Source organism: Ornithorhynchus anatinus, chromosome 17 (genome assembly GCF_004115215.2).
Source record: "Ornithorhynchus anatinus isolate Pmale09 chromosome 17, mOrnAna1.pri.v4, whole genome shotgun sequence".
Lineage (NCBI taxonomy): Eukaryota > Metazoa > Chordata > Mammalia > Monotremata > Ornithorhynchidae > Ornithorhynchus > Ornithorhynchus anatinus.
In genome coordinates, this window is record NC_041744.1 from 17420029 (window position 1) to 17475068 (window position 55040).

General features: G+C 58.3%; 2 protein-coding genes and 1 long non-coding RNA gene across 5 annotated transcripts; 1 reads left to right on the forward strand and 2 right to left on the reverse strand.

Annotated features, from left to right (window-relative positions):
- Positions 1-10539: 10539 nt before the first annotated feature.
- On the reverse strand, positions 10540-36047 carry LOC114817960. Of its 2 annotated transcripts, none has more exons than XR_003765789.1 (3): positions 36011-36047; positions 14003-14100; positions 10540-10579 (listed from the first exon to the last, which is right to left on the reverse strand). It is a non-coding gene; the product is annotated as an uncharacterized LOC114817960 (long non-coding RNA). The 2 variants fall into 2 exon arrangements; XR_003765788.1 differs by lacking the exon at positions 36011-36047 and adding an exon at positions 16535-17272.
- On the forward strand, positions 17952-31006 carry EVA1C (eva-1 homolog C). The gene is made up of 7 exons (XM_007664571.2): positions 17952-18270; positions 20183-20306; positions 21872-22024; positions 24297-24440; positions 26898-26978; positions 28543-28632; positions 29797-31006. The coding sequence occupies exons 1-7, from the start codon at positions 18061-18063 to the stop codon at positions 30165-30167; spliced, it is 1173 nt and encodes a 390-aa protein (XP_007662761.1). The 5' UTR covers positions 17952-18060; the 3' UTR covers positions 30168-31006.
- Positions 36048-42677: 6630 nt separating the features above from the next.
- CFAP298 (cilia and flagella associated protein 298) lies at positions 42678-52357 on the reverse strand. Of its 2 annotated transcripts, none has more exons than XM_039914525.1 (8): positions 52255-52357; positions 48446-48625; positions 47952-48119; positions 47531-47598; positions 45582-45740; positions 44516-44651; positions 43401-43496; positions 42678-42940 (listed from the first exon to the last, which is right to left on the reverse strand). In XM_039914525.1, the coding sequence occupies exons 2-7, from the start codon at positions 48582-48584 to the stop codon at positions 43420-43422; spliced, it is 747 nt and encodes a 248-aa protein (XP_039770459.1). In that variant the 5' UTR covers positions 48585-48625; positions 52255-52357; the 3' UTR covers positions 42678-42940; positions 43401-43419. The 2 variants fall into 2 exon arrangements, with proteins under 2 accessions (XP_039770459.1, XP_028938667.1); XM_029082834.2 differs by having other exon boundaries at positions 44520-44651; positions 52255-52356.
- Positions 52358-55040: the final 2683 nt, after the last annotated feature.

A 55040-nucleotide genomic window follows, 5' to 3' on the forward strand; every position in this document is an offset into this window, starting at 1 on the left:
CCTTCCCAGACCAAGCCCTCCTTCCCTCTTCTCCCTCTCCCTTCTGCGCCGCCCTCACTCGCTCCCTCTCTTCGTCCCGTCCCGTCCCCCCCCCCCCCGTCCCGGCCCCACACCGTTTATGTCCACATCTAATTAGATTTAGATCTGAATAATCGTTTAGATCAAGGCCCGGCTCTCCCGCTAGACCGTAAGCTCCTCGTGGGCCGGGAACGTGTCTGCTTGTCGTTATACTCTCCCAAGCGCTCAGTACAGTGCTCGGCACAGGGTTAGTGACGCCCGACTAACCGAGGGGAAGCCACCGAGCCCTCGGGGACGGACGCCCGCCCACTCACCCCCTGCCCCGGAGCCAGGAACCGAACGTTTCTCTCCCGCTCGCGGGATCGACTGCCCGCTTATCCCCAACATTCAGCCGGCTGCCAGGGAAACAAAGACAGAGTGCAGCAGAGACCTCTAAAATAACTATCGCCGGTGATGTTTCACTGAGCCTTGTTCTCCCCTCTCCTCCCAGCAACTCCCTCTCCCCGCCTAGAGTTTACTCCGCCATCAATTTGTATTTATTGAGCACTTACTGCCCGCAGGGAACTTTACTAAGCGACCGAGCTCAATAAACGCCCCGGTAATAATTATCATTATTACACGATGACACCGAACAGACACATTTCCCCGCCCGCTGCGAGCTTACGGTCTCACAGGGGAGCAGCGTGGCTCGGTGGAAAGAGCCGGGGCCTCGGAGTCCGAGGTCACGGGTTTGAATCCCGGCTCCGCCGCTTGTCAGCCGTGCGACTGGGGGGGGGGGGGGGGGGCGGGTCGCTTCGCTTCTCCGTGCCTCGGTCCCCTCGTCTGTAAAATGGGGATCGACTGTGAGCCTCACGTGGGACGACCCGATGACCCTGTATCTACCGCAGCGCTTAGAACAGCGCTCTGCACGTAGCGAGCGCTTAACAGATACCAACGTTATTATTATTATGATTATTATTATTATTAGAGGACTGGTGTTCCCTCCCCTTGCACATCCAACAGACCACCCCTCTCCCCTTTAGAAAGAGGCCTTCCCCAATCCATCTCTCCGCTCCCCAGGTTATAGGCCCCACCGCTCCGTCGACTGATCAATCAGTCGTATCTATTCCCGATAATGCCGGTGTTCGTTAAGCGCTTACTCTGTGCAAGGCACCGTTCTAAGCGCCGGGAGGGGGATACGAGGTGATCAGGTTTTCCCACGTGGGGCTCACGGTCTTCATCCCCATTTTCCAGATGGGGGAACTGAGGCCCGGGGAAGGGAAGTGACTTGCCCAAAGTCACACAGCCGGCGAGCCGGTGGAGGCGGGATTAGAACCCACGACCTCCGACTCCCCTTGCCGCTGTTATCGAGGACGTGCCGTGCGCAGAGCCCCGCACTAAACACTTGGGAGAGGATAAGACGACGGAGTCGGTTCACCCCACCCCGCCCGCAAGGAGTTTACAGTCTAGTGACGACACACATCACGGAGAGGGGAAGGAGCAAATCAATAATAATGTTGGTACCCGTTAAGCACTTACTACGTGCAGAGCGCCGTTCTAAGCGCTGGGCGAGATACAGGGGAAATCGGGTCGTCCCACGTGAGGCTCGCAGTTAACCCCCATTTTACAGACGAGGTGACCGAGGCACGGAGAAGCGAAGCGACTCGCCCACGGACACGCAGCCGACGGCTGGCAGAGCCGGGGGTCGAACTCGTGACCTCCGACGCCGAAGCCCGGGCTCTTTCCACTGAGCCACGCTGCTTCTCTCCCTCGGTCAACCGCCCCGGTCGAGCAGTTGTATTTACTGAGCACTTACTACGCGCAGGGCACCGTACCGAGCGCTGTGAGGGTACGACACAGGACGATGAGCGGACACATTCCCTGCCCCTAATGAGCTTACAGGTATAAAGATACGGACCCAGGTGCTCCGGGAGCGGGGCGGCGAGGTGACTCTCGAAGCGCCGGGGGGCACGAAACGATCCATGCTATTTATTGAGCGTCCCCTGGGTGTATGATACTCTGCTGAGCATTTAGGAGAGAACTACGACGTAGCGGTCAGGCGAGTTCCCTGCCCTCCAGGAGCTTACAGCTCAGAGGAGCGGATGAACGTGAGAATGAATGGCGGATATGCACCCGAGCGAGCGCTGCGGGGCGGAGGGTGGGGATGAATGTAAATTCACGGGCGAGGAGAGGAAGGGACAAGAGAGTGGGGAGATGGAGAGGTCGGTCGGGGAGGCTCCCCGGAGGAGGAATAACGCTGAGCTGGAGAGGGCAGGGCTCTGGCGGATACGACGGGGGAGGGCGTCGGTCACCAAAGCCACGGCGGACGCTCTCCCCACGGCCCGGGGCCCTGGTGCGCCCACTTTATGGACGCTGTTTCTTAAGCGCTCATTTCTCTACACGCCTCCCTTTTCCTCCCTCCTTCCGTCAGTAAATTCTTCGAGGGTCAGTCTCCCCCACTCGATTACGACCATCCCCTCCTCCTCCGTACCTTATCTCACCTTGGCTTCACGGACTCCGTCCTCTCCCGGTTCTCCTCTCACCTCTCCGGCCGATCATTCTCGGTCTCCTACGCCGGAGCCTCCTCCCCCTCCCATCCTTTAACCGTCGGAGTTCCTCAAGGGTCAGTTCTCGGCCCTCTTCCGTTCTCCATGTACACTCACTCCCTCGGTGAACTCATCCGCTCTCACGGCTTCGACTACCATCTCTACGCGGATGACACGCAGATCTACATCTCCGCCCCCGTCCTCTCCCCCTCCCTTCGGGCCCGCATCTCCTCCCGCCTCCGGGACGTCTCCGCCTGGATGTCGGCCCGCCACCTAAAACTCGACATGAGCGAGACTGAGCTCCTCATCTTCCCTCCCGAGCCCGGTCCGCTCCCAGACTTCTCCATCGCCGTGGATGGCACGACCATCCTTCCCGTCCCGCAGGCCCGCGATCTCGGTGTCATCCTTGACTCGTCCCTCTCGTTCACCCCACACGTCCTATCCGTTACCGAGACCTGCCGGTTTCACCTCTACGATATCGCCGAGATCCGCCCTCTCCTCTCCACCCAGACGGCTACCTTACTGTTACGGGCTCTCGTTATATCCCGGCTAGACTACCGTGTCGGCCTTCTCTCCGACCTCCCTTCCTCCTCTCTCGCCCCGCTCCGGTCTATTCTTCACTCCGCCGCCCGGCTCATCTTCCCGCAGAGACGATCCGGGCATGTCACTCCCCTTCTTAAACAACTCCAGTGGTCGCCTATCGACCTCCGCTCCGAACAAAAACTCCTCACTCTAGGCTTCGACGCTCTCCGTCACCTCGCCCCTTCCTACCCCTCCTCCCTTCTCTCTTTCCACCGCCCACCCCGCACGCTCCGCTCCTCCGCCGCCCGCCTCCTCGCCGTCCCTCGGTCTCGCCCGTCCCGCCGTCGACCCCCGGGTCGCGTCCTCCCGCGGTCCCGGAACGCCCTCCCTCCTCACCTCCGCCAAACCGATTCTCTTTCCCTCTTCGAAACCCTACTTAAAAATCACCTCCTCCAAGAGGCCTTCCCAGACTGAGCTCCTCTTCCCCCTCTACTCCCTCTGCCGTCCCCCCTTTACCTCTCCGCAGCTAAAGCCTCATTTTCCCCTTTTCCCTCCGCTCCTCCACCTCTCCCTTCCCATCCCCACGGCACCGTACCCGTCCGCTCGACTGTATATATTTTCGTTACCCTATTTATTTCGTTAATGAATTGTACATCGCCTCGATTCTATTTAGTCGCCATCGTTTTTACGAGATGTTCTTCCCCTTGACGCTGTTTAGTGCCATCGTTCTCGTCCGTCCGTCTCCCCCGATTAGACCGTGAGCCCGTCAAACGGCAGGGACCGTCTCTATCTGTTGCCGACTTGTTCATCCCAAGCGCTTAGTACAGTGCTCTGCACATAGTAAGCGCTCAATAAATACTATTGAATGAATGAATGAATGAATGAATGAATGATTAGAGAAGCCAGGCGGTCCAGTGGCCAGAGCCCGGGCCTAGGAGTCGGAGGACCCGGCTTCTCCTCCGCCGCCAAACCGATTCTCTTCCCCTCTTCCAAACCCTACTTAAAACTCACCTCCTCCGAGAGGCCTTCCCAGGCCGAGCTCCCCTTCTCCCTCTCCCGCCCCCCCTCCACCCCTCCGCAGCTTAAACCCTCTTTTCCCCCCACCTCCCTCCGCTCCTCCCCCTCTCCCTTCCCATCCCCTCGGCACCGTACCCGTCCGCTCGACCGTACAGGTTTCCATCACCCTATTTATTTCGTCAATTGGGATGTACGCCGCCTCGATTCTGTTCGGTCGCCATCGTTTTTACGAGACGTCCTTCCCCTCGACTCTATCCGTCGCCATCGCCCTGGTCCGCCCGTCTCCCCCGATCGGACCGTGAGCCCGTCAGACGGCGGGGACCGTCTCCGTCCGTTGCCGACTCGTTCGCCCCGAGCGCTCGGTCCGGTGCTCCGCACACAGTAAGCGCTCGATAAATACTATTGAATGGATGAGCGCTTACCTGCCGCGTGACCTTGCGGCACACCGCTTAACGTCTCCGTGCCTCGGTTTCCTCAGCCGCAAAATGGGGATCCCAAACCTGTTCTTCCCTCCTCTTGAGAATAATCATAACGGTGCTATTTGTTAATAATAATAATGATGGTATGTGTTAAGCGCTTATTAGGTACAGGGCGCCGTTCTAAGCGCTGGGGGGGAATGAGGTTGTCCCACATGAGGCTCCCAGTCTTCATCCCCGTTTGACAGATGAGGGAACTGAGGCACAGAGAAGCGAAGTGACCTGCCCACGGTCACGCAGCTGACCGGGGGCACCGACTGTGCACACGGTGCTGTTTGTGAAGCACTGACCGGGCACCGGACACTGTACTGAGCGCCGGGATGGAGACAAGCACATCGGGGTGGACACGGTCCCCGTCCCCCTCACGGGGCTGGCCGTCTCGATCCCCGTTTTACAGGTTCTCTGCCTCCGGGAGCCACTCGATCATGGTATTTGTTAAGCGCCCGCTGTGTGCACGGCACTGTTCCGAGCGCCGGGGTAGATACAGGGCGATCGGGTTGTCCCCCGTGGGGCTCACGGTTTCAATCCCCATTTTACAGATGAGGGAACTGAGGCCCAGAGAAGTGAAGCGACTCGCCCACAGTCAAACGGCTGACAGGTGGCCGGGCCGGGATTCGAACCCGTGACCTCTGACTCCCAAGCCCGGGCTCTTTCCGCGGAGCCGCGCTGCTTCTCTGGCAGCACGGTAGGAGTAGGCGATAGGTTGGACGAACGCTGGCAATCGATCTTTCATCTACCCCGGCGCTCAGGACGGCGCCCGGCGCGTGGTGAGCGCTCAGTACGGGGCCCGGCACCCAGGGCGCGCTTAACCAACCCCCGTGATAACAATGAAAATAAGACATTTCCGATCCCCTCCGCTGGAAGCAGCGTGGCTCGACGGAAAGAACCCGGGCTTCGGAGTCAGAGGTCATGAGTTCGAATCCCGACTCCGCCCCTCGTCAGCTGGGTGACCGTGGGCGAGTCACTTCCCTTCTCTGGGCCTCAGTTCCCTCATCGGTCAAATGGGGATGGAGACCGTGAGCCCCACGTGGGACGACCCGATTCCCCCGTGTCTACCCCGGCGCTTAGAACAGTGCGCGGCACCTAGTAAGCGCTTAACAGATACCGACATTATTATTATTATTCTCTGTGCCTCGGTGACCTCATCCGTAAAATGGGGGTTAACCGCGAGCCTCGCGTGGGACGGCCCGATGACCCCGGATCTCCCCCGGCGCTTAGAACGGTGCTCGGCGCATAGGGAGCGCTTCGCAAATACCAACCTTATGCGAGCGGCAGACGCGGCTCAGTGGAAAGAGCCCGGGCTTTGGAGTCGGAGGTCATGGGTTCGAATCCCGGCTCGGCCACCTGCCAGCTGTGGGCGAGTCGCTTCACTTCTCGGGGCCTCAGTTCCCTCATCTGGAAAATGGGGGTGGAGACTGGGAGCCCCAGGTGGGACCACCTGATTCCCCCGTGTCGTCCCCCCCCCCCCCCCAGCGCTTAGAACGGGGCTCGGCACCTAGTGAGCGCTCAACAGCTACCGACGTTATTAGTAGGGAAGAGGCCCCGGCGGGTTGGCAGGGAATTTCGGGGGGAGCCACGAGGTGGCAGCGACCGTCCGGGGGGAGCGGCCGCGACGGCTGACACCCTGCTAGACGCCCCCGACCCTCCGCCCTCTCCGCGGGGGGCAAGGAGGGGGCAACACCTCGCCCCCCGGGGAGGAGAAAAGAGGGCGGAGAGCCCCGGGCCGGGGGACCTGCTTTTGAAGCAGCGTGGCTTGGTGGAACGACCCCGGGCTTGGGAGTCGGAGGTCATGGGTTCGAATCCCGGCTCGGCCACCTGTCAGCCGCGTGACGGTGGGCGAGTCCCTTCCCTTCTCGGGGCCTCAGTTCCCTCATCTGGAAAATGGGGACGAAGACCGGGAGCCCCACGGGGGACCACCGGAGTCCCCCCGTGTCTCCCCCGGCACCTAGGAGGCGCTTAACAAATAGCAACATTATTATTCCGGACGCTCACTGGGTCGATCCCGTTTCCCGAACGGTGCAGAGCACTGCACGAAGCGTTCGGGAGAGGCCGCAGGGACAATGCAACAGACCCGTTCCCCCCGCCCCCCCCCCGGAGTTGACGGTGCAGACCGCGGGGAAGCGGAGTGGCTTTAGCGGATAGGAGGTCGCGGGTTCTAATCCCGCCACTTGTCTGCCGGGGGACCTCGGGCGAGCCTCTTCCCTTCTCTGGGCCTCGGTCCCCTCATCTGCCCAACGGGGATGGAGACCGTGAACCCCACGTGGGACGACGCGGTGACCTCGCAGAAGAATAAGGGTGGTGGGGGGTTAAGCGCTTACTACGTGCCGAGCGCTGCGCTAAACGCTGGGGCGGGGACACCACATAACCTACCCCAGACGGGGAGCATCTTCATAATAATGTTGGTATTTGTTAAGCGCTGACTACGTGCCGAGCACCGTTCTAAGCGCTGGGGGAGACAGAGGGGAAGCGGGTCGTCCCCCGTGGGGCCTCCCAGTCTTCATCCCCATTTTCCAGAGGAGGGAACCGAGGCCCGGAGAAGGGAAGCGACTCGCCCACCGTCACCCAGCCGACGAGGGGCAGAGTCGGGATTCGAACCCATGAGCCCCGACTCCAAAGTCCGTGCTCTTTCCACTGGGCCACGCTGCTTCTCCAGCTCCATCTTCCTCAGGCCTGAACACATCTCACCTGTCAAATGGGGATGAAGCCCGTGGGCCTCCCCCCCCCCCCGTGGGACCACCTGCTGACGTCGTATCTCCCCCGGCGCTTAGCACAGTGCTCGGCACGTAGTAAGCGCTTAACAAACGTCACCTTTTATTACTTCTTCCTCTCAGGGTGCCTGGCGCGTAGCAAACGTGTAGCAGAAAGGCCAACCCAGCCGCCAGCTCTCCCTCTCTCCATCTTCGGTGTCCGGCGGCCCCGCGACGCGCCCTCCGTGGCCAGGGCCCAAGGCCTCGGGAGCCAGAGGTCGTGGGTTCTAATCCCGCCTCCGCCGCCCGTCTGTCTCCGGGCCAGTCACTTCGCTCCCCTGAGCCTCGGCTCCCTCCTCCGTCAGATGGGGATGAAGCCCACGGGGGGACAACCCGGTGACCTTGCGTCCCCCCTCGCCCCCCAGCGCTTAGGACAGCGCTCAGTGCCAACGTCGCTACGATGATAATAACAATGATGATAACGACGACGATGATGATGATGATGTCGGTAGTTGTTAAGCGCTTACTATGTGCGGGGCACCCTTCTGAGCGCGGGGGTAGAAACAGGGTCAGCCGGTGAGGCTCCCCGCCTCCATCCCCATTTTCCGGATGAGGTCACTGAGGCTCAGCGAAGTGAAGCGGCCCTGGCTCCGTGGAAAAGAGCCCGGGCTTGGGAGTCCGAGGCCATGGGTTCGAATCCCGCCTCGGCCGCTCGTCGGCTGGGTGACGGTGGGCGAGTCGCTTCCCTTCTCCGGGCCTCAGTGACCTCCTCTGGAAAATGGGGATGCGGACCGGGAGCCCCACGGGGGACCACCCGATTCCCCCGTGTCTCCCCCAGCGCTTAGAACGGTGCTCGGCCCAGAGTGAGCGCTTAACAGATACCAACGTTATTATTATTATTATGAGTTCGACTCCCGGCTCTGCCCCTCGTCGGCTGGGTGACGGTGGGCGAGTCCCTTCCCTTCTCCGGGCCTCGGTTCCCTCCTCTGGAAAATGGGGATGAAGACTGGGAGCCCCACGGGGGACCACCCGCTTCCCCTGTGTCTACCCCAGCGCTTAGAACGGTGCTCGGCACGTAGTCAGCGCTTAACGAACACCGTTAGTAAGCGCTGAACAAATACCAACATCATTATTAAGTGAGCGGCCCACCCCGTCACCCAGGCGACAGGTGGCGGGGGCGGCATTCGAACCCCTGACCTCCGACTCCCAAGCCCCCTGCTCCATCCCCCGAGCCACGCTGCCGCCTGATGATGATGAGCAGATCCCGGCCTCTTCTCCCGGAGGGTCGTTCGGGGGGCGGGGTGGGGGGGGGTCTCCCGGGGCCGGGGACGTTTTCTTCCCGCTGGGAAAACCGGGCCAACAGACCCCGCCCCGCAGGGGGCAGGATCTGGGGGGGAAGGGGAGGGGGGGGGGGATGTCAGGGAGGGAGGGAGGGAGGTGCGAAGAGGCTGGCACCGGGCCGGTCCCGGCCGGCCATGTGACTCCGGCCTCCGCCCCGCCCCGCCCCGGTCGGGTCCGGGTCCCGGTCCCGGTCCTCCGGCTGCCCCCCGGTCCCTCCCCCGGACCATGCCCCGACCCCGGCCTCCCCCGCCCTCCCGGCCTCCTCCCGCGGCCCTGCTGCTCCGCCTCTTCTACTGCACCTTCCTCGTCTGGCCCGACGAGGCCGCCGCCCTGGCCGACTTCTCCGGTAACGGGAGTCCGCACCCCGGGAGGGCCCAGGCGACGGTGACGATGAGAGGGGCACCGGCCCGAGGTCATCGGGGGAGGGGGGGGGGCGTCCCGCGGGGGGGCTCGCCGTCTCCATCCTCGTTTTTCCCGACGAGGCCGAGCGGGGCGGAGGGGGATTCGCACCCAGGACCTCCGACTCCCCGGCCCGCGAGCCGCGCCGCTTCTCTAAGAGGGGCCGAGGAGGGAGGCAGGGAGGCCGAGGGGACCCGCGCCCCCCCCCCCGCCCCCCCGTCCGCCTCCGCCCAGCCCCGGGCTACATGGTCCGGGGGGGGGGGGGGTCGGGGTTTGTCCCACGCGGGGCGCCCGGTCTTCGTCCCCCTTCGGCGGGCAGAAGAGTGCAGGGGCTCGCCCAAGGTGGGACGGCGCACGGGAGGACGCGCGGGAAGGTGGGGGGTGGCAGGAGAGGAGTCCGGCCGGGCAGGGGCACGGAGGGCAGGGGCAGGGAGGGCAGGGGCAGGAGCAGGAGCAGGAAGGGCAGGAGCAGGAAGGGCAGGGGCAGGGGCAGGGGCAGGGGCAGGGGCAGGAGTAGGAAGGGCAGGGGCAGGAGGGCAGGGGCAGGGGCAGGAGTAGGAAGGGCAGGGGCAGGAGGGCAGGGGCAGGAGCAGGAGCAGGAAGGGCAGGGGCAGGAAGGGCAGGAGCAGGGAGGGCAGGGGCAGGGGCAGGAGCAGGAAGGGCAGGGGCAGGAGGGCAGGGGCAGGGAGGGCAGGGGCAGGGGCAGGAGCAGGAAGGGCAGGGGCAGGAGGGCAGGGGCAGGGAGGGCAGGGGCAGGGCCGCCGTCCTGACCGGCGGAGCGGCCCGCCCTGCCTTCTCGACCGTCAAGTCACCGGCGGAGGCGGTTCCCACGGTGGCGAGAGCCCGGGCTTGGGAGTCGGAGGCCAGGGGTTCGAATCCCGCCCCCGCCCCTTGGCAGCGGGGTGACTGGGGGCCAGTCGCTTCCCTCGTCTGTCCAATGGGGACGAAGCCCCGGGAGCCTCCCGGGGGACCACCCGATGACCCCGGATCTCCCCCAGCACGGTGCTCGGCCCGTAGCGAGCGCTCAACAAGTGCCCGCGTTATTAAACTTCGTCCCCGCCCGGAGGGGGAACCGGGAACTTGCAAAATGCGGCCTCGGGGTCCCGGGCCGTGGCCGGGCAGCGCCCCATCCCCACTCCGTTTCCCATGGCAACCGCAGGTCGCCGCGGGGGGCGGGGAGGGAGGAGGACGGACGGGAGGGAGGGAGGAGGACGGACGGGAGGGAGGGAGGCCCGGCGGCGCCGGAGCCGGACGCCAGGGGGCGCCTTCGGCCGCCGCTCCCCGCCGGGGGAGGGCGCCCCGGCCCTGCGCTCCACCGCCGCCAGGGGGAGCCACAGAGCCGATGCCCCCCCCCCCTCCCATTTCACATTCTTAATACGACATAGTATTTATTTAAGTTAAACCATTAAATTCATTACTTGAATAATCAACTAGTAATGCGGATGTAGATGAAGCGGCGTGGCTCTGGTGGAAAGAGCACAAAGGGCACGGGCTTTGGAGTCAGAGGTCATGGGTTCGAATGCCGGCTCCGCCACGCGTCAGCTGGGTGACCTTGGGCGAGTCGCTTCACTTCTCGGTGCCTCAGTTACTTCATCTGGAAAATGGGGATGGACACTGTGAGCCCCAAGTGGGACAACCTGATTCGCCTGTGTCTACCCCAGCGCTTAGAACGGTGCTCGGCACCTAGCGAGCGCTTAACAGATACCAATATTATTATTATATTGTTATTACTCTATATTAATAAGGAGGGTGACGATCGGGAAAGAGCCCGGGCTTGGGAGTCAGAGGTCATGGGTTCGAATCCCCGCTCTGCCACTTGTCAGCTGGGTGACTGGGGGCGAGTCGCTTCACTTCTCTGGGCCTCGGTGACCTCATCTGGAAGATGGGGATGAAGACTGGGAGCCCCACGTGAGACGACCTGATTCCCCTGTGTCTACCCCGGCGCTTAGCACAGTGCTCTGCACATAGTAAGCGCTTAACAGATACCGACATTATTACTGTAGATTAATATTGTTATTACTCTATATTAATAAGGATGGTGATGATCGGCGTGGCTCGGTGGAAAGAGCCCGGGCTTGGGAATCAGAGGGCATGGGTTCGAGTCCCCGCTCTGCCTCTTGTCAGCTGGGTGACTGGGGGCGAGTGGCTTCACTTCTCTGGGCCTCAGGGACCTCATCTGGAAAATGGGGATGAAGACTGGGAGCCTCGCGTGGGCCGACCTGATGACCCTGTATCTCCCCCAGCGCTTAGAACAGTGTTCGGCACAGAGTGAGCGCTTAACAAATACCAACGTTATCATTATTATTATTATTATGATGCTGGTGTTTGTTAAGCCCTTACTCTGTGCCGAGCGCTGTTCTAAGCCCGGGGGGAGATGTGAGGTCATCAGGTCGGCCCACGTGGGGGGCTGACAGTCTTCATCCCCATTTGACAGACGAGGGAACTGAGGCCCCGGGGAAGCGGAGTGCCTTGCCCAGGGTCGCCCAGCAGAGCCAGCTTCCTGAGAAGCAGCGTGGCTCAGGGGCAAGAGCCCGGGCTGGGGGGGGGTCAGAGGGCGTGGGTTCTAATCCCGGCTCCGCCGCTGGTCAGCTCTGTGTGACCTGGGGCAAGTCACTTCACTCCTCTGGGCCTCAGTGGCCTCATCTGGAAAATGGGGATGAAGCATGTGAGCCCCACACGGGACAACCTGATCACCTTGTATCCTCCCCGGTGCTTGGAACAGTGCTCTGCACATAGTAAGCGCTTAACGAATGCCATTATTAATTATTATTGTTACGGGTTCTAATCACGGCTCGGCCGCTCGTCAGCTGTGTGACCTGGGGCGAGACACTTCACTTCTCTATACCTCAGTTGCCTCATCTGTCAAATGGGGATGAAGACTGTGAGTCCTACGTGGGACAACCTGACTCCCCTGTGTCTACCCCAGTGCTTAGAACAGTGCTTGGCACATAGTAAGCGCTTAACAAACACCAAGATTAGTATTATAAGTGGCGGAGTCGGGATTAGAACCCACGACCTCTGACTCCCAAGCCCGTGTTCTTTCGTCTAAGCCACGCTGCTGCTCCATCCATCCATCCATCCATCCATCCATCCATCACTCATTCAGTCGTACTGAGCGCTTACTGTGTGCAAAGCACTGAACTCTACTACTGTAGGGGACGTGGGTTCTAATCCCAGCTCCGCCACTTGCCTCCCAGACCGGGAGCCCGCCGTGGCCCAAGGTCCCACAGCATTCGTTCATTCGATCGTATTTACTGAGCGCTTACCGTGGGCAGAGCACTGGACTGAGCGCTTGGAAAGTACAGTTCGGCAACAGAGAGAGAGGATCCCCACCCAACAACGGGATCACAGCTCCCCGGGGGTAGAAAATTCAGGATCGGGAGCAGTATCTGTGCCTGGTTTGAGTCTTACGGCTAAAGAGCACTTCTTAAACAACACAGTCCCGGACAAAGAAATAGCAGGAGGCAGTGAGGCCCGGTGGAAAGGTCCTGGGTGTGGGCACGGGAAGACCACTGTTGTAGTCCCAGCTCTGTACTGCCCAGAGAGCCGCCCGAGCCTCAGTTTCCTCCTCCTCGTCGTCCATCTGGGCAGTGAGATTAAGATACGTGTCTCTCTGCCTACCGATGACCTGGCAAGGATGAAAAGCGGTACGGCCCAGCGGAAAGGGCAGGGGCCTGGGAGTCGGAGGGCCTGTTTTCTGATCCCAGTACGGCGCTCGGTACAGTGCTCTGCACACAGTAAGCGCACGGTAAATAATGACTGATTGAATCCCGGCTCCATCGTGTACCTGGCCGGGTGATCTCGAGCGAGTCACTTGACTTCTCTGTGCCTCCGTTACCTCATCTGTGAAACTCAGTACCTGTTCTCCCTCCCACTTGGCTTGCGAGCTTCACCTGGGACGGGGACGGAAACCAAACTAACTTCTCTCTACCTCAGCACTTAGTACAGTGCTCGGCACATAGTGAGCGCTTAACAAATGCCATTATTATGATAGTAAGCGCTCAACCAATACCGCAATTATTGATGAAATGAGAGAGCCGATGAGAAAGCCCTCTGGAAAATACAAGAGCCCCCCCCGCCCCCCCCCCCCCCACACAAAGCGTTCCTCTTCGCAAGGCTGTGTCTGATCACTTGTCTCATTTTCAGCCTCACTCAGTCCCTGTGAGATAGGGGCTCTTGGTCCCCGTTTTACAGCCGGGTAAGTAGAGGCGCAGAGAGGGGACGGAAGTTACTTAAAGTCTCCCACGGGGTCATGGACAGAACCGGAGCTCCGGAGCGGGCTCTGCCTCTTTAATGATAATGACCATAATAATAATTACGGTACTTGTTAAGCACTTACTATGTGCAGAGCACTGTTCTCAGCACTGGGGTTGTTACAAGTTAGTCGGGGGGGGGACAGTCCCTGTCCCACAAGGCGCTCAGGCTCTTACTCCCCCTCTTACAGACGAGGTAACCGAGGCCCGAGAAGGCGGCGACACGGCCGAGGTCACACAGTAGACGTGTAGCGGAGCCAGGATTAGAATCCAGGTCCTTCTGCCTCCGAGGCCCGCCCTCTATCCGCTAATAATAACAATGTTGGTATTTGTTAAGCGCTTACTATGTGCAGAGCACCGTTCTGAGCGCTGGGGTAGACACAGAGGAATCAGATTGTCCCACGTGGGGCTCACAGTCTTAATCCCCATTTTACAGAGGAGGAAACTGAGGCCCAGAGAAGTTAAGTGACTTGCCCACAGTCACACAGTTGACAAGTGGCGGAGCCGGCATTCGAACCCATGACCTCGGACTCCAAAGCCCGTGCTCTTTTCACTGAGTCACGCTGCTTCTCTGGAGCCACCGGCCCTGAAGACCTGTTTCTCGCAGGAAAGGAGTTTGAGCTTGGCGCCCCTCCCTGGGACCGGACCCGGCCGCCAGCGGTCCGGAGACGGCGCGCCCGGGCACGGGGCTCGGCCGGGCCCGAGGACCGCTCTGGCGTCCGGGCAGACCCAAGCTGAGGGAGGGGGAGAGATCCCACTCGTACCTCCCAAAGAAGTCCTCCGTCTTCTCCTCCCGCCGTCCACGGCTTCTCTGCTTGAGCCGAAAGGATCTCGTCGGGAAATCCGGAGCGCGGGCTGTCACCTGCGGGGAAAAGCGGAATGTGATCGATGCCACAGTGATGCCTGGCTCCCGGGACCAAGTGGGAGTCTGGGGTGGGGCTGGGGTTTGGGAGCCGGGGGCCGGGGAGTCTAAGCCACCGTCTGGTCACTCTTCCCCAGTCCAGAGGCAGGCCAGGGTACAGACCGAGAGCGTGGAGGCTGACGGGCCGGTGAGGAGCTTGCAAGCCAGCTAACACCCATTATTATTATTTTTATCAGTACTCGTTAAGCACTGTACGAGCTGATCAGGTTGGACACGGTCCCCGTCCCACATAGGGATCACAGATTTAATCCCCATTTTACAGATGAGATATTGAGGCCCCGAGAAATGAAATCACTTGCCCAAGGTCCCCTAGCAGACAGGTGGCAGAGCCGGGATTAGAACCCAGGTCCCCCCCCCCCCCCCGGCCCAGGCTCTGTTTATTAGGCCAGGTCGCTTCTCCTCACCCCATCGCCCCCGTCACCTCGATCGAAGTGAAACGAGGGCTGAGTTCGGTCCAGTGCTCTGCATGTAGTAGGTGCTCAGTGAGTACCACTGATGACTTTTTGATTGCGACCCAGATTCCTGGGTGGATCTGGCCCTTCCCCTGCCTCTGACTGAACCAGAACGGCAGGGAGGCAGCAGCAAAGAGAGGTAGGGGGACCCGGCACACTCTGCTAATAAGGATGTTATCTGCTGAGCGCTTGCTACGTACCAGGAGCTGTACTAAGCGCTGGGGGAGACACAAGGTAATCGGGTTGGACGCGGTCCCTGTCCCACATCTGGCTCGTCATCTCAACAGTGAAGATAATTATCATCGTCACCATTACAGATGAAGAAACCGAGGCACAGAGAAGTGAAGTGACTTGCCCGAGGTCACTCAGCGGACAGGCCTTTCCCCTAGGACCCGCTCCCGCTCGGTTGAAAACTTTCCTGGAGAATTGCAAAGCCGACGCAACCGCTGGTATCTCCCAGTTTTGCCCTTGACCTTCGAAGTGCTCTTCCTTCCTCCGCCTCTCCCCCTCCAGCTCTTCCCGAGCTCGAGGTGGAGGGTGGGGGTGGGAACGGAAGGGGATCCGCTTAAAAGAGGCAGTGGTCCCACGCCACCCAATCTCCCGGTGACAGCCGAGAGGAGTTTTCATCCACAGAACTCAGGGTGAGGGGAGGAAGAGAAGAGAGCGTTCCAACTCCCGTTCTCCCTGGAGAAAGGAGCGGGGTCAGCAGGTCGCGGGGGGGGTCAGCGACGCTCACTGCTGCCTCCGTCCTCCTCCTCTTCGCTCACCGTCATCCTTCTAGCCCTCCGCGGAGCTCCGGTCGCGGTCCGCCTCTACGGACCTCTACGGCCAACTGGCTTTCTCTAGAGCCACCCAACCTGGCCCGGAGCTCCAGAGCCGGCCAACGTCCAGAACCACCGTAGAGCCAGCGGACCCCGAACGGAGGTCTGGCGATGGCCGGTGTCCTTCGGAGCGCTGGAGCCCTCCAGCCTTCTTCTGAGCTCCAGAGCCAGCCATTCTTCTCCGGGGCTCCCGAGCTGGTCGGCCTCACCCGGAGCTCTAGAGCGACTAGCCTTCCCCAGAGCTGCCGGCTGGAGCCGAGCATAAATAAAATAAACATACGAGTGAGTTAGCGTATTAGAATAGGTGACGGCTCCAATAACCGCTGTCCGGCGACCTGACACTGGGCCCCAAGGAGCAAGAGGAAACGTCTTGAACGAGAAGCAGCCTGGCCTAGCGGATAAAACACGAGCCTGGGAGTCAGAAGAACCCGAGTTCTAATCCCGGCCCTGGCTCTTGTCTGCTGTGTGACCTCGGAGGAGTCGGTTCACTTCTCTGTGCTTCGGTTCCCTCATCTGCGAAATGGGGATCGAGACTGTGAGCCCCGTGTGGGACAGGGACTGTGTCTAACCCGATGACCTTGTATCTACCCCGGCACCCGGAACAGTGCTCGTGAGGGTTTTTAAAATATCATCATTATTTTTTTTTATTATTCTTATCATTGGCCAGTAAAGTCCTGAGCCTTGGACTCACCTACCGGCTCCCTTCCCCTCTCCCTGCTCGGGCCTTTGACGTTCCTGGGCCTGGATCTCTCACCCGGTCCCCTGGGCTCCACCCGCCAGCATCGGAGCCGGCCCTTTCCCCGCAGAATCGCCGACGGTTAAAGTTCACCCTCGGCCCCTCACGTCCGGGCGGCTAGTTTGCGGACCGACCGCTTCCTACCCGCTCCGGACGACCGGCGCGTGCAGATGGCCAAATCAGAGGGCCGGAGTGGCTGTCTCTCAGCTGGTCGGGAATCGGGATGAGCATAACACAAGGCCATCCTGACTCCAGCCTCCCAGCGTTTCTTGGATGTCTGTATTCACCTTCCCTTTCCTGCAGAGTCGGGGTGAGCACTCAGGGAACGGGCTTTGGGTGTCAGTTTATTGTCCGATCGTACTCACCCGAGCGCTCAGTACATTCCTGTGCACGTAGTAAGCGTTCAAGGATTGACTGTCTTGGTCCGGGGCCAGCCGGTCCTATATGGGAGCCGGGTTTCAGGAGCGGTGCGGAGAGCGGACTTGGAAGATTTTCCGCCGCTCTCGGGCCGGGAGGGCCGAGGTCGGAGGCCCGCGCTGAAGCGGAGCTGATGGGGTCCTGATGTTGGTCCCCTTTCTGGGGTGGGGCGGGCAGGCGGAAAAGCGAAAAGAGTCGAGGGAGCCGAAAGGCCGATCCGGGGACTCCCGTGCCAGGCGCCGCCTCCTCGCCCCAGCCTCAGCTCGTCTTCCAGTGGGTATTGGGCAACTCGGGTGAAAATATCGTTTTCTTTCTCTCCGGCGTGGAGCAGGTGTTGCATGGTCTCCTCTGTCCCCGGCTCTGACCTGTGGCTTCCCCGACAGAGAACCTGGGACGTGGTCAGTGCACCGTCGGTCCGGCCCAACAACGGTGGCCTGGTCGGTGCGCTATCAGTCCAGCTTGTGCATGGTGGACGGGGTTAGTAAACCGTTGGCCCAGGCTGAGAACGGTGAATGGGGCCGGCGAACAGTTGTTCCAGCTCAAGAACGGTGGACAGTGGAGATGGATGGACTATTAGTCCAGTCTGAGAACGTCGGATGTGGTCGGTGCGCTCTTAGAGAAGCAGCGGGGCTTAGTGGAAAGAGCACGGACTTGGGAATCGGAGGTCGTGGGTTCTGATCCCGGCTCCGCCGCTTGTCAGCTGTCTGACCTTGGGGGCAAGTCGCTTCGCTTCTCTCTGCCTCAGCGACCTCATCTGTAAAATGGGGATGGAGACTGAGAGCCCCAGGTGGGACAAACTGATTACCTTGTATCTACCCCAGCGCTTAGAACAGTGCTTGGCACATAGTAAGTGCTTAACAGATACCTACATTATCGTTATTATTATTATTATTATTAGTCCAGCCCAAGAACGGCGTGTCCACACCTGGAGGACACCGGGGAGCAACCACCCGAGGCCGGAAACCTTCCATCTCCGGTTTCCCGGGGCACTTGTTAATAATCACTGCACTTGTTAAGCTCTTCCTAGGTGTCAAGCACTGTTCTAAGCACTGGGGTAAAATACAGGTCATTCAGGTTGGACACAGTCCCTGTCCCACATGGGGCTCCCAGTCCTTTCATTCGATAGTATTTACTGAGCGCTTCCTATGTGCAGAGCACTGTACTAAGCGCTTGGAACGAACAAGTCGGCAACAGATAGAGACGGTCCCTGCCCTTTGACGGGCTCACGGTCTAATCGGGGGAGACGGACGGATAAGAACCGTGGCAATAAATAGAATCGAGGGGATGAACGTCTCATTAAAACAATAGCAAATAAATAGAATCAAGGTGATGTGTATCTCATTAACAAAATAAATAGGGTAATGAAAATATATACAGTCGAGTCCTTCTGACTCCCAGGCCCAGGCGCTATCCACTGGGCCACGCTGCTGCTGGCCACCGCCCCGGCGGTCCCTCCCGAGCTCCCCTAACCGCGATGTGCGTTCCAGGCTACCTCAGCAAGCTGCTGCAGAACCACACGGCCCTGGCGTGTGACGGGGACCGCCTGAGCCTGCAGTGCCCACGACACTCCTCCATCAGCGTCCAGGCGGCCTTCTACGGGCCCGACTCCAAGAGGTGTGGCTCTCGGCCACCTGACGTGGAGAGGGCCGACGGGCCGGCCTGCGCGGCCCCCACCACCCTGCAGGTATGGTCAGTGGTGGCGTGGCCATGCGCGTACGTATGCGTGCGTGTGTGTGTGCGGGCAGATCTGTGGACTTGGGTGCACAGTTCCCTTCTTGCAGCGGGCTGTGAGGTGAAGACCTGACCTGAGGAAGTTCACTGTCACGGACACTAATATATTAGTTAATGGATAATGTAACTATAATAACAGTCATCGTCATCATCGTCATGGGGATTGTTAAGCACTTACTATGTGCCAGTCACTGTACTAAGCACCGGAGTGGATAGAAGCAGATCGGGTTGGACCCAGTCCCTGTCCCATGCGGGGCTCAGTCTTAATCCCCATTTTACAGATGAGGGAACTGAGGCACATAGAAGTGAAGTGCCTTGCCCAAGGTCACATGGGAAACAAGTGGCGGAGCCGGGATTAGAACCCGTGACCCTCTGACTCCCAGGCCCGGGCTCTGTCCGCTACACTCTGCTGCTTCTGGGTCCATGCCCACCCCTAGCCATCGGAACAGCGTGGCTCAGCGGAAAGAGCCCGGGCTTGGGACTCAGAGGGCGTGGGTTCTAATCCCGGCTGCGCCACCTGTCTGCTGCGTGACCTCGGGCAAGTCGCTTCGCTTCTCTGGGCCTCAGTGACCCCATCTGGAAAAATGGGGATTAAAAAATATGAGCCCCAGGTGGGACGATCTGATGACCCTGTGTCTACCCCAGCACCTAGAACAGTGTTCAGCGCATAGTAAGCGCTTAACAAATACCATCATAATTATTATTAGACTGTAAGCCCGGCAGTGGGCAGGGATTGTCTCTATCGGTTGCCGGATTGTCCATTCTAGGCGCTTAGTACAGTGCTCTGCACGTAGTGAGCGCTCAATAAATACTATTGAATGAACGAATGAAACGTGGCCGCTCATCCCCTGCAGCCTTGAGAATGGGTCCCTGCAGGTTGCCGGTCGGGGAGGGCAGGAGGAGGGGGAGCGCAAGCCTCTGCCAGTCGGGGGGCTGCGGCCCACCAGGGGAATAAAACCGGCCACCCGGCCCTGGCCGGACCGCGGCGAGCAGCCCGGGATCAGGCCGGGCTCCCCTGCGAGCTGGTGGTCAGCCGCTCACTTGGAGGCTTTAGGCTGCCGCCGGGTTTAGCCCACAGCCCCGAGGACCGGAACCCTGCCGATCTGGACGGTGGGCCTGAGCCTGCTCGGCCAAAAGCTCTGCGGGCCGGATGTCGGGCCTGGCCTGCCTGCTCAGAACCGGCGTCCGCGGTGACTTCCCGAAAAAAGGCACCGGGATCAAGCCGCCGGGAGCTTCGGCTGGCGGCGGAAACAGGCCGAGGGATTACAAAAGCCGCCTGAGAGGAGAAAGCGGCCTGGTGTCCTTCTCCCCGCTTCCCACCGTCAGCGGCCCGCATTCCCGGGATCGGGCGACTTTTGCCGCGGGAGGCCGCCTCCCAGGCACGGCTCTGTTGGGCCCGCTGGTCCACTGAGAACCGGCCGGCTCAGATTCGGGGAGCAGAGACATGCCGAGGCCCGTGCCGGGCAAAGACGTGCCGAGCCGGTTTGGGCGAGTCAACTGGGGCCCAGCAGAAAGCGAGGGGACTCCCGGCCCGTCGCCTCTGGAAGAGCAGAGAGCCCATCCGCCCAATGTCCGGCTCTACCCAGAGAGACTCACCTGGTCCGCGACCCCGGGTCATCGCGGCCACCATTCCGCTTTGGCTACAGAGAAGGACGTTTTCCGGGCTGGGCCGCGCTGGCACCGGCGGAGGGGCGGGAACCCTCTTGGCGATCACCGGCACGGGTTCACAAGCCGAGGGGGAGCCCGCTCCGATGGCAGTCCGCTGACTCCGAACTGCGGGATCCGTGAGCCCCTGCCACCGGACGCTGCTCCCGAGGGACACGGAAGCCTGGCTCAGGGTTGCCCGCTCTCGCCCTCTCTTTCAGAAAGTGTTGGACGAGTGCCAGGACCGGAGGGCCTGCCAGCTGCCCGTCAACAGCCGCCTCTTCGGACCGGACCCTTGTCCAGGCGTGGCCAAGTCCCTCCTGGTGTCCTTCAAATGCAAGCCCGGTGAGTGGCTGGCCACCGGTGAGTGGGAGCGCGTGGGGGAGAGGGGGACGTGTGCGCATGCGTGTACGTGTGGGCTTGTGCATGTGTTTCCCTCTCTGTGCCTAGGTGTGTGTGCTTGTGCACAAATCTCAGAGGGTGGAGACCTGCTGCGCTGAGTAGTCCGTAATTGGGATGCAAAGTCACGGCCTCTTCCCTCGCATGGCACTGTGGGCCTCTGAGGGTGCAAGGGTCGCCAACGCATCCCTCTGACCCCAACAACCCATCACGGACCATCCCACACCCCTGTCTCTCCCTTCTTCATCTTTGACCGTCCCCTGACAACTGAGCAAGGACCATCCAAACCCTACGACTCGCAAGCATAGACCATCCAAAACCCCGACTCTCCCTTGGCCACCCTTGACTGTCCCCTAGTGACCCAGCATGGACCAGCCAACACCTCTGACGCTCCCTTCTCCATCTCTGACTGTCTCCTGGCTACTGAGCAAGGATCATCCAACACCCCCGACTCTTCCTTCTCCAACCTCGACTGTCTCCTAGAGCGCCAGCATGGACCATTCCGCATTCCTGATTTTCCCTTCTCCATCCCTGACCGTCACCCAGCAAGGATCATGCCACACTCCCGATTCTCCCTTTTCCGTCTCTGACCGTCGCCCGGCGACCCAGCGTGGACCGTCCGACACCCCTGACTCTCCCCCGGTATCCCACAGTGGACCACTGAGCCTATCTTTGAGAAGCAGCGTGGCTCAGTGGAAAGAGCACGGGCTTTAGAGTCAGAGGTCGTGGGTTCGAATCCCGGTTCTGCCACTTGTCAGCTGTGTGACTGTGGGCAAGTCACTTAACTTCTCTGTGCCTCAGTTACCTCATCTCTAAAATGGGGATTAAGACTGTGAGCCCCACGTGGGCCAACCTGATTCCCCTGTGTCTACCGCAGCGCTTAGAACAGTGCTCTGCACATAGTAAGCGCTTAACAAATACCAACATTATTATCTTTGAGCTTTTCTCAAGCCTTCTAATATCCGTAACGTTCACCCCGATTGTATGGATATTGTGTATTGCACTGCAATGTACTATCCCGAGTGCTCAGATCCATGTTCTGCCCACAGAAAGAGCTCAATAAATACTATTAATTGGATAATACGTATCTGACATCGGTTGTGGCCAATAAAGACTCTGGTTGCCTGTTTCCGAGAGCCACCTGTGCCTTGCTGTCTATTAATAATAATGATAACAATAATAATAATGATAATAGTGGTATGTGTTAAGCGTCTACTCTGTGCAAGGCACCGTACTAAGCGCCGGGATGGATATAAGCAAATCGGCCATTCCGGTTTTACCGCCCGCAGATTCATTATCTCCACTCGCTCCTCCTGTCGGGGGGGAGGCCGGTGTATGTGGAAGGAGCCACCCCCATCAGGATGTGGTGGGGGGCAGTGGGGGTCCCTGAGTTTTTCAACCACTGGGAACTCGGGGGTCTTCGCCCCTTCTTCTCCTCCCAGCCCCCCGGCTCCCGTAGCTCCGTGGGGGCGGGTCCTCCTGACACTCTGCCCGACTCACTTCCGTTTCAGATGAATTCAAGACCAAGACGGCGTGTGAGGACCAGGAGGTGAAGCTCCACTGCCACGAGACGAAGGTCCTGAACATCTACAGCGCCGCTTTCGGGCGCACGGCCCACGAGACGGACGTCTGCCCGTCGGCCGCGGGCAGAGAGCCTCAGTTCGGTAAGTTCGGCGGCCCGGATGGAAACTCTCTCTGGAGACGGAAATGTGGGATGGCCGTTCTCGTGGTCAGGGTGGGGCCTGGCCACTGGCGATGACTTTGCCCCCGGGCAAGAGGGGCAGGTGAACCCAGGACCTCACTGAGCCCATCGAAGGAGAAAGCTACGGCCCACCACGGCCTGAAGGGCGTCAGCGATGCGATGCAAACTAGGAGGGCCGAACCTTGGCGGAAGCTCGGATCGATCGATCCATCATATTTATTGAGGACTTACTGTGTGTAAAGCACCGTACCAAGTGGTTGGGAGAGTACACTGTAATAACGGAGAGACTGGTTCCTGGCCGGCTCTCCACCGGCTCCAGCTGGCTCTGGCTAGTTCCCGGTTGGTTCCCAAGCTGGCTCCCGAGCGAGGGGGCGGACAGGGATGCAGGCCGGGGGCACGCAGGAATTAGAGATGTCTAAAAACCCGCGGGTTTTTGGGTGTGGAAAGGAGGACGCCCCGGCAGAAAATCTGGCTGTTCACCGGGAGAGCAGGAAACGCACTGTGCCCCACGGGTCGAGCGTGGTCTGCTGCCCCCGGCCGGAGCCCTGGGTACAGAAGCCGTGTGGCCTAATGGTACAGCGTGGGTCTGGGAGTTAGAAGGACCTGGTTTCTAATCCTGGCTCTCCTACTTGTCTGCCGGGTGGCCTTGGGGAGATCACTTCACTTCTCTGTGCCTCAGTTCCCTGTAAAATGCGGATTGAGACTGTGAGTCCCACGTGTGTCCAACCCGATTATCTTGTATCTACCCCAGCACTTAAAACAGTGCCTGGCACATAGTAAGCTATAAATAAACATCATTGTTATTATCATCAGCTGGCTAGGGGGCCAGGTGCCCATCCCCCAGGCATCAGAGGGACTCACCCAGCCAGTAGCAGTCTGGCCCGTGAGGGCCAGGACTCACCTGAACCTGAAGACGCCGAGTTCCTGATGCCCTCGGAATAGAAGGCCTCGATGCATCAAGGGGGCTGTGAACCGGGTCGTTAAGAGGGGCTGAATTCCCCCACCATCCGACCCACCTCGGGAGGGAACTGGGACCCCCTGAGGGGTCGGAGGCCACGGCCAGGAGCACAGGCCACAGTGCGGGACCCTGGAGAGCGAGCACGGGGCCTGGTGACCGCCACGCTCGTTGGCCCAGAAAGCACTCTGAGGCTCAGGGCAGGGAGGGCGAGGGGCACAGCCACGCCCCAACACCCTCTTTCGGGGGGCTGACCCGAAGGCGCAAGACACTGGGATATTCTGGTCACAGCCAACGGCGGTCGAGGGAGAACCCGGAGGAAGCCGGCCACGCCTCGGCTGCAGCCGGACGGTGGATCCTGCCTGTTTCTGTCCAACGCCTCTGTTCTACGAGACGGCCATCCATCCGTCCGTCTACCCATCCGGCCCCTTGCCTCCCTGCAAAAAACACCCCGCAACCCTGTCATTTTCACACCTTGCATTCCGGACCCCCTCGCTGCCCTCCCGCCCCCCACCCTTTGCCCCCCCGGACCTCTGGTGGGCCGGGGCCAAACTCGGAACCGCCCGTTTACCCTCTTGCCGTGCAGCCGCCCAGCCTAATGGTGACGGTGAGCGGTGACCGGGCTTTATGAAGCAGCTGTGGACCGGAGCCCGTGTACCCTCGGGCAAACGACTTCACGTGACACGCACAGAGACCCTTACTATTAGCTTTAGAGCACTCAATCGGCTCACCCCCTCCTACCTCACCTCACTGATCTACTACAGCCCAGCTCACACTCTCGGCTCCTCTAGCGCCAACCTATTCCCTGGGCCCCGATCTCGCCCATCTCTCCATCGACCCCTTTCTCACGTCCTCCTTCTAGCCTCTCCATCCGCTCACGCCAGACCGCCACTCTCCTCTCCTTCTAAGCCTAATTAAGGTCACATCTCCTCCAAGAGGCCTTCCCCGACGAAGTCTTCTCTTCCCCGGCTCCCTCTCCCTTCTGCGTCTAGGCCCGTGGATCTGTGACCTTTAAGCTTTTGCAATCCGCCCCGCCTTCAACCCCACAGGACTCATGTACATATCTAGAAATTACATATTATTAATGATGTACTTGTATAAATGTCTATCTTCCCTTCTCGATGCTAGGCTCAATGTGGGCAGGGAATTTGAATGCCGAGCCTCTTCCGTTGAACTCTCCCAAGCGCTCGATACAGTGCTCTGCGCACGGTAAGCTCTAAATAAACACCACCGATGATGACGATGACGATGATATCCCCGAATGTCTTCTCCCTTCCAGATTGTTTATCTTATTCAGCCTTAGAAGTGTTGTCTCAGAGGTGTTACGGGAAACAGAGATGCAAAATCATGGTGAGCGATCACCAGTTCGGAAGCCCGTGTCTGCCGGGAGTGAAGAAGTACCTCACAGTGGGCTACGCTTGCGGTAAGAAGAAATCTCCAATTCTCCGTTTCCCTCTTCGGGGTCGGGGTGGAAAGGCTGGTGCTCTGCCCGCAGTCAGCACCCAGTACGGGACCCTATCCCACCAAAGACGTCTACTACGGTGTTCTGACCACAGCAGGTGCCCGCTCCAGCGCGTTGACCGCAGCAGGCACTCAGAACAACGTTCAGCCCCCAGGAGAAGCTGAGTATAGAGCCCTGGACCCAGCAGATTCCCTAGTAAACACAAATGAACGAATAGAATAAATCGGTTCTAAACTGACAAAATTCGCAGGGACCAAAGCCAAACCAATTCACAGCTCAACTGCTTTCTATCACCCCTCACACTGTGGCACTTCTTCTCCCCCTTTTACCACCCTGTTTATTACACTCGCATCAGATAAGCGGTAGGATTTCTGTAGTCGGGACTTTTTAAAAAGCCTCAGACCAATCTGATTGGCAGCGGGTGACAGGACAAGTCAATGGAGGTGAAATGAATGTTGGCCGAGTAGGGCGATGTTAATCAGCCTCTACTTAGGAGCCTCTAAATGTTATTGCTACATCCAGAGAGCTAAACAGAGCTTTGTTTCCATCCATGTCACTCCACAGTATCACATTTATTCCCAAACCGGCTGACTTTTTCTACAGCCAGCAGCAAGTCGATCTTCACAGTGAGGAACGCTAACACAGATCAATGGATCTAAATGGGTGTCTCTCAGTGGATCCAGGCAGAGTCTGTTCTGCTTCCTGGACCATCCCGCAAGGAGAACGGAGGGGCCGGTGTTTTCACAACCTGATTAATCTTGAAACGACTTATTGGAATTCATCGGGAGCTCATCGAAGGGAATGCCGCAGATCTCTACCTTCTTTTTTCTCCCGTTCTAAAAATGGCTCTAAATGCCCTCGCCAATCAGATCGCCACTCGGTAGGGCGGCCTGGGATCTGAAACTACCGAGCCCCTCCCTGTTTCCGGCCGGTTCTCGTTCAAATCCTCCCTCCGGATTTGGATTTCCTGTCGTCCCCTGGACCCCCGATCTGGCTCCGTGGCCTAAGCACGCGCTCGGGACTGCAGTTAGAGATGTCCGAGCGGCTGCAGCCCGGCTCTTCACCCTCCTGCCCCATTCCAGGGAGGGGCCGCTCCTCCCTGCCCCTTCTGGGGACGATGCCCAGGGCCTGCCGGCCCTCATCCTGGAGATGGCATTCAGCGTGATCACACCCCACCCCAGGAACCAGAGGAGACTGGACTAAGCAGCCGTTACCCCGAACTTCCCTGGGGGGGAGAGGCGCCCGCCCAGGCAGGCGTGCCAGGAGGCTGAGCGGCCCCACGGGAAGTAGGCCCGAACGGCACAGGGGAATCATGCGCGCGGGGCCCGGCGCCGGAACGCTTCCCCCCGGCCAGCCGTCTCTTTCCTTTCAACCTGAGTGCCAACGCGCGGCTGGCAGCTTTTCAGCACCCCAGATGACAAAGCGAGAGTCTTGGCATTTTTGGAATTCCCCCACTGGTTGAATGCGGGGCCGGGTTGGGCCCCGAATGAGGCCCGGATCTGTGGCTGACGAAGCTGAGCGGCAGGCAGGAGGCGGGCAGTGCCTCCCTGCTCGGCCCTGTCACCCGCTCCTGCGACTCCCCACCGACTCAGATACCTGGGAAGTCGAGAAAGGCCCAAGAAAGGAGGAGCGGGGCACACAGCCTGATGTTTCTTAGATCCCAGGCACTTAGGCCAGTTCCTAGGTGGGGGGGGCGGGGCGGGGTGACCCTAGGATGGCAGCCAGTGTTGGGGGCAGAGAGAGCAAGAGAGAGGGAAAGTGGTTAGTATTCTACTGTACTCTCCCAAGTACTTAGTACAGTCCTCTGTGCACAGTACGTGCGCAAGAAATACGATCGAATGAATGAAGGGGTGGGATTTTACCCGCAGAGGCACCAAAAGGAAACCCCCCTGGCACAGATCCCCGGGAAAGAAATAACTTGAGCAAGAACTGCAGAAGCTGGGTCTGATCCTGGCACCCTCAGCTGGCACCGCGGTGACTTCCTCTTGGCAATGGCCACCCAGAATGGCCTGACCCTGTTTTGGAACTTCTGACCCTGGGCCGCTTTCCGGCCTCTCCCCCGGGGCCTTTCGCTTTCACCGGCTCAGAAGAAGTTCCCTCATCCGTCCCTTCAGGAGGAGCTGGGAGAAGCCCCTCCGAAGCCGGTTGTGTTCAAAGGAGGAAGCTCTCTCTCGGTAGCTCTGTTCCCTTCACCGCCCCAGTCGAGCCCAGCGAAGCTCAAACTTATTAAGGATCAAATGGGAAGCACGGAATGACTGCCTGGAAGCTCCTGGCCGCCCAGGGGACCGCCACGGTCGGAGGGGAGTCGGGCCCTGGGCCGGAGAGTGACCGTTTTCTCGGGCCCCGCACGGGGAGCCCCGTGCCACCTTTCAGATGGTCGAAGGTGACGGCTGAAAATTCTTTCTTTTTCATTTCTAGTTCCCAAACACATACTTTCTGCTATCGATCCAATGGTTTCCCTGCTAAATCCTACTTGGAAGCAGAAAGACGGTGACTACGGTAAAGGTTTTCCGTTTCTTCCCAGCGGCGTCCCTCTCCCGGGGTTGAGGGCGACGGACCAGCCGGGCCCGTCCTAGATAAGCTCAGGGGGAGAGAGCCTCAAGGCTCGGCTGGAGGTCCCCAACTCCCAGGCTCCCTGAAACTGAGCTCCTAGTGAGGAGGGCCCACCCGGGGAGAGGGGACACCCCACTGGGAAACTGGGGAGAGGACAGGAGAGACCAGCTGGACCTGCGGAGCCCGGGCTGCGGGCAGTCCCGGGGTCGGAGCGGCGGGTGGTGGGCCTGGGTGGCTAACCCCCTCGGTGCCCGGGGGAGGTCACCCCGCAGGGACAACTCCCCCGTTCCAGCCCCAGAAGGGACGGGACTCAAAATTCCAGGCCTTTGATCAGAAACGGTAATTTCCCCTGTTGGAAATTGCAGGCTCCCGGCAGAGGACCACGGGCAGGTCACTTCACTTCTCTGGGCCTCAGTTCCCTCATCTATAAAACGGGTATTAAGACTGCGAGCCTCAGGTGGGATGGGGACTATCCTACCCGATCATCTTGTAGCTACCCCTGTATCTCGCTTGTATCTATGTGCCTGGCATAGAATAAATCCCGCAATTATTGTTATCCCTATCCCTCGAGTTCCATCGGAAGCTGGGAACTGCCCTCGACCGCACCTTATCTGAGGAGGAAGACAGTGGGTACACAGGGGGAGCCCTGCCCAAAGAGAAACACGTGACCTGGTGGATAGAGCGCAAACCTGGGAGTCGGGTGGACCTGGGTTCTAATCGTGGCTCTGCCGCTTGTCTGCCGTGTGACCTTGGACAAGTCCCTTCGCTGCTCTGTGCCTCAGTTACATCATCTGTCAAATGGGGATTAAGATCGTGTCCAACCTGATTAGGTCGCATCTACCCTAGCGCTTACTACAGTGCCCGGCACATAGTAAGCGCTTAACAATTGCCATTAAAACAAAAACAAACTAGCAAAACAACACTTCGGACGCTGGGCCACTCGGGTACCCGCCGACGGCCTAGCCCCAGACCAGGTGGAGCCGTGAGGTCCCCTTCTTCTGCCCCGGCCCAGTTTCTCCAGGCCCCCGCCACCCCACGGGGAAGCAGGGAAAGTTGGGGGGCACAAGAGGGAAAGGGCCTCCAGGTTCCAGCAGCCGTAGGGCACTTCATCGAGCCCCTGCAGGGCATGGCCCACGGCCGGGAGCGGCTTCGGGTCAGAGAACCGCCCAGCGCCTGGGTGCGTCCCGCCCAGGCCGAGGCGGGGAGTGAAGGAGCGGGTGAGCGGGGACTCCAGGCTGGCCCCACTGGGATTCGGAAAGAGACGTCCCGAGGCAGCTGGACATTTGACTCTGTGCGGGAACCGGGGCCGGGGCCAAGGCCCCCGGCGCCCCTCGTTGGGTTTTTAAAAATCCTTCCCTCTCATGGCCTAGTGCTTTCTGCAGTCAGCAGAACTGGATAGGTGTCCGCCGCCTGTTTGCGTAGCGCCGCGGCCCTGGCCGGCGGCCCCTGGGATTCTGTGGGCTGGGGGCTGACCTCGCGGCTGACCCCGCTCGTGTTTTTCCTGGAACAGGCACCAAGCTGGGTCCGGGCGGATCCCGAGGCCTGAAGACGGAGGGCGTCATTGTCAGCAGCTCGTTGGCCGTGTTCGCTTACGTTCGAGGTAGGTCTTCGGCTAGGCGGCTCAGGGGCCGGGGCCTCGGGGTGAGGGGCGGGCCCAGGTAGGCTGCCTCCGCAAGTCGGTTACAAGTAGATAGGTAGCTAGGTGGCCCTCCAGCTCTGGAGGATCATTTCCCAAGGAAGGAGGAAGAGAGAGAGACTCCGGCTCCTCTTCAAAGGGGCTGCATCTCCCACGCGTCTTATCCGCTTCCCACTCTAGGATAAGGTGGCTTTTCCCGAAAAGGTAGATTTCAGGACGCCAACTCAGCTTCCTGGTCTCCGGCCAAGTTTCCCCATCAGGTTGGCTGAGAAGCAACATCGCCCCTCCTCCTCCCCTCGGAGCCCGAATCGCAGTTCTCCAAGGCTTGGGGTCCCTTTGGCCGTCAAAAGAGGTGGTACGCGCGTTACCGTGCTCTCCTTAGTCCTACGGATCAGATCGGCCACCGTCCGTCTGTCAGGAGGTGGGCTAGAGCCAAAATCCATTTGGAGGTGAGCTTGGAGGGGGTGAGATCCCAACCCCAGACCATCTGCAGGAGAGCAAGGCATTTTAAAGCCCAAACTCAGTGCTGTCCCAAGCGGTCTTTTTTTTTTTTTTATGGTATTCGTTAAGCACTTACTACGTGCCAGGCACTGTTCTAATCACTGGAGTAGATCAAGATAGGTTGGACACGGTCCCTGTCCCCCAAGGGGCTCCCAGTCTTAATCCCCATTTTAAGATGAGGGGACTGAGGCACAGAGAAATGAAGTGACTTGCCCAAGGTCACAGAGCAGACAAGTGGCGGATCCCGGATTAGCACCCAGGTCCTTCTGATTCCCAGTCCCGTGCTCCATCCACTAGGCCCCGCTGCTTCTCCAGGTGGAAACGAAGGCAGGTGGGGGCGGCGGGGAACTCTGAGCTCAAGATCTCGGCCGGGATGGGGGGGGTCCGGTCGGTTGACCGGCAGAAAGTCCGACAGGCAGGCAGGGTCCCCAGCCCACCCGCCCCTAGCCACGTCAGCAAAATCTTTTGCCCTCTTTCTCCTAGGAAGCTTGTCACACCTTGAGCTGGGGGGCTGAGACCGGGCTGGGCGACCTCACCCCCAAATGTCTTAGGATGTCTCTGCGGGCCGGAGTCCTGGGCCCCGCCGGCGTTTAACCGGGGTGTCTGTGTTTCTGCCCCGCCTCCAAGCACACCCCGAAAGGGCGGCCCTGCTGTTCGTGTCCAGCGTCTGCCTCGGGTTGGTCGTCACGCTGGGCGCGGTGGTGGCCCGAGGGTCGTGCCCCAAAGACTGCCGGGAACTGCGGCCCGCCCAAGAGCCCTTGATGCTGGAGAGCGGCGGGGCGCGGGAGGGCAGCGGCGACGAAGACGACGACTCCTCCGGCTCCGACTTCCCGGACGAATGGCCCGATTTCCACCGGTCGCCCCCTCCGCCCCGCGGAGCCCCGGAAGCGGCCGACCTGGCCGAGAGGCTGGAGTGGCGGGACCAGATCATCCAGGAGATATGGCTGAGCAGTGGCTTGGACGCCTCCCCGCCGAGGAACTTGGGCCAGGACTACTGACCGCTGAACGCTCGCTGGGGGAAGCGGGGAGGAGGCGGGGGTCCCACCGGTGCCTTCTGTGAAGGAAAATCCACAGCGTCCCGAATGTACGTGAGCCAAGATGGATAATAAAAGGTCGCCCCGGCCGGTCCGACCCCAGAGCCCGGTGAGACCAGGGAAAACGCCCTGGGGGGGATCTCCCCGCTGGCCGCCACGAGGCTCCTTTCGGGCCCTCGACTGCCCTACCTCCGGAGGTGCCGCGCGGGCAAGAAGGGCAGATTCCTCAAACTTCCTCGAGTCCAGTCGTGCCCACTGGAAACCGAGTCCGAGACCGACACCGAGAGGCTCGCCTGCTTCCCTGGCTCCGGCCCAAGGGAAACTTCCTCTCCCCGTTCCCGGGCTTGACTGCGAAGCCCTTGGCCACTCCTGGGCCACCCCTATCGTCCCGTTACTCCTCCGCCGGCGCTCCCTGCGACTCCCCTCCACCGCCGACCAAAGCACTCCCTGCAGGGACGATGGCCCGGTGCCGACCGCGGGGGATCCAGTCCGGTTCTGGTCCCGGCGACCCGCTCACCCGCATTCAGGGGCCCAGGGGAGCATGGAGAGAGTGGGGGACCCGAGCCTTACCTCGGGGCAAAGGCAGCGTGGGTGTCTGCCCCCTGACCCCCGGAGCTGACAGACCTCGTGGGCTCTTCCCTCCCAGGGGGAATCGGACTTCGAAATCCAATTTGCAGAGGCGCTCACGGGGTGGGGATGGAGTGTCGCTAACACTCTGGAGGCCAAAATTAGACAAGCCGGAAAACTGCCCCGCAGTGATGGGATAAGAAGCTGTGCCCAAGGGGTGTGGGTAAGGAAGGGTGCTCAGGGAGTTGTTTTAATAATAATAATGATAATGATGATATTTGTTATGCATTTACTATGCTCCAGGTACTGTACTAAGTGCTGGGGGAACACAGGAAAATTGGGTCAGATAGAGTCCCTGTCCCACACAGGGCTCATGGCCTTAATCCCCATCTTACAGAGGAGGGAACCGAGGCCCGGAGAAGTCGAAGTGACTTGCCCAAGGTTACACAGCAGATATGTGGCCAAGCTGGGATTAGAACCCACGCCCCTCTGACTCCCAGGCCCATCCTCTATCCACGGATAGGCCACGCTGCTGTCATCCCGAAGTCGGGGAAGACAGAGGCGGCTAAGCCGAAGGAAGGCAGAAAAAGAGCCGGGGGTCACGGGTGACCACGGGCTGAACGAGAGTCAGCGGGGTAACGAGCGCCGAGGCCGGGAAAGCCACCGGGGTGCCGGGACGCACGCCGAGAGGAGGGGACCAAGGGTCAGACCGTGGCCCGTCTGCCGCTCTCGGCCTCGGTCCGACCCCCTCGGGGAGGCCTGGGCCCAGTGCTGGTCACGGCAGTTAACCGAAAACATCGGCCTACCAGAGAGCTGGCAGAGGAGGACCACCGGAAGGCTGAACCAATCCTCTCAGGACTCGTTTTTCATTTCTCTAAGGAATCGGGAAGGTTTAGCCTGGACGAGAGACAGCTGGAAGGGACTTGATATCCAGGAGCCCGTGAAGGCCTGACCTCCCCGTGGACCCACGGACCACGGGGATTCAGCCGGACACCAGGAACAAAACCGTGGAAAAGCCCGTCCCTGGGAGCTACAGGGGAAGTTTAAGGGCCGACGGCTCACCGCGTCTCCTGGGTCGCCCGATTAGGCAGGGGCCTGGGCCATCCGGCCTCTCGGGGCGCCGCTCGGCTCCGAGAACTCCTTCCCCGACCGTGCCTCGGTACCTCGGACTGAACTTCCTTTCATTATCTGGAACGCCGCCGGGCCGCCCAGCCCGGACCCCGGGAGGCCATATCCGGGCTTGGCACGGGGTCCTGAGTGGCACAGAGCCACTTTCCATACTGTCAACTTCCCCCCATCTCCCCGTGGGGTCAGCCCCCTCACACGCAGGGCGAACCCCTCGGCTCCCACTCGTCACTGGCCAGGAGGGTCACGTGGGGGCAGGCCCGTTCAGGAAACCAAACCGACCAGAACCTGGAGGGACCGATTGGCCCCTGGGCAGCTGCGTCCTTTGGGAGAAAAAGGTACAAAATGTTAAAGGGACACAAGGGATTCAATTGCAAGCTTTTTTAGGCCTTCAAAATTGCCTGAGAGTCAAACTCTCTCTGAGAGATGTCAATTGACATGACCAGAAAACCACGTGAGCACCAGAGGCCTCTGGGTCAGCAATATCTGGTGAGCCCGACTGGGGCCTAGCGGAAAGGGCAGGGGGCCGGGAGCGGGGAGGCTTGGGTTCGAGTCCCGGTTCGGGCTTCGGCCTGCTCGGGCAAGTCGCTTAGCTTCCCTGCCTCTCGGGTCCTTTATCTGTAAAGTGGGGATATCAGCATCTGCCTCTCACTACCTCACAGGGATGTCGAGAGCATCGAATGGGATCACTGATGCGAAAGAGCTATGGAAATCTATAAGTGCTCTGAAAGAAACAAATTGTTATTATTATCATTATTAGATTTCTACGTCTCTCTCTGGCCAGGCTCTATGGAGGGCTCCTGCTCTTTGCTGGGAAACTGCTTGAGGCCAAACACGTCCTAGTTCGGTCAGACCAGAAAGAAAATCAGAAATTTATCTCGGTTCCAACGCAGCCTTCCTGCTTCGAAGTGAAACGTCTCGGACGCCGTGAGCTCACCCTCCGGGGACGGAGCAGAACAAAAGGAGGAAAAATGTCACTTCCTAACAGTAAAACGGAGGAGTTCACCCAACTTTCTATATTCGACACTCTCGACTCCCTGAGTCAAACTCTTTACAAGGGAGGAAGACGGAGGTGGTGGTTTCCTTCTTTTTTCCAGTCAAGGGAAAGCTTGAGAACAACCCGGGGAGAAGACGAAAGTCACCAGTCCCACACACGGAACAGAGAAAAAAACCTTCAGGTGCCTGATTTCCTAGTGCTCATGGCCAGAGAGGTGTAGCGGAGAAAGACATGACTTCACAGTGCAAATTTTGTCCTAGCAAATGACCACAAAGAATCTCTTAGCAAAAAGTACAGTGCTGTCAATCATATTTATAATAATAATAATAATAATAACGATGGTAGTCGTTAAGTGCTGAAGATGTGCCAAGCACTGTTCTAAGTGCTGGGCTAGATACAGGGTAATCAGGTTGTCCCACGTGGGGCCCACAGTCTTCATCTGCATTTTACAGATGAGGTCACTGAGGCATAGAGAAGTGAAGTGACTTGTCCAAGGTCACACAGCTGACAAGTGGCAGAGGTGGGATTAGAACCCACGACCTCTGACTCCCAAGCCCGGGCTTTTTCCATCAGGCCAAACTGCTTACTGTGAGCAGGGCACCGTATTAACCACATGGGAGAGTACAGCACAGTAATAAAAAGACACATTCCCTGCCCACAGTGAGATTACAGTCTAGAGGGGCACATAGTAAGTGCTTAACAAATACCACAATTAGTATTATCATCATCATTATTACCATTAGAGAACCTGCGCAGGCAGTTGCGTGTCCCAGGGCCGTGTCATCGTCACAATCGGATTGCTCTGCCCACAGTAAGTGCTCAGTAAATGAGAAGCAGCATAGCCGAGTGGATAGCGCCCCCGCCCGGGAGTCGGAAGGACCTGGGTTCTAATCCAGACTCCGCCACTTCGGTGCTGTGTGACTTTGGGTAAGTCACTTCATTTCTCTGTGCCTCAGTTCCCTCATCCGCAAGACCACACGGACTCTGTCCAACCTGATTACCTTGTGTCTACCGCAGCGCTGAAAGCAGATCCTGGCGTATAGTGGGCACTTAACAAATACCATGAAAGTAAATGAATAAACAAATAAATACCGTCGATCGATGGACCGCCGAGTGGCGGAACCGAAACGGCCCCGTGGCCTGCTAGCATTCCCAGGAGTGTTGAGAAACTATTAGGGCCCCCGGACGGTTAATGGACAAAGAGCAGCCTCAGCCCTGACTGAGCCACAAAAGTTCCTCTGTCCCTGAAAGTCAGATCATGCCCGTAAAAGTTCAGGGCCCTGAAGCTGGGGCGTTTTCTATCTAGGGAAATGGGCAAGAGCCTCTTAGAGAGGGGATTAAATAAAATGCAAGGGGGGCTCGATAAAGAAAGGGTGGGCACATCTGAAACTGCCAGGAACCCCAAGAGGAGAGAAGAAGCCCCCTAGGCAAAGCAAAAACTGAAAGGAGGCCCCTCTGTCAACGTTAACCGTCCTGGACGGTGAGCCCTTGCTGACCGCCCTATCTCCCGCCTCCCCACTTCATTCTGCTGTTTGGATCACGTCCCTTAAAGGACGTCCTTTCTGTGCCCGCCTCTTCACTCATTCGAAACCTCCAACGGTTTCCCGCTCTTCTCCTCATCGTTGGCATCGAGACAATCGTCTCTCTCCGCCCTCCTTATCCTCGCACCTCTCCCACGATACCCAGCTGACGTTCTTGGCCCCTCTCAAATCGGCCTACTCACCGGGCCTCATCCTCATCTCTCCTATCGTCGACCTCACGCCCTCCCTCCTGCCTGAAACTCCCTTCCCCTTCACATCTGGCAGACGGCTGCTCTCCCCATCTTTCAAGACCTGTTGAAATCGCCTCTCTCCCCAAAGCCTTCCCAGACTGATTTTCAATCGCCCCAGATTATAACCCCAGCTGTCACTTCGGCCCTTTCACACCACCAAGCCCTCAACCTCCCCCTAACACTCATTTACATATCTTTATTACCTCTTAATAATAATGATAATGGTCGTATTTGTTAAGTGCTTACCATGTGCCGAGTACCGTACTAAGCGCTGGGGTAGCTATGACATCATCAGGTCCCACCTGGGGTTCACAGCCTAAGTAGGAGGGAGAACAGGGATTGAATCCCCGTTTTGCAGATGAGGGAACTGAGGCCCAGAGAAGTTAAGTGACTTGCCCAAGGTCATGCCGCGGGTAAGTGGCAGAGCTAGAATTAGAACCCAGGTCTCTGACTCCCAGCCCTGGGCTCTTTCCATTAGGCCTCTCCAACCTGTAATTTATTTTAGTGTCTACTAGATTGTAGATTCCTCGAGGGCCGGGATTTTGTCTACTGATTCCATTGTACTCATCCAAGGGCTTAGTACAGTGCAGTGCACATAAAAGTGCTCGATAAAGGCTACTGATCGACTGATTAGCTGAGCACAGAGCGAGGAACAGTGCCAGAAGGAGAGCAAGCCCCGAGGCTAAGAAAAGTCAGTGAAGGAAGAGGGGTATTAGAGGGCTTCCCTGCCCTCGTCAGCTCTTCGGAGCTCCTCCCACCCCCCAAAACCTCCCAGAGCCAGAGTTCTGGTTTCCAGGAACGGGGTCCTCAGGCCCCCTGGATATTTTCTTTTCCCCTCCCCTCCCAACCCTGCACCACCTGAGAATCGAGTGCCGGGTTTGCCTCAGTGACCTGGATCGGAGAGCAACCAAGGAGAGAAGGAAAAGGGAGAAAAGGTTCCCATCTATTCTTTCCCCTGGAGCTGGGCCGACTCCACTGATATCCACTCCGCCACTTGTCTGCTGTGACCTTCACTTCTCTGCGCCTCAGTTACCTCATCTGCAAAATGAGGATCAAGACCGTGAGCCCCATGTGGGACAGGGACTGTGTCCAACTTGATGAACTTGCATCTATCCCAACGTTCAGAGCAGTGCTTGGCACTTTAGTAAGAGCTCAACAAATTTAATGATCATTCTTTCTGGGCCAATCCCCCTCTGTCAAACCCGGGTCCTGGCTGGCACTTAATCAAATCAGAGTTCTAGAAACATCACCCTCCCACCCTCCATCCCAGCCTCCCTCTCTCCTCCCTTCGCCTCCCAAGGCCTGTTTTCTTTTCTCTTTCTTTAATGGTATTTGTTAAGCACTTACTATATGTGTCAAGCATCGTTCCGAGTGCTGGGATACGAGTTAATCGGGTTGTTCGCCGTCCCTGTCCCACACTGGGCTCACGGTCCAAGCAGGTTGGAGATCAGACACGTAATCCCCATTTTGCAGATGAGGAAAAGGATGAGGAAAACAGAGAAGTTAAGTGACTTGTCCAAGGTCACACGGCAAGCAATTGGCAGAGCTGGGATTGGAACCCAGTTCCTCCGACTCCCAGGCCGGTGCTCTTGCTCCTAGGCCACGTTTTCCCCTCTGCTGCACTGTCCCAAGCCCTACCTCGAGGCCGGACTCCCCCTCGTCACTGGATCAGCTTGAACGGACGTCACGCCCACGTGAGGGTTCCCAGCCCGGTTCCTGCCTCGCTCTTGCTCTGTGTCCTTCTGTTCTCTTGTCACGCTCTCTGCCTCTTGTTCTAGTGCCCCACTAGCCATCTCCCCGCTCCCATGCTCTCTCTCTCTCTCTCTCTGTCTGGTTCTTTCTGACCTGCTTTTCCTGGCCTGAGGGTGAGGTCAATGGCTCAGGCCCACACTGTGCAGCCAAAGTGGTTCAGCAGGTTTTGCTCTTTGGGGCTGAATGTGCCAGCGCGTCGGGTGCCCGTGACCAAGGCAAAAAAGCAACAGCTCCTGCTGGGTGACCGTGCTCGGGCCCGAAGGGCGCCGCCGGAGCCATTTCCCCAACTTCGCAGCGGGGATCCGGGTCCCAGGTGGGAAGGGCTCAGGAAGTGTCTGCTCCTGATGCCGTTTCCCAGGCTGGGGGGCGAACTCCCTCATTCCCCGATGGTAGTTTGAGCGCAGTGCCGACCTGACTCACGCTTGGGGGATGAACCCAACTGGAAAGGCAACAGAACACATTTTGGGGCTCACCCCCCCCCCCCCCGAAACCAGTGAAAAACCCACCACCTCCATGAAAGTCAGGCAACTCACCCTCTCTGACGCTAGCCCTAACCCTAACTCCGTGGATCGCTCACTTACAAACACACAAGGAAACCTCAATCCCCTGCTCAGAGCAGAAGGAATCCTTCCAGACGACAGGAGTGAGACATCACAAACTTTTTTTTTAATGGTATTTGTAAAGCGCTTACTATGTGCCAGGCACTCTTCTAAGAGCTGAGGTAGATACAAGCTAATCAGTCCCTGTCCCACATGGGGCTTCACAGTCTCTAGCCCCATTTTACAGATGAGGCAACTGAGGCACAGAGAAGTTAAGTGAATTGTCCAAGGTCACACAGCCGACAAGTGGTAGAGCTGGGATTAGAACCCAGAGCTTCCTGACTCCCAGGCCGGGGTCCTATCCACTTGACCATGTTCCTTCCTGAGCTGCCCTGCCCGACCTCCAATTCCCGGGCAGGGTTACTCCAACCCTCCTCCAGGTCACGCACAGAACAAACGGGGAATAGACGGGGGAGAGTTGAGGGTGGGTGTGCTGGGTTCCCGGAGGGAGAGTCAGGTTTGGAAAAGGGAGAGTCGGGGGTGCGGGATGGTCCGTGCCGGGGGGCTGGGGGAGTCGGGGATGGGGAGGGGACAGTCGAGGGTGTGGGATGGGCTGCCCCAACATGAGGATGTGTGTCCAGGAGGCCTCCGGCACACGGTTCCTCCCAGACCACGGTGGTCCTGTCAGAGACAGATCCTGAGCCCCAAAGGTCACGGAGGCCGACTCGGGGTTGGGGGAGAGGGGTCTCACGTCTCCACGGACGAGGGTAGACGTCTGAAGCCGCGCCGCCCAGCTGGCTGTGACGGCGAATGGCGTCGGGGCCTCGGGTGCCCCAGAGCTGCACGGGTGAACGGCGAGGAAAGAGAAGGGGGTGGCTGGCCCGGGTGGCTGCCCTTGGGTACTGGGCATGGGGACTCGGTCTCTTCAGGCCACGGCCCTCCGGGTGAAGCCACTCCCCTTGGTCCCCGGACGGGCCCCCCTCCGCCTCTCTGGGGCAGATGTTGCCACCGGGGGATTCTCCGGGCCTCTCGCCTTTGCTTCCCCACCCCTACCCTTCCTGGTTTGGGGTCTCTAGGGGCCTCACCCCCACCTTTCACCGCCCCAGGAGGCCCCACCCCTGGAAGCCCCACCCCAACAAGTCCGCGAGTTGAGTGCTGGCAATAGTTGATCTCTTCTCAGCCCGGTGGGAATCTGCGGGATGGAGGATGCAGATAATTGGGAGTGGGGAGAGGACTAGTCCCCTCGGGGCCTAGGTCCACTCCAGGGTAGACAGCCGGGAGCCACCTTTCGGGGATGGGGTAGGGACTGGGGGTCGCGGGGAGGGGTGCGTGCGGGCGGGGGCGCAGCTAGAACCCAGGCCCGAGAGGGCAGGAAACCTGGCGGATAAAAGAAGAAACGAACCTGACGGAGAAGCGGCCCCAGCCCCATTAACGAGGGAAATTAGTCACCTCCGGGACCGTCGGGCGACTGCCTGGGAAAACGGCCTTCTGAGGCGGGAACCCTCCGTCTCCGTGAGGGGCATCGTTCCTCGCGGTCCCAGTCAGGCTCAGAGCCGCTCTGATTCAGGGATCGTATTTGCATATCGATGTCTTTAATTGCTTTATCAACCTCTGTTTTCAGCGATTCTCTGCCATTAAGGGGGATTCGATCCCAGCAGCTGATTCCGCCAACAGATCTTCCAACGTGTTTCGAATTTTGTGAATTTATCACCAAAACTCCGAGCAGCTTCGAGTTTACGGGATTCTTTCCAGCGCGGTACAGCAAACAGAACAACGAGAAACTGGAACTGGCCAGAATAATGCCGCTATTGTATCTGGCTGCTCTGTTCGGCCAATGGTTACGGAGAGGGGGAGAGGGAGAGCAGGGCATAGGAGGGCGGCCCGGCGGGAGGGAAGACTCCGCGACCGGAGGTGCTCTCATTAAACCGGACCTGCCGCTCCCGCTCAGATCCCCTTCATCTTCCCCAAGTGATGTTTTAGTCCCAGGCGGAGGGCGGAGGGTGCCCTTTGACTGCCAGTTTCTCGGCACCGCCAGGCTTGTGCCCCTGGGCCCCCAGCACACAATGGCCTCTCTCACGGAGCTGGAGAAAGTAAGCAAACATATTGGGCCCAAGAATGCCAAGTGCCTTCGGAGCAACTCCGAGGGGAGGAAGATGGGGACGAAATGCAACCCCAGGGGACTCCGGCCAACGTCGCCATCCTGAGGAGCCGGGCCTGGGATTAGGAATCGAAGTTAGGCCGACACGGAATGGAGGTTTTTGTTTCTCGGGGCTTGACGCGCTGCATTTCCCGATCATTCCGTCTCCCCATTCGCTCTCGCGACAACGTGCGTGATTGAGGAGACGGCAGCCTAGGCGCGGGGATTTGGTTGCGTTTCCCCCTGGTCCGAACGCAGTCCTTGGCAAAGGGTCCACTCGGGTTCCTGGCGGATGAGGCTGAGTTCCGTCTGGAGGAATGTATTCATTTGGATAATGTTCAGGCATCAATTCTCCCTGCCCCAAACCGGCTGGGCAAGGAATGCTCTCAGGTGGATGAACGCATAGGCAGGGTTGGGATCCTTCTTTTCGGAGGAAGAAGCCAGAGGAACCAGGAAGCCATTTCTCTTAATGCCCGCGGGGACGGGGACGGTCTCTTCGGGCCAAACCGAACTTAAAGGCTTTGACTGCCACAGTGGCTTCTCCAGAAATCCTTCATAGATGGGAAAGGGGTTATCAAGAGGTGTTGGTTTGGCGGGCTTAGGTGCCCGCGCGGCCGTACGCACGACCGCACGAGCGAGTCCACACAGACACATGCTGGGCGGGGCCGTTGTATAAGCATCCTGGGCTGGGCGCCGGTCCCAGCTGAGCCAGGGGCCGGATCGGGAAGCGCACCGTCGACCGGGACAGGGCTCGGCCACCGCCGTCCTCTCCCGCCCTCCTGCCTTCCTGCCCGACTCTCCTTGGCTTCTTTCCCCTGCATTTCCTCGACCTCTCAATCCTTACTTGGGGGTGTCCCACAGGGTTCTGTCCTGGGTCCTTACCTCGTCTCCCACTCCGGCCCCCTTGGCTTCGGCTGCTGCCCCCGACCCGACGTCTCCCAAATCTACCTCGCTAGCCCCGACCTCGCTCCATCTCCGGAATCTCTATTTCGTCGTTTCGCTCAAGCTCCACACAGCTCCCTGAGCCCTCGTTTCCCCTTCTCCCACTTGTTTCTGCGTCACCCTTGCAGTTGGATGTCCTGCCTTAATTCACCCCTCCCCTCGGCCCCACAGCACTTATATACGTATTTGCAATTTATTAATTTATATCGACGTGTCTCCCCCTCTAGACTGTAAGCTCCGTGGTAGACTCTCTGTCAACTCTATATTGTACTTTCCCAAGCGCTTAATACAGTGCTCTGTACACAGTAAGCACTCAAATACGATCGATTCAATTCAGTTCCCTATCTCCCTCGCCAGATGCTCTCCTCCACTTAACTTCCCCCAACGCAGTCAACACCACCGTCATCTCCACTTCTCGAGATCCTAATCTCGGCATTAACCTTGACCCCTCGCTCTCTTTCAACCCCCACGTTCGGTCCTCCGCCCAATCCTGTCGTTTCTTCCGCGTTTCCAGGATTCGCCCCTTCCTCTCATTCCAGATGGTCGCCACACTCCGCAAACGTTCAGGTTCAGCCAAAGGGAGCAGGGGGGTCGGGAGGGAGCGTGATCTTGAGGGACTGGAAGCCAGGCAACCTGGGTTTTATTTCCTATTGTGCCCCTGGCCTGATCTCCTCTGTGCGCTTGGGGAAAGCACCCAAGCTCTCTGGGCCTCATTTTCCTCATCGGTAAAATAATATCTGGTTTCTCTCTCAGACTGAGCCCCTCCATTCCCAGGCCTGTGCTCTTTCCACTAGGCCGCCACACCGCTGCTGATTATCCTGAACCCGCCTCAGAACTTAACACAGAGCTCTTTAATCAATACCATTTGAAAAGCGAGGCCCAGAGGAGTCAAGTTTGGGGCCCAGAAGCAGCTGATGGACCAGTTGCCGGACAATGCTGAATGAGAGGGCTTGGCCGGGCATTTTACCCTCCGTTCCCGGACCTCCCGGAAATGGAGAAGATGGAAGTCTAGCGGCCCAAATGTTCCGCAGGAATTGCCACCACAAAATAGCCCCACACCACATGCCCACTGGGGACTCTCGGTATCGACGACGCTTAGCGGCTGAGGAGGAGGAGGAGGGAGAGAAAAAGAGGAAGGAGGAGGAGGACGATAAGGGAAGAAGGAAAGTGGGGAGGAAGAGGAGGAGGAGGAGCAGTGAAATGACCAGCAGCAGCAGCAGCATCATCAACAAGGCGGCGAGAGGCCCAGCCTTCTCCCGTGGGCCGTTCTCCCGTCTTAGACAGAAGGTATCCCTGTGGCCCGACCATCCCTGCCCTGGCCTCCCGCACCAGCGTCGGGCTCAAGCCGGACCTCGGATCGCGTTCTTCTTCAAGGCTATTGGAAAACGTTTTTGAGCCGGAGCAACCTTAGCCGGCGGGGGTCCCGGACCGATGAGTTTCAGGCCGAAGACCGGAGTCTCCCAGCGATCCCAAACCGGGAAGCGGTGCGGAGGCCTAGCGGGAAGGGCACAGGCCTGGGAATCGGAGGATCCGCCTTCTGAACCCCAGTTCCGCCGCTCTCCCGCTGTACGGCCACGGCTAAGCCTCCTGGCTCCTCCGGCCCCCGGGTTCCTCATCGGCGAGATAGGGCCGACACCTCCCTCTTCATCTTAAAATGACACAGGTCGAGGCCAAAGGCATTCGGAGGAAATGGCGGGTTACACACACTCGGGACCCTGGCAGAAACAAGCTGGATTTCCTTTTCTACATCTGAGCGCATAACCGTTTTGGCAGTTTACCAAACTGAGCTCCTGCCTTTTCTAAGGGGGCGAGGGAGCCCAACCCGTCAGCCTGAGGGGCTGGCGACCCCCAGTGGCAGCCCATGTCCAACTTTGACCTTCCATCCATCCATCCATCCATCCATCCATCCACCCATCCATCCGATTTGAGCGCTTACTTTGTCCAGAGCACTGTACTCTAAAATACTCCATCCCCTTGCTCCTACCACCTCTCCTCGCTACTCTCCTACTTTTGCTCCTCTAATGCCAACTACTCTCTGTAGCCTGACCTCTCAGCCACGTCCCACCTCCGGCCCGGAACGCCCTCCCTCCTCATACCCGACAATTACCCTCCTCCCCTTCGAAGCCTCATCGGTTTACTCTCTTCCCCTGCGAAGGCTCATCGAAGGCGCTGCTCCTTCAAGAGGCCTTCACTAACCCCGCTTTTCATTTTCTTCAACTCCCTCCCGTGTCCCCCTGACATGTTCCCTTTATTCATCCTCACTCCCAGCCCCACAGTACTCAACTCCATCTATGCGATTTCTTTATTCATATTAATGTCTGTCTCGCCCTCTAGACTGCGGGTAGGGAAATCAGACTCTACTCTTCCAAATGCTTAGTACGGTGCTCTGAACACAGTAAGCGCTCAATAAATACCACTGACTGATGCACATCACCTATACGCACGCCGCTCTCTCCCCACTATAGCCCTTCCTTACACACTTCTCAATTCTGGTGTTTTCCCTACCTATAATTTATTTTAACGCCTGTTTCCCCCGCTGGACCATAAGCTCCTCGAGGACGAGGATAGCGACTACTATCTCTATTTGGCGACACTGAAGTGGGGCTGGGGCTCTGCTTCGGAAAAATCGGAGTCAACTCCCAGATCACAAACTTCGTTCGTTTAATGTGCTCACGGACCATCAGCCGGCACGTCCAGAAGCGATCCCGGAATCCGAGAAAAAAGGTCGGCGTCGCCCGCTGCTCGAGCAGCGGCTCTCGTTTCCCACAGAGCGACGGGCCGGCCCCAGGATCCGCTTCATCTTGGTCTCCACTTAATGTCTTTGACACCGTGGAATTGTTTCTTCAGAGCGGCGCTGTCGGCCCACTCCGAATCTAAACAGGAGTCGTCCTCGTTTTCTTCCAACTTCTGCAAATCGTTTGAAAAGGAACCGTGAAGAGAAAAGCAGAACTCGAGAAGTCCTTGCGAGAAGGCGGGAGCCCCGACATCGTGAGGGGCTTTTCTCTCGGGTTGAGGGGACCCATCCCCCGCCCGGCCAAAGCGCGCACACACATCACGGACTCTCCCAAGTGCTCAGGACGGTGCTTTGCAAGGGTAAGTGCTCCATAAATATCACTGGGCGATCACTGGTGCACTCGTGCTCCATGTCAGATGCAGTTTAGAAGCAGACGCTTCGGCAGGGAGACCGGACCCTTCCTCCCGGCCCGGTCCGCGCCCCCCCGCGCCCCTCCGACCTCCCATTTTGGTGGGCGTCCCCACCGGGCCCGGGCCCCGCTCTCGGTGCCATCCCCACGCGATCCCCCGGGAGCCGCCTCAGAATGACCCTCTTGAACGCAGCTCGGACCAAGCCCGGCCCAGAACTGGGTACCTTGAGCTCCTCTTGTCTTCTATAATAATAGAGCATCATCTGTTTCTGTTCTTCGTTGCTTATCACAGGCTCCCGGGCTGGAGCTCCTTGACCTTTCTGAAAAGAATTTCAAAAAATTTCTGGTTCATCATCATCGACGAGGATGCTCTTTAAAGAGCGCTACAACGTGCCAGGGAAGGTTCGATGGCAATACGGAGGCTCGGTTCCTGCCTCTGCGTGGGGCTCCGGAGCAAAACGGACGAACACGACTCCCATACGGGAGAAGAAACTTACATCTCTGAAAGAAACAACTGCGGGAAAGTAAAGGCGCTTCAAGACAACTCCCTCCGGATTGTAAACTCGTTGTGGGCAGGGAATGTGTCTATTATATCGCACTCTCCCTAGCGTTTAGTACAGTGCTCTGTACACCGTAAGCATTCGAAAAATACGACCGACTGACCGATCATCCCAACAGCTCCTCTTCAGCCAACTGCCCGTTGGGGACGTCGGCTCAGGAGCAGGTCCGAGGGCCGACTCTCGACTCCCCGCCCGCCTGACCGCCGGGGCGGGAGTGACGGAGGGGCGAGCCTCAGGCCATGGCGAGCAGCTGGCGGTCCATCTCCCCAGAGGTCGGTCTGAGGGAGGGCGGGGAGGAGGGGTCTTTCTCCCTGCAGCATCGGAGACCCTCAGAAGTCCCACTGCCCACCCGGCGCCAGGTTGGAAGCATCCCGGCCCGAAGCCAACCCCTCATCTACCTCTCTGCTTCTCCCCATCTTGGACGCCACCTCCTCCTGTCCCAGCCAGGTCTGACCAGACTGGCCACTTCACCTCCTCCCGAAGGCTAAGCGAGACTCAGGGGGTCCAGGAAGGGCAGAGGCAGCGGGCCGGAGGGGCCTCTCCGGCCACCGAGCCCCGGCAGCGGGCTAGGCACCTTGGCCCGTCCCCCTGTCGTCTGGAAAATGTTTTGACTTTTCTGCAAGCCGAATGGACTCGGGCCCAGAACCTGGGCTCTCTACGGGCCTGATTTATTCCGCTCAATCGTTCTCTCCCAACTACTGGCCCTTCTCTCCAGCTGGAAAGGAGACAAAAAGCCCAGGTCATTTTAAATAATTAAGATGCTGTCAAGTGAGAGGTACTTACTTTTTGGATCTTGACGACGATTTTGGTTTTCTCGTTCTTCCCCACGTAGTCCGAAAGCTTCTGGGTCCTCTTCAACTCCTTGGCCGCCCACCACAGCTGGGCCTCGGATTCCTCTATGACCTGCAGCCCGGCCTACGCCCCGTCGGAACAAGAGGTGGTACCCCCCGACCCTGGTCCGTGGGCCGGGAGCCATCTTCCCATTCCTCCACCCGCCACCCGGGAGACCGGTCGATTCCCAGACTTCCCAGACTGGAAGTCGGGCCACTCAGGTGGCCCCGCCGTCGGGAGAAAGCGGTCTAGACATGGTCACCCACCCTAAGGTGGGAAAAGATTTCCTTCCTCCATCCCGTGGGGCCCACCCCACCACAGAGGATGTTGTGGGCGCTGGGCCGGGCACGCGGGGCGATTCGGTGACCACCCGCGCAGACTTCCGGGAGCTCGGAACTTGGTCCCAAACATGCCGGTAAAATCCAATGGCTGAATGGAAAGAGGCCGGGCCTGGGGGCGGTCAGAGGTCCTGGTTCGAATCCCGGCTCTGCCACTTTTCTGTCACGTGTGACCTCGGGCGAGTAACTTCACTTCTCTGGGCCTCAGTTACCTCATCTGTAAAATGGCAGTTACATCCTCCTCCCTTCGACCTGGACTGTGAGGTTTACAGAACTGTGCCCTACCTGATAAGCTTCTATCCGAGCACTTAGAACAGTGCTTGACACGTAATAAGCACTTAACAGATACCATAAAAGAGACTGATGCCATCAGCCAGCAATTCAATTCTTACAATCAGCCAGGCACTAGACTGCCCGGCTTCACCGGCTCTGAATGGAGATCCAGGCCGACTGACCAGTCGCCCCCCAACACTGCCATCTCCGCCGCTGGCCGCCGGCCCCGCTGCCGGGGCCCATTTCCGACTGACTCGAGTAGTCCCGGGACCGGATTCCAGGCACCCGGGCCCATTTCTGGGGACGGCGGGACCCCGTTCCGGGGCTCCGCGGGCCGAAGGGGACGTTTCCCCTGGCGTCTGGGGACACCTGAGCCGGCCCGAGGGCAGAGCGGCCCGCGCACCTGGGTTCCCGACAAGTCTTCTTTGTCCTCGAACTCGAGGCGGATCGGGTCGTAGGGTGGCAAGCCCATCGGGTAGACAATCATCACGGCGCCTCGCAGCTGGTCCAGGGCCTCTTTCACCATCTCCACGGTCACGCACACATTGGCTTCGGCCTGTTTCTACAAGTGGGCAGGGAATGCTGCTGCTCTTGCTGAAATCCCCGGTGACACCTGAGGTGCCAACTGGGTTTCAACTCTGCTGGGTGACGCGGTGGGGGGTGGGGGCGTACAGATAAGTTTAAGCCACCGTTCAACTTGCAGTTCTTCATGTCCCTTAGTCCAGCAAGTTACTAAAGACTTGGCTCTCGGGGCATTAACTGTTCTGGGAACCCTGGAATGTGGGCGTCTAGCCCAGAGCCCAGGCAACTCACCATCGTCATCATCACTGTCATCTTCGGTACGCGGGGAGACCACCACACCCAGAAGACCCGTAGGATGCCCTCCCTGCCCTCGAGGGTCTTACAATCCCAGGGGTCGGGGAGAGAGAAGCTGGCACAAATCAAAGCACAGATGATGCTTTCGAAGAATCCAAGAGCGGAGATCAATCAGTCAATCAATGGCATTTACCGATCGCTTACTGTATGCAGAGCACTGTACTGAGCAGGAGCGGTGTGGCCTACCGGAAAAGACCCGGGCCCGAGAGTCGGTGGACCTGGGTTGGTTCTAAACCTAGCTCTGCCAGCTGCCTGCTGTGTGACTTTGGGGAAATCGCTTAACTTCTCTGTGACTCAGTTTCCTCCTCTGTAAAACGGTCATGGGTTCGAATCCCGGCTCTGCCACTTGTCAGCTGTGTGACTGCGGGCAAGTCACTTCACTTCTCTGGGCCTCAGTTCCCTCATCTGTAAAATGGGGATGAAGACTGTGAGCCTCACGTGGGACAACCTGATGACCCTGTATCTCCCCCAGCGCTTAGAACAGTGCTCTGCACATAGTAAGCGCTTAACAAATACCAACATTATCATGATTATTATTATTATTAAAAAGAAGATTCAATACCTCTTCTCCCTCCTACTTGGACTGTGAGCCCCTTGTGGGACAGGGACTGTATCCAACCTGATCAACCTGTACTTCCCCCAGCACTTAGAACTGTGCTTGGTACAAATATAATAATAATAATGTTGGTATTTGTTAAGCGCTTACTATGTGCAGAACACTGTTCTAAGCGCTGGGGTGGATACAGAGTCATCAGATTTTCCCCTGTGGGGCTCACAGTTAATCCCCATTTTACAGATGAGGTAACTGAGGCACAGAGAAGTGAAGTGACCTACCCACAGTCACCCAGCTGACAAGTGGCAGAGCCGGGAATCGAACCCATGACCCCTGACTCCCAAGCCCGTGCTCCTTCCACTGAGCCATGCTGCATCTCTTATATTTGTACTTAACAAATACAGTAATGATAATAATGATGATGATGATGATGATGATTAATGAGCCCTGGTCTCCAATTGGTGTGGAAGGAAGGAAGGGCCTGTCAGCTCCTTGCAGACAGGGAACACGTCGACCAACTCACTGGACCGTCCTCACCCAGGCATTTAGGCAGCGATCTGCACCGAGCTCACCAGAAACACCATTAATTGACCGACTGAGTGATGGGGGCCCGGGTGGAATCGGAGCCAGCGCTGCGGTCGATACTTTAAATCCGCCGACGAGAAGCAGACGACAGAAGTTGCCCAAGATGCCCTTGTTGTGGTTTTCCCGGCCGGAGCCGGAGGGATTTAAAGGTACAGTACGTGCTGGAATTTATGGAACTCCAGCTTGATGCGGAAGGCCCATCACCCCACCCCACCCCACCAGACCGCCCCCGGGGCCACCTGCGCCCACTGCTTCGGGCCTGCAAAGAGTCGGGGGGGTGAGCGGGCGGCCCCCCTGAGGGGCTCCAATTCCAACTGTCCCCGGGGCCGAAATCTCACCTTAGAGATGAGGGCTTTTGCTTCTTCTATCGTTTTTTTCAAAACTTGCATCATTTTCTCATTGGGGGCTGGAAAAGAGAAACATAATGAATCCGGGCACATCGGCCACCCCCCGGCACTTGAGCCCGGCGCCACCTCCCTCCAAGCAACGGGCCCCTGCCTCCCGGCACCCGCCACAAAGGCCGAGTTCCCCGGCTCCGCTCCCGCCCCACGTGGGACGCTCCGGCACAGGGACGTGGGGGACAGGGGACCTCCTCTGACAAAAACATCTTTATATTCTATCGTGTCAGTTGGCTGGGAAGACGACTTGCCTCCTCTATGTTGAGAAGCTAAAGAACCAACTCCATTTTGTCCCCCCGCTCGGTCGTCTGGCACACCCTTGGATGCCCCCAAGGGAGGCAGATTTCCAAGATCCGCTTACCGTGTCCATTCCGTCGTCCGATTTCATCTTTTTTGAAGACCGAGCCTCCGCTCGGGGTGCACTTCTCGGCCCACTCGTCCTTCAGTTTCAGGTCTTCCACCTGATCGTCCGTCAGCCCCTGCATGTTGGGGGGCAGAGAGATGCCGTGCTCTGCCAGCTCCTCCATCTCTGCAAAAGGGGGTGGGGGAGAGGAGGCGGAGACGGGTGGATGTTAGAGCAGGGGTCACGGCTCACGGCCAGGTCTCTGCCAGTTTCTCCCCTCCGCGTCACCTAGGGACCTTTAAGGACTTGATATTCACCCGAGCCTCGGCTCCACAGCTGTTCACGTAAGATCCCGGAGACGGCATTGCTCTTTGCCACCCCCGGCCCGAGGGTTAGAGGAGATGATGGCCTCTCAGGGTGGGAGCCCCCCTCCCTCCCTCCCTGCCTCCCACCCCCGAAAGGCTGCGGCCCGTCCCCACAGAGGGGCGGGGGGTCCCCGGCGGTCCCGGTACCTGAGCAGAGTCGCTGCACCTTCAGCCTCCCGTTGTAAATGCGGGTAACCTGCACGGTCAGCTCCTCCACCGAGATGCTCCCGGACGCCTCCAGCAGAAATTGGTTCTCATCCCCACGTTTCACTCGGAGCTGGACCATCCTGGCCGACGAGGAGACCCCAGGGACAGCGGAGACGCGGGCTGCACGACGGTTGGAGAAAAGGGTGAGCGCTGGACGGCCGGCTGATCGACCCCAGCGTTCGGGTGGGCTCGGCTCCCCAGGAGGTCCCCGCTCCCCCGCTGGCTCTGGGGTGCTGAGCGGTGGGGGGGTGGCTGGTTGGTTGGGACGGCGGGGACCCCGGGGAAGGGACTGGAGGCCAGGAGACCGCGGCTTCGAGATGGGGAACGGGATGAGAGTAGCATCGGGCTACTCCTCCTGAGACGGTACGTGGCCCACCGGCTTCCCCGCTCACCCCGCCCCAGGCCAATGCATTCGATCATTCACTCGTTCAATTGTACTTACTGGGCATTTACTCTGTGCAGAGAACCCTACTAAGCGGTTGGAAAGTACGAGACAAAGATAAACAAGTCGGGTTCCCTCCCCACCAAGAGCGGCGTGGCTCAGTGGAAAGAGCACGGGCTTTGGAGTCAGAGGTCATGGGTTCGAATCCCGGATCTGCCACTTGTCAGCTGTGGGCGAGTCCCTTCCCTTCTCTGGGCCTCAGTTACCTCATCTGTAAAATGGGGATTAAGACTGTGATCCCCACGTGGGACAACCTGATTCCCTTGTGTTGTGTCTACCCCAGCGCTTAGAACGGTGCTCTGCACATAGTCAGCGCTTAACAAATACCAACATTTATTATTATTATTATTACAGTGGGGGGGAGACAAGCATCAATACAGCTAAATAAAATTAAAGATACGTACATAAGTGCCGTGGGGCAGGGAAGAGCGAAGGAAGCGAGTCGGGGTGACGGAGAAGGGGGTGGGAGATGAAGAAAAGTGGGGCTTAGCTTGGGAAGGCCTCTTGGAGGAGAGGTGCCTTCAAAAAGGTTTTGAAGAAGGGGAGAGTCATTGTCAGATTTGAGGACGGAGGGTGTTCCAGGTCAGAGGCGGGACGGGGGCTAAGGGTCGGCGGCAAAACAGGCGAGACGGAGGCACAGAGGGAATGTTAGCACTAGAAGAGCAAAGTGGGAGGGCTGGGGTTGTAGAAGGAGAGAAGCGAGGTGAGGAAGGAGGGGGCAGGAGGACGGAGGGCTTTAGGGGGCCAGTGGTGAGGAGTTTTCGATAAAGAGGCGGACGGGCAAACACTGGAGTTTTTTGAGAAGCGGAGTAATACGTCCTCAACGTTTCCGTAGAAAAATGGCCCGGGCAGCGGAGTGAAGTAGGGACTGGACTGGGGAGAGACAGGAGGCAGGGAGGTCAGCAGAGAGGCCGACGCCGTCATCCAGGCGGGAGGGGACGAGTGATTGCATTAACGTGGTAGCAGCTGGGGTGGAGAAGATCTTTCTTTCTCCTTAAAGGGGAAGAACTTAAAGACCTTCTTTCTTAAAGTTGCAGATTTTAGCGATGTTGCGAAGGTGGGGCCGACAGGGTTTACTGACGTGACATGCATTCCCTCCTCAGTTCCCTCCTCTGGAAAATGGGGATGAAGGGAAGCAGCGTGGCTTAGTGGCAAGAGCCCGGGCTGGGGAGTCAGAGGTCGTGGGTTCTAATCCCCGCTCCGCCACTTCTCAGCTGTGTGACGGAGCAAGTCACTTCACTTCTGCACTTCTCATCTGCAAAATGGGGTTTTAGACTGTGACCCCCACGTGGGACAACCTGATGACCTCGGATCTCCCCCAGCGCTTAGAGCAGTGCTCTGCACCTAGTGAGCGCTTAAATATCGTCATTATTATTAGTTGGGTGGCCTTGGGCAAGCCGCTGAACTTCTCTGGGCCTCAGTTCCCTCCTCTGGAAAACGGGGCTGAAGACCGGGAGCCCCACGTGGGGCAACCTGATGACCTTGTACTTGTCAGCTGTGTGACTGTGGGCAATTCACTTAACTCCTCTGTGCCTCAGTTCCCTCATCTGTAAAATGGGGATTAAGACCCTGAGCCTCCCATGGGTCAACCTGATGACCCTGTAGCTACCCCAGCGCTTAGAACAGTGTGCTGCGCATAGTAAGTGCTTAACAAATAGCAACATTATTATTATCGTATCTCCCCCCAGCGCTTAGATCAGTGCTTGGCCCAGAGCAAGCGCTTAAAAGGAATACCATCGTCATCAGGGGGAGGGGGAGCAGAGGAGAAGGGAAGGCCTCCTGGAGGAGGTGCGCCTTCAGGAATAAGAATAACGGTGGTATTTGTTAAGTGCTTGCTATGTGCCAAGCACTGTTCTAAGCGCTGGGGGGAATACAAGTGATAAGGTTGTCCCGCGTGGGGTTCCCAGCCTTCAACCCCCTTTTAATAATAATAATAATAACGTGGCTATTTGTTAAGCACTTAATAATGTTGGTATTTGTTAAGTGCCTACTACGTGCAGAGCACTGTTCTAAGCGCTGGGGGAGATACAGGGGAATCAGGTTGTCCCACGTGAGGCTCACAGTTCATCCCCATTTTACAGATGAGGGAACTGAGGCACCGAGAAGTGAAGGGACTTGCCCACAGTCACCCAGCTGACAAGGGGCAGAGCCGGGAGTCGAACCCATGACCTCTGACTCCAAAGCCCGGGCTCTTTCCACTAAGCCACGCTGCTTCTCAGCAGAGCACTGTTCTAAGCGCTGGGGCGGATCCAGGGTCATCAGGTTGTCCCACGTGACGCTCCCAGTCTTCATCCCCATTTTCCAGATGAGGTCACTGAGGCCCAGAGAAGTGAAGTGGCTTGCCCGCAGTCCCACAGCTGACAAGTAATTAGGGTGGTGTGGGGAGTTCATTCAGTAGTATTGAGCGCTTACTACGTGCGGAGCACTGGACTAAGCGCTAGAGTGAAATGGGTGGACTGGGCCGCAGTGGGAGAAGGGCAGGGTTAGGTAGGTGGTGAAGAGTGGATTGAAAGTTATTTTTATTACCCTATTTATTTTGTTAATGAGGTGTACATCCCTTTGATTCTATTTATTGCTACTACACTGTCTTTGTCCGTCTGTCTCCCCCCCTGAGACTGTGAGCCCATCAATAATAATAATAATGTTGGTATTTGTTAAGCGCTTACTATGTGCCGAGCACCGTTCTAAGCGCTGGGGTAGACACAGGGGAATCAGGTTGTCCCACGTGGGGCTCCCAGTCTTCATCCCCATTTTCCAGATCAGGGAACTGAGGCCCAGAGAAGGGAAGTGACTCGCCCACCGTCACCCAGCCGACAAGGGGGCAGGGCTGGGATTCGAACTCATGAGCCCTGACTCCAAAGCCCGGGCTCTTTCCAATCGATCTGCTGCCGAACTGTCCATTCCTGGCGCTTCGTCCGGCGCTCCGCACACAGTCAGCGCTCAATAAACACTACTGAATGGAAGGAATGAAGGAGAGTGGCAGAGCCGGGATTCGAACTCATGACCTCTGACTCCCCAGCCCGGGCTCTTGCCACTAAAGCCACGCAGAGGTCACCGAGGTCCGGGGGGGGAGGGGGGAGGGGGCCTCGGCAGGGGCAGCGGGGTCACGTGCTCCGGGGTGGGGGAGGCTCGCGGCCACCGGAAGTGGGGGTTGCCCAGGGCGACCGTCGTACACAGAGCGGGAATGGCGGCCACGGGGAGGGCGCGGGGAGTCCCCGGGGCAACGGGCGGTAGGGAAAGGGGAGGCGGGACGGTCGGGCTCCCTCCATGGACTCCAGCCCCGGGGTCGTTCCCTCAGACGGCTAACCTCGCTCCCCGGACGGATCCTCCGCTCCTCCTCCTCCTCCTCTTCACCTGCCCCGGCCCGCCCTTCCCGTCCCTTCGCCGCCGTCGAGCGCAGTGCGCCTGCGCGCCATGGCGTCTACGCGAGGGCGGACGGGACACGCCTGCGCAGGCGCCGGGGAGCGGTTGCCATAGGAACGGCGTCGCGCGCCGCCCGGCCTGGTCCACCTTCGATAATAACAATAATGTTGGTATTTGTTAAGCGCTGACTATGTGCCGAGCACTGTTCTAAGCGCTGGGGTAGACACAGGGGAAGCAGGTTGCCCCACGTGGGGCTCCCGGTCTCCATCCCCATTTTACAGATGAGGGAACTGAGGCCCAGAGAAGTGAAGTGACTTGCCCACAGTCACCCAGCTGACAGGTGGCAGAGCTGAGATTCGAACTCATGAGCCCTGACTCCAAAGCCCGTGCTCTTTCCACTGCGCCACGCTGCTTCTCTAATAATAATAACAATAACGTGGGTATTTGCTAAGCGCTTCCTGTGTGCAGAGCACTGTTCTAAGCGCTGGGGTGGATACAGGGTCATCGGGTGGTCCCACGTGAGGCTCACAGTTCATCCCCATTTGACAGATGAGGGAACTGAGGCCCAGATAATAATAATAATAATAATAATGATGTTGGTATTTGTTAAGCGCTTACTATGTGCAGAGCACTGTTCTAAGCGCTGGGGTGGATAGAGGGTCATCAGGTGGTCCCACGCGAGGCTCACAGTTCATCCCCATTTGACAGATGAGGGAACTGAGGCCCAGAGAATAATAATAATAATAATAATAATGTTGGTATTTGTTAAGCGCTTCCTGTGTGCAGAGCACTGTTCTAAGCGCTGGGGTGGATAGAGGGTCATCAGGTGGTCCCACGCGAGGCTCACAGTTCATCCCCATTTGACAGATGAGGGAACTGAGGCCCAGAGAATAATAATAATAATAATAATAATGTTGGTATTTGTTAAGCGCTTCCTGTGTGCAGAGCACTGTTCTAAGCGCTGGGGTGGATACAGGGTCATCGGGTGGTCCCACGTGAGGCTCACAGTTCATCCCCATTTGACAGATGAGGGAACTGAGGCCCAGAGAAGTGAAGTGACTGGCCCAAGGTCACCCAGCTGGCAAGTGGCAGAGTCGGGATTCGAACCCATGACCTCTGACTCCCCAGCCCGGGTTCTTTCCACTGTTTCTTAAGCGCTTGCTACGTGCCGAACACTGTTCTAAGCGCGGGAGAGGTTCAAGGTCATCGGTGTGTCCCCCGTGGGGCTCCCAGTCTTCAGCTCTGTGACTGTGGGCCAGTCACTGCTCGGTGCCTCAGTTACCTCATCTGTAAAATGGGGATTAAAACTGTGAGCCCCACATGGGACCACCTGATGACCCTGTATCTCCCCCAGCGCTTAGAACAGTGTGATCTGCACATAGTGAGCGCTTAACCAATCCTGTAATTATTCATCCCCATTTTCCAGATGAGGTCACTGAGGCCCAGAGAATAATAATAATGTCGGTATTTGTTAAGCATTTACTATGTGCAGAGCACTGTTCTAAGCGCTGGGGGAGCTACAGGGTCATCAGGTGGTCCCACGTGAGGCTCACAGTTAATCCCCATTATACAGATGAGATAACTGAGGCACAGAGAAGTGACTTGCCCACAGTCACACAGCTGATTAGCCGCAGTCCGGATTAGAACCCACGACCTAGTCCGGGCTCTTTCCACGGAGCCACGCTGCTTCTCATTATTACTCTATTTCATTACTGACATGTATATATAATAATAATATTGGTATTTGTTAAGCGCTAATTATGTGCAGATCACACTGTTCAAAGCGCTGGGGTAGAGGGTGATCAGGTTGTCCCACGTGGGGCTCACCGTTTTAATCCCCATTTTACAGATGAGCTAACCGAGGCGCAGAGAAGTGACTTGCCCACAGTCACACAGCTGAAGAGTGGGAGCCCCACGGGGGACAAACCGATGGGGTAAACAGGTTGTCCCACGTGAGGCTCACAATCCTATGCTTCTATTTACCCTGAGGATACCGATGCCTGCTTGTTTTGTTGTCCGTCTCCCCCGTTTAGACTGTGAGCCCGTGGTTGGGCAGGGATTGTCTCTATTGCTGAATCGTACATTCCAAGCGTTTAGTACAGCGCTCTGCACACAGTAAGCGCTCAATAAATACGATTGAATCGAATGAATGAACCTCCGGCTCGGGGGAGGTGGACCGACTTACCCAACGCCCTCTCTTCAGCATGGGGTCTCCACCTGCCCCCTACCTCGGCCCCCTGCCTACAATTTGGAAGGCCCAAGATTAAAATTTCTTTAAACCCCAAGGAAAGTGGTGTCCCAACTCCATGTTGACAGGGTTCCTTGCCCTCCCTCTCATGGACCCAAACTAGAAGTTGGATTTCTTTTGTTGATGTTGTTAGGGGATTTGGTAGGTCCATACTGACAATAATAATAATAATGTTGGTATTTGTTAAGCGCTTACTATGTGCAGAGCACTGTTCTAAGCGCTGGGAGAGATACAGGGGAATGAGGTTGTCCCACGTGGGGCTCACAGTCTTCATCCCCATTTTACAGATGAGGGAACTGAGGCACAGAGAAGTGAAGTGACTTGCCCACAGTCACGCAGCTAAGTGTCAGAGGCGACATTCGAACCCATGACCTCTGGCTCCCAAGCCCGGCCTCTTTCCACTGAGCCACGCTGCTTCTCTAATGTGTGCCAGGGACTGTACTAAGTGCCGAGAGAGAATCAAGCGAATCAATATTGACACA

Coding starts and splice junctions, on each gene's coding strand:
- EVA1C (XM_007664571.2), top strand. CDS start 18,061: ATGTGCGTTCCAGGCTACCTCAGCAAGCTGCTGCAGAACCACACGGCC. Junction 20,307..21,871: donor GTCCTTCAAATGCAAGCCCG/GTGAGTGGCTGG, acceptor CTTCCGTTTCAG/ATGAATTCAAGACCAAGACG. Junction 24,441..26,897: donor CACAGTGGGCTACGCTTGCG/GTAAGAAGAAAT, acceptor TTTCATTTCTAG/TTCCCAAACACATACTTTCT.
- CFAP298 (XM_029082834.2), bottom strand. CDS start 48,584: ATGGTCCAGCTCCGAGTGAAACGTGGGGATGAGAACCAATTTCTGCTG. Junction 48,120..48,445: donor GGTGCAGCGACTCTGCTCAG/GTACCGGGACCG, acceptor CCCCTTTTGCAG/AGATGGAGGAGCTGGCAGAG. Junction 47,599..47,951: donor CGGACGACGGAATGGACACG/GTAAGCGGATCT, acceptor TCTCTTTTCCAG/CCCCCAATGAGAAAATGATG.